Below are 70,304 nucleotides of genomic sequence, written 5' to 3'. Positions count from 1 at the left end.
TTTTTCATTTACTTTTTAGTTTTTGTCATTTACTTTTATTTTTTTTGCTTATATATTTTCATTTGCTTTTCTTCTTTTTCTTTATTTTATTTGCTTTTATTTTCAATTATATTTTTTAATTTACAATTTCATTTTTTAATTTTTCTTTTTCCTCAGAAGAATTAAACACAAAACCCTAACTGAGGAGGAGGAGGAGGAGCAGGAGGAGGAGCAGGGGGAGGAGCAGGAGGAGGAGCAGGACAGAGAGAGGCGGGGGCAGAGAGGAAGGGAGGAGGGGGCGAAAGTTCAGGCTTGCCGACCTTTCTGTCTGACTTATTTTATGATCACTTTCGTGGTGGCACACAGAGGTCTCAGTAGGCTCACTAACGGTGTCCTGGTGCTATCTTCTTTGCAAAAATCGGGTAACACGAATCTTGATTTCATTACTTTTTTTAGACGGAATTAAACATATACAAATAAAATTAAGTAAAGATTTCCAATGTGGTCCACAGCAAAATGTTTCAGTCATAGCTGAATGAAAAATGAAAAGAAAAAAAAACAAACTATACATGCTGTAATGTCTCACACAAATGAAATGACAAGTCCTGTGCCTTTTTATTTATTTATGTTTACAAAATAAAAAGAAAATACCCAATTAAAATAAATATATAAATATATATATATATATAAATATATATATATATTTATGTATACTTTCACCCACCTCCCCTATAGTGACACATAAGCACCAACCCTGACATTCATTTCCATATACCCCTTACATAATATTATCAATTTTTATAATCTACATTCAATTAAAAATATGACGTCATCTATATGAAAATTGCTTATCTTATCTATGCTATAGATCTTTATCTATTACTGATAAGATCTTGACATGCATTTGACAGAAGGTGGTACCTTATACCTCCTATTGGAACTGTGAATGGTTGTCCTGTCTCATTGTGTAAGCAGTGATGAACAGCCCAACATAGGCTCCAGTGTGCACCCCTCTGACCCTCAGATGGATAAGTGGTTAAAAAGTGTGTGTGTGTGTGTGTGTGTGTGTGTGTGTGAGAGAGAGAGAGAGAGAGAAATTACTGCTTACCATTTGGCTGCTGTATTTCTTGAACACTGTCATTTGTAACAGCTTCTGTCTGTACTCTATATGTTGAAGAGAAAATCATTACTGTTTAAAGAATGTCACTCTGAATGGAGCCATTGTTATGTTATTGGCTGTTTCCTTCTCTGGGTCACCTAAGGTCAGTTATTCCAAATTCCCCCTCCCTTTGATGCGTTTAATTATCGGGGGGGGTGTCTCGTAATTGAGAACAGTGACGTCCTCCATGAGATTCTCACCACGCCATCTCCATTTTCAACATCCATCCTTTTTTCTCAGTGACCTCACAGTGTAGAAAGTGGCTCTCCTGCGGTGCTCTTGTCATATCAGTTATCTATCTGATGGTGGAAAGCTGAGTTGGGTTAAACTCTGTGTTGGAGATAAACTGATCTTCAATCTGTGCCACCAGCCAACTCTTACTCCCACTTAGCTCTGACCTTGCAGCCTGTCCCTCTGTGGCATCGCCTTACTGTGTATCAGCAATACGTTATCCCAGCAACACACATACACACACACATTGCCTCTGTGACACACATTCTGTGCATATTTTCACTGACACACACAACACATAGGAAGGCTATCACTGAGGCCTGCCTCCCCCTACACACTCATACCAATTGCAGAGAGTGCTTTGTGCATTCACTGACTGGCTGAAGAGAGAGAGAGACTGGTGGGAGGGGGAAGATGGAGACAGCAAGACACAGAAATATTAGAGAAAGAGAAGCAGACGGATAGAGAAGAAGAAGTAAGAACTGGGGGACATTAGAGACACATCCTAACTGGTGGAAAGATAGTGAGCAGGGCAGGAAGGAGAATACAGAAATAGAAAGGGAGCCGGGGGTTGTCCAGTAGAGAGGAAGCGAGCGAGTTGTTGTTAAAGAGGCTGAGGGGAACTGATGGGATGGCATTGATCTCTGGGAGCTGCCGACTCCTGGGCCAGATGGCGTCTTGTTGCTGCAGACCTCTCCTCAACTCCTCCTGTTGCGGACCGCTCATCAAACTCTGCCTCTCCTCATTCACAGGTCGGTCCCAGTCCGTTCTCTGTGCTCTGCTGTCATGAGCGACTGCTACATTCATATAGGCAGGAGCAATAATCAGTATACAACATGGGTAACACACTTAGCCAAGAAGGTAAAAAAAAAATAAATAAAGGGGCATGGTGTGTTTCTGCACTGTGGCAGCATGACTTTGCTTGTTTGACTCAAGCAGTCCCATTGGTGCTAACTGTCCTCTGTGTTGTAGAATGGAAAGAATAGGCTTTTGTCCTCTTAGGCGTAATGTCATGTTGCATATTGCGTTACTAAATTGCGTGCTCCCATTGTCTTGTGAATGTTCTGCATCAAGATAATAATGTTCTGTTGTGGTTTTGCACTCACAAAGCATGTTTTTAAAAATAAAAGTGGAATTCTAATCCATATTATTACTGTTTGGGTTTTTTAGTATATGTTCCCCTTTTTTAAAATTTATTTAAATTATGTGTGATGCTGCGACCACAGTGACATGAAAGTGTGCTCTGAGGAGTCAGGGGCAGGGCAGCTGTGTGTGTGTGTGTGTGTGTGTGTGTGTGTGTGTGTGTGTGTGTGTGTGTGTGTGTGTGTGTGTGTGTGTGTGTGTGTGTGTGTGTAAGTCTGGAGGTTTTAATGATGTCAGCGCAGCTGTGTGCCCGTGCTCGGCCTGTGTGTGTTTAACATCAGTGTATCCCCTTAACAACTCCTCAAACTAACCAAAAGCTGAAATATGCATCAGTCTTCCTAAGTGATGTCAGCGCTCTCCCTACCCAGAAACACGTTGGCTTTAAAAAAGAAACAAAGACAGAAGAAGCTCTTCCTCTCATGTCTATAAGGTAAAGCTACACCCAGGAGGATCTTGACTTAAAGACTAGAAGTATATTAAAGAGCAAAAAGCAAATATTAAATTAATCTCATATCTTTTTAAAATTTGCAAACCCTCATTAATAAACCCGGATATGAATTAAATAACTTCCTGGATACTTTGCTGGTTACTTTTTTAACACTTCCTGCCAGGTAATAGTCTACTCTTCAAAAGGGTGATTTAATGAGGATGACACTGAGCTCTGGGGTACTGATTTGTCTTATTATATATTTTTTTAAAGACAGGCTATTTGATTTTCAGTCTTTATGCTTAGTGGCTGCTGGCTGTAGCTTTGTATTTACCAGTAGATGCAGGAGCGGCGGACTCAAGAAAGTATATATGCATGTCTCCCCAGATTTCTGGACTATTCCTGGTATGATTTTTGAAAGTATACAGAACCATTGAAGTATCTGATGCTTGGGATCATACAGACGAATGAATTTGTTTTTTCATGTTCCTTGCTTTTCTTTTTCCAGACATCTCTCCTGCCGAGCTGGATGCTCTATGGAGGGAACCGCCATATACTCTTGGTGGAGCTAATGAACACTTCTCAGGAAATGACATCATGACTCAAGGTGTGGTAGCTACAGCCAGATGTTTCTGATCTCTCAATCAGTTTGAAATCATAATATTATAAAGTATCCTATTAGTCTGGAGTACAAATAACTCATTAGGGGGCATGTGAGAAGGAGCAGTGCTCCCACAGAGGAAGTGTTTGGGATATCCTCCCTGCACAATAGAACATACCAGGAAAAGCCCATATTAACTTTACTGAAAAAAGAAAAAATATCTTCAGCTATTATAGTACATACGTCCATCTGGCTACAGGCTTTGAAACTATTAAGATCCTGTTTATTGAAATGGCTGGAAATGTGCTAGAGTAATTGCTGATAGGTTCACAGCTGTACTCTGCTATAGTATGAAGGTAAACCAGTTTAAACTGAGCATTAAATGAAATACTCATACTTCCATGTTCTTTCTAGTGTAAAGAGCATCCAGTTTTGGTGGATTATTGTGGAGTTTTGGTTGATATATCAGAAAGAACATCTGGAAACTACTCTTCTAATTCATATGTTCAGCCTGTCTAAATACAGACTACCGTGATTACTGTCTTGTGTCATCTGCTAACATTTTCAGTTTAATCTCCATGCCAGTCTGGGACATGCATTATGATAGCAATCTACTCTAAAAGTCCTTGTTTTGATAAAATAGTTTCCCCATACAACATCCATGTCTCGATTACGCTGTGATCTGATATGCTGTTTTGGAAACACTGGCTTAACTGACAGTATATTGAGTTTCCTATCTTATTTTCTGCTTTTTGACCTAAGCACACAATCTAAACTTGATCCAGGAACAGTTTTCCTGACTTTGTTCCTTCTTTCAGGTGCAGGTGAAGAGGAGGATGGTGCAGTAGTGGAATCAGGTGAAGGTGGGGTGGAGCCTGACAGCTACTGGAAGAAGAAGGAGGCCTTCCTTAGAGGAAGCACTGTGTCACTGGGAGACAAATTCTCCTCAGGTACATTTCATGGCTTGTTTTGTCTTACTGCTGGAAATGTATAAGCTTGTCTAAACTAATTTCATACACAGGAGCATTTCCCATGCATATTATATTTATGCATATTGATGAATAACATTCCCCGTCTACTAATGTTTTACTCAGTCAGCATTTTAACTTCATCTATCATGTTCCCTCAGGTTCTTCCTCTCAAATGGATTTAAATGGCCACACTGAGTGTCCAGTAAGAGGCCTAATAGCTTTGCTATTCCTCCAAGGAATCACATTGTGCTCACAAAGCATCTCCCTGAAATATAAGCTCTTCATAGAAAATATTTTGTGAATATTTAGTTAGTAAAGTCTCAGTTTTATGTTTTACGTTTGCTCATTAATTGCAAACAGAAATATTCAAAATGGTGCAAGAAGTGAAACAAAATGATTTAAAGTACCCTTTTTATTCTCTTACTGCTTACAGAATTGATTTAGCCAGGCTAATTCTTTGTATTCCATCGTATTTCACTACAGTAAGTGATCTAAATTCAGTGTTGATAATCAAAGCGTGTGTTTTGTCTCATCCCTAGAAATTGTGCTGCTGTTCACTGGGCGAAGGCGCTCCAGCGCAGATCCTGACCGGGCCCTACAGGAGGCGCTACGCACACGACTCCGAGTGGTAGAGAGCAACAGCCAGGATGTCATACAGCTCTTTAAAGTGAGACCCAGCATATACTTTCCTACACTTCTAAACATGCTGATGTAATAATGGAAAAAAATAATGTGCGTTACAATATGAGTCTAAATTATGCAATGTGATCTACTGTACATGCATTGTGCACTTTATAAAGATGGCTTAATGTTCTTTTACTGTAACATGAGACGTTGTTTCTGCAGGACTTGTCTGCACGTCTGGTCTCTGTCCACGCTGAGAAGGACAGCTTTGTTCTCACATTCAAAACTGTGGAGGAAATCTGGAAGTTTTCAACTTACCTAGCATTAGGTAGGACTAATAAGGATCCTTTTAGATGATATTTGAGCATCTGTATAGCAGTAGTATTTCATGTGCTCTTTCTCAGGCTATGTGGCTCGTTGCCTGGAGAACTTCCTATGTGATCCGTCATTCTGGCTGGACCCAGAGCTGCTCAGTGACTTGCAGATCAGTGTGACAGTGGATGAGGAGCATCTAGCCACCCTGTACCTGGGACTCTTACTCCAGGAAGGTCAGTTGTGTTGTAACCATAATTATAAGGGATGCTTATCCATACTGTCAACACAGCAGTGATAACAGGTGGAGAGAATTTATAAATAGAAATGAGATCCTGTCTGTGAATCAGCGATCCAAAGTCTGTACTTTAGACTCTAAAACTTCTGCTTATATTTCAAAATGTTAAATGTTAAACTATTGACTTATAATGAGATTTTTTTTTTAAAGAAAAACCTTAAAGATATTTTAAGGAGTCATTGTCAGAGGACTCTTGAATCCAGGCATTTAATTAGAGTGTGATAACGGAGTACACTGTCATTTGATCCCATTATTTTTAATCCATTTCTTGGTGACCCCAATTAAGTCTTAATGAACAGACAGCCACACATAACTTAAGCAAAACTTTAGACTAGAATCACCTCACATGTAGTGGAGGAACTTTTGTGCTTTGTGAAAACTAATTTATAAACTATGATAGACTTTTAATCAAGTCAATATTATAATCCCAATTTTATTTATATAAAAGTTATAGAGTTACTGCTAAACCAGACTCCAAAATTTGATTTGAGATTTGAATGTATTAGACCTGAAGCGCAACTACTGCACGACTTTCCTCCACGAATGTGTATTGATTCCCTCCTGCACGGGCTGCACAGACATCCCTGCGTTCTTGTGAACATATCCTTCAGGCAAAAAGCTTCACAGGAATGTATAATAGGACTGCAGTGCTGGCAAATAGTGGTGAAAATTACATTAAGTTAATGGGCGAGGTTATAAAGCATCCATCATTTTCCGGTGACTGAATGAGGGCGCAGCAACTCCAGCAGTTTTGCTGATTTTTAACTTAAGTGGAGCAACTTTTACCAACGTTGTAAGCAATGCTGTGTCTGGATTTAAATGTGGCTTTTTATACTGTGTGTGGGGAGGTGGGGGGGTGGCAGAAGCTGATTTTCTCTACTAAAAATCTGTCTCTTTCCAGGATCCTTCTTTGCTAAGGCACTATTTGCAAGACTCAAGAACGATGAGGATGAGGAGCAGCTGTCATTCCAAAAGAATGACCTGCTGGTGGTGAGGGACACGGGGCAGGATGACATGTGGGAGGGCACCTTGCTTGCTACAGGAAACCACGGCATGGTGCCAGTCAATGCCATGCAGCCCTTGCCATACCCGTTCTATCAGTGAGTTAATGCCTGTTCCTCAAATTAACCACTTCACCTCGGAGTACAGTGTTGTTAAATTATACTTCCTGTTTGTGTCAGGTGGTTCCTGAAGAAGTACCCAGTCCATGCTGGATGCTCAAAAACAGAAAAGGAACCATTTGAACATCCTATCGGTAAAGCTTTGCTTTCATATACAACACACTGTACCCACATGCTCCCCCACTGATTTGACAAAAATAAGCTGGGATTCAGTGCCTATTAAATCGCTTTAGCTGGTAGTGACTGCTTTTGAAGAAATCTGCATAACTGAAACATTATACCCTCATATTCTTAATCAGTGTGCTTACATACTGACTCTAAAACTCTCATCTGTTTTGCCCTTCTCATTAAATGCCTCAGTGACTGGCTCCTGTGTGGCAGTAGCTGACTACAGTCCAGTGGGACCAGATGAGCTCCAGCTCAGCCAAGGTGACACTGTGGAGATCCAAGGTCTGCTGCTCCGAGGCCTGGATGTTTTCATAGGAAGACACCCTTCGACGGGACGCAGTGGCTTCGTTCACAGAGCTCACGTGAAGCCTCTCAACACTACACCCCTGTAAGAAAATCTTATTTTTTTTTTTTTTTTTTTAATCCGTTCAGCGGCTTAAACTAACTAGTCTCATTGTAATGTGTGACATTTCTACTTAAAATCATTTTGTCATGATCCCATCTACATTCCTTACATCGTGTTTACAGTCGTCTGCTAATCTTTTACGAAATCCTATTTAGAGGATTGCTGTCTGGACGGGGCAGATCAGGTGATGAGGCCTGGATAATCATAATGCTGCCTTTGTTTCCCTTACACAGAGATGGACAATTGGTCTTTCTGACCGAGGAGGAGAAGGCCAGCCTGACTCAGGTTAACCCTTGCAGCTCTGAGCCAAGTGACAGCAGCCTACTGGAAAGGCTTTTCTCAACTGACATCAGCTCTGTGTACAGGCTAGGTAAAGGAATGACTGGGCTCACTTTTAGTCAGTTAGGGGGGAAAGGGAGGGTTTGCGCCATCGAGCCATAACTGAAATATAGGTCATGTTTGTTTCCTAAATGGTGGCGCTATTTGTAATTCATTCTGGGAAAAATGGTTTCCATCTGTCCTCCCATCTGGAAAATCAATGCTAAATTGATTTACCTTCTGTGTTTCCAGATAGACTGGATGAGACCGACTTTATGTACATAAGGAATCGGCCAAAACATGGTAATGACTTGACTTTTTTTTGGAGAAAATCAGCCATTTATGAGGCTGATGCCTTTGAGCAGCTTGAAAAAAGGTTTATTGTTATATCTGTCTTCCTTTCAGATCTCAAGGACCTCGCAAGCGCTCGTCAAAGCATCATGTCAGAGAGAAGTGGAGTCACATCCACACACCAGTCGTCCCCTCGCCAATCTCTCTCTCGCTCTCCACATCTGTCCCTCTCTCACTCTCACAATCTGCTGCCACGGGAGGGAGAGCGCCTATCCTTCACTCTGGATGACACATTCAGAGAAATGGACGAGTTTCAGGAAGATCCACCTCTCTTCTTGGAAGAGAACAGCTGGGATGGGGAGGAGTCTGAGAGCAGTGACCCTACACTGACTCTACTCAACAAAGAACACTTCCAGGTCAACAGATCTGTTTTCATTCACGTATTTATTACAGGGCGAAGCACCACACTGTGCTAAAGTCTTTCTTTCTTTTCTGTCCATGTTGAGCTTCCCATGTCTGACTTTCATTAGGACATTTACCCTCACATTAACTCTGTTAATGCCTTGCATAACTCTCTATTTTTTTTTTGTTTGTTTTTTCTCCCAGGATGCCTTCTTGCACCTGTATGACCTGCAGTATTCCTTCCTGTGGGTGACCTTTAGTGGTAAGACTGAGGATGAGCTGTCAGGACACCTCGAGAGTGTCAGAGAGTGTGCCAAGAGAATGGGCATGCACTGGGCACATCGGCGCGCATGCTTTCTCCTGGGGAGACTATGTGCCAGGAAGCTAAAGCTATCACAGGCATGTTTATTTATGTATTTGTTTAATTTACCCTTAGTGTCCTTTGTAGGCTCTTTGATTATATATTTAAGTTCTTTCTAAAGAGAGACTTAAAGGCAAGTCAGCCTGTAACAAGACACCACACTGTACATCACATTACCATTCATATAATGTTGTAGTAATAAAAAGAAATTCAGTTGACTGTGTTATTGCTCCGATGATTTCTCCTCAGGCGCGTGTGTACTACGAGGAGGCTCTGAGCGTTTGTGTGGACAGTTTCTCTGACGTTCCGCTCCTCATTGCTCTCTTCACAAACCTCACTGCCATTTATCTGAAGCAACGCATGACTGATAAACTGCCCCAGACGCTGGAGAAGGCCAGCGCCCTGCTCCTCTGTCTTCCCTGTCATTCCTTCACATCCACGGATGAAGTTGAACTGCTCAAGCTGCTCCTGAGGAGGTCGGTGGTAATGGTGGACAAGCACCTGGAAGCTCGTGTCTGCTACCTCATCTCAAGCCTCTTCCTGCTTCTCAGGAAGACTGATGACGCTCTTCCTTTTGTCGAGCGACTCCAGTTTCTTTCGCTGACTCTCTCTGCCGCCGACGGGCCACCGATAGCTCCTTTGGACCTCAGCTGGCTCTTGAGCTGGCTCTATCACTGTAAATACATGCCTTACTTAGCACTTGCCTCGCTGAGCCTTGATTCAAGACAAGACCATTCCCTCCACGATGCTTTCCAGAGGATTGAGTTGTTTATCAGGAACTCTGTTCGTTTGAACCCCTGCTGGAAGGAAGGAACCTCACTGCTCCCTGCTCAGATCGTAGTTTACCTGCAGCAGACTCTGGCCATAGCTGAGCAGGGGGGTGATGTGAAAACCCAGAGAGACCTGTGTTTGGGCTTGGCCTCAGTTTACCAGCAGTATGGTGCTCTTGATAAAGCGGTGCACTGTGCTCAACAAGCCGTGGAGACAGGAGGCCATATCAATGAGGAGGAAGGATTTGAGGCATCTGTGTTGCTTGGGTGGCTGCTGGTGTTGACAGGCCAGGCTGAGAAGGCCCACAGTCTTCTACAACCACTGCTTACATCACTACAGGTACAGTAACCAGTGATGAACTGTGGGGAATGACATGCATGCAGTGGATAACTTCTGTATAAGCATTCTTATTCTTTTTTTCAAATTGAATGTCATGGGTAATTTGTGACTCTGCATCTTTCTGCAGGGAACAGACAGTCCCACTCAGCGTGGTGTGATCCATAACCTATTGGCTTTGTGTCTGAGGCGTCAGGGTCGCATCCCAGAGGCAGGCTGGCATTTCCACTCTGCCTTAGAAATCTCCAGAGAAAATGGAAATCAAAGGAATCAGGCCCTGGCTCTGGCCAACCTGGGCTGTCTGGCACTGGATGTGGGGGCATCTTTGATTGCAGAAGGCTTCCTAGTCAGGTCAGATCTTTTGACATTTTCTGAAAAATTTGCCACAGTTAAGTTCTGACAGAAAACCTAGAGTCTACAAGGGTATTTATTTTATTACCTTATTCTCTGATTATATTAGATCCCTGTGCCTTTTTTGGGAGCTCCGGGAAAGCCCGACAGATGAGGAGCATGTACAAACCTACCTATGGCTGGGGCGGAGCTACAAAGACAGGGGGCGGAGTCAAGACATCAGGGCATGTTATGAAATTGGGTTATTAATTGGACTACATGCCAAAAACTTGCACAGTAAGTACAAATTTAACCAATAAATACATTCACATGTAACTTGATGCAATAAGAGCTGCATTGAAATTGGCTAGTTAGGCAATACCTTCAAGCATGCATTTAGGCCCACATATTTGTGGGCACTAACTAATAAGCTCATGTAAATAGAGGACTCTATTAAAATTAAAGCAGGTAGTCTTCCCTTTAAGCCCCCCTTATCATGTAGCTGTAAGTAGAACATGTCATGGTACAGGGCTAAAAAAAGAGTCTAAATATTGGCCAGTATGTTCAATATGCTGTCCAGTATGATCAACTGGTTATGTTGAGCTGTATTTTTCATAGGTCAGATGGTGGTGGCCAAGGTGCTGAGCCGGCTCTATGCTGACATGCTGCTTTATGGTCAGAGTATCGTCTACTATGAGCACTGTGTGTCAGTATCCAGAGCGCTGAAGGACAAGAGACTGGAGGGAGAATATCTGGAAAAGCTCAGTAGCCTCTACCTCTCCCTCAACGATGAGAGGTGCATATTTGCATCTCGTCACTCACTCAGATTCTCTGTCTCTATTGTAACACCTGTGTCTATATATATAATATATAATATATGTATGTTTTTTTTTTTTTATGATGCACTCTGTGGTGTAGGTCGTCTCGCAAATCTCTTGACTACACCAAGCAGAGCCTGAGAATTTCTATTGATTTGGGAAAGAGAGAGGAAGAGTCGGAGACCTGGCTACAGGTTGGACGCATCTATTACCTCGTCTATGAGGATGAGCTGGCTGATATGTATTTACAGGTGAGGAGAAATGTGAGTGTAGAGTGGGTATAGGACTGGGGGGAACTTTTCTTCCCAGTCAGTGCCCTTTGTTGTTTCATAAAACTGGCATTCAGGGAATGTCGGTACTCCACATCCCTGAGCAGCAGGCAGTTCCCTTAAAGACTGTGAAACTTTTCTCTCAGCAAGTATAAAATAAAATGATCATTTTTAGTTAACACTGATTAATACTGGTGTTTTTTTTGTGTGTGTGTGTTTGTTTGTTTTATAGGCAGCAGTAAAGACAGCCCTAAAGATGAATGATCCTCACTTTGCTATGAGCATCTATGAGGAGGCAGGAGATGTTTACTTTAAAGGTCACAGGAACCGGATGGCTTCACTGCCTTTCTACAGGGTAAGAGAATAAACTGATACTTGATGTATTCAGCTGGTCCATCATAACCATTAGACTGTATTTTCCATGACAAATTGTAGAAAGTTTGGATTCCAGTGAATGCTTATTTATTTATTAATGGGGGCCACTGATCTCAGTAAAATGATTCATATCTGGGTTCAGGATGGTAGTCTGCCATTTGCACGGAGCATCAATGATGTCCACTCGGAATTCCGATTGTTAAGTAAACTCACAGACCTGCTGATGAATGAAAGAGAGCAGGAGGAGGCTCTGCAGTATGCAACACTGGCTGTCCAGATTGCCAGCAAAACAGGTACAAAGTTAAGCGGTGCCTGAGCCTCATGTCTATAATATCCCTACAGCGTGTACTCTGGAAGATACAATTTACGTATTTTTTTATTATTTTGCTCTAGGAGTACAAGTGAATGAGAGGAGCGCCTACCATCGGCTAGCTACAGTTTATTACAGCCTGGAGCAGTACGAGATGGCAGAAAACTACTATCTCAAGTCGTTGTCACTGTGTCCGCCTGTCCTACAGCACCCTGGGGAGACTCGCTACTACACCAAGGTCTACTGCAGACTGGGAGACCTCACTCTACACAAACTCAAGGTACAAGGGACACCGTTACAGTGTTGCATTGGCAAAGACAGAGCACATTCCTAAAAGTATCCTCTGGTGAAAGCCACCGCACCTCCCCTTATTTTCTCTGTCATCTTTCTGAAGTCAAAGTTCTAAGAAAGAAATGGAAAAAATGCCCCAAAAAAGAAAACAATAAAAGTGCTTGTCTTTCTATTGGTCAAAATGACCCATTCATGTTTTAGTTATCAGTAGAGCAACAGTAATATTGCCTTTATGTTCATCTGGATGCTATCTGACCTTCACATGTGAAGATTGTGTGTTTGATTCTGATGAGACCCGCTCTGACCTCTGCGCTCTCTACAGGATGCTTTTGATGCAGTGGGCTACTTCCAGCTGGCTCTGGCAGCAGCACTTGAGGACCAAGCTAACCCCGAGGCTCTCTATGTGGTGTACATGAAGCTGGCCGAGATCCATGGCAACCACATGCCCGATGCTCAGCTGTGCCAAGTTTACAGAGACAGCGCTCAGAGTCTGAAGAGAGTTTTGGCTGGAGTAGAAGGCACTGCTGTTGGACAGGAAAACAAAGATGATGCAGATAGAGAAGCTGCCCAAAAACAGGAAAGGAACTTGGATGCTGATATGGGATATGCGAAGTGTTTGGTTAAGACAAACTCAGTTTTTGATTCTATACCTGAAGGTGTCGTGAATGAAGATGACTCGACTCCAAGAACTCGTAGGATGCTTGTGAAATCAGATGACAGATGCACAGACACTAATCTTAAATTAGATGCTAATGGGAAAACTCACCATTACTATCTTCCTGACTCAGTGGATGTGTCTGGCTCTGAGACAGATACCATCGCCAGTCAGTCATATAGTGACAGTGTTTTGACTGAGTCCTTTGATACAGCTAAGGAGGACATATCAGACTCCAGCAGCTCTACTGACACTTTACAAGCTTACCTAAAGCCCCTTGAACACAACATTCCCAGTCAAATACCTGTTAATCACACAAGTGACATCACAGGACACACGCAGACCAAAGACGATGATTCTTATACTCAGGATGACGATAACACCCTCACTAATGAGACTCGCGGATCTCCGGTTCAAACGGAGGCTGGTACTGACCAGAAAGAGCGTGTTGTTATAAACACTGATGAATCTGTAAGCCAGGACAAAGATTTCAACCACGCAAAGAGAAATGGATCTGAGACTGGTGACGCACACGGTGAAAGCACAGACAGCGACACATAGTTTTTCTCCCCGTGGCACTTTATGGATCTCACTGACTTTTCCTTCGTCTGGTCGTGTGTCTCTTGGCAAGAAAACTGATTGCGACATTCCAGCCGCAGGGCACAAAACCAAATGTTGATATTGTAAATGTGAGACATTTTGCTTATTTGGAGCATGTACATTTTTGTGCAATGTAAAATGGGGTTATTACAGTGCACTGTGCTTATAAAATGTATGTTTTGTACATTTTTTTTTTATATCTCTGGTAGATATGACACAAACATAAAAGGTGTTATTTTGTTTGACTGTTGATTTTATGTGGTTGTCCATTCAAATAAGGGAGGAATATGTGACCCTGACATGCAGAGTAATGCGTGGTTCAATAAGAAACCGCAACATATATAAAACACAAATACATTTACAAGAAAACAGCACATTTTTATATTTTTTTAATAGCTACTGCTCTAATGTTTGCCAGTATTGATGATTCTTTGTGGTTGCCGTAGGTGTGGATTTCTGGGGGACCACAGAGGACTCCAAAAAAAATCATTCAAAAACACAGATACGTGTGGCATGTTGCACATGTGCAGAAAGTTTTGACTATAAGCAGAACTATGTCTGAGCTTTTAAAATCTAGGGTTATATAGATTCATCTACGAGCAGGTGACATGTGCACATTTCAGCAACTTACTTCCCCAAATGGAAGCCAACAGCCAGCCAATAGCAGAAATCTGTTACAGGTTCTCACATCTGAAACCAGGCAAACAGAAGAGGAAATGATATGAGCACATGTATTTGAAAGGGGTCCAGAATGCTCAGGAGCTTCCCTTCAGTGTGTATGTAGAGGTGTGTGTGTGTGTCTATACACAAACACACACAGATCAAGCGTAACATTATGACCAACTGCCTGACCTGACCTGTCAAGGCATGGACTCCACTAGACCCCTGAAGGTGTGCTGTGGTATCTGGCACCAAGATGTTAATAACAGATTCTATAAGTCATGTAAGTTGCGAAGTGGGGCCTCCATGGATCGGACTTGTCCATCCCACAGATGCTCAGCTGGATTGAAATCTAGAGGCCTTGTCAGCACCTCAAACTGAGCCATTTTTGCTTTGTGGCAGGGTGCGTTTCCATGAAAGGGTGTACACGATCCGCAGCAATGCTCATGTGCCCATTGTTGGCGCTTTCAGCGGGTGACAGGTCAGCATGAGTGCCCTGACTGCATTAACTCTTTTGGCAATTTGAGCTACAGCAGCTCATCTGTTGGATTGGACCACACGGGCCAGCCTTCGCTCCCCACCTGCATCAGTGAGCCTTGGCTGCCTGTGACCCTGTCTCTGGTTCAACACTGTTCCTTCCTTCAAATCCTTACGCTTGCCTATTTTTCCTGCTTCTAACACATCAACTTTAAGGACAAAGTGTTTACTTGCTCCCTAATACATCCCACTCACTAACGGGTGCCACAGTGAAGAGATTATCAGTGTCATTCACTTCACCAGTCAGTGCTCATAATGTTATGCTTGATCGGCGTGTCTGGTTTTTTTTTTTGGTTTTTTTTATTGTTTCTTTGTTTATTAATTTTGTGTTCTTAATTAAACGTATGTCTATTCTGTATATTTGTATAATGGAAAATCCAAAAGTCGCAATGAAAGAGAAAACAGGAGAAAATGGTCCATTTGTTTACAATGATATTCTTCATTGGATTCATAAATTTTTGGTGCTCAAGTAAGTTTTTTTTGACAACCAGGGAGTGCTTTGGGGTGGCAAAGAGGCCCTTCACAGCAGCACAGTTAAGCAGTTAACACCCAGAGTCTGTGGGATGAATAAAAGTCCTGAGCAGGCCACTTTCATTTTGATTTGGAATGATGGCAGGAGGAATAGATCTAGGTGCTTATATTCAAAGGTGCTTCAGGAGGACTTTAGTCAGAAAGACTACTCAACAGGCCAGTGTTTCATTCAAAGCTGTGGTTTAAAGAAAGTTTCCATTTAAATCTGTGGGATCAGTAAACAGGAGCACAAACTCCATATTGCATTAGTGACGTAAAAGGAAAACCAGAAGAGCAAATCTTCATCAGATGACTGAGAATGTCAGTCAAGAGCAAGAATAATCATTGAACATAAGGAGAAAAAGCAGATGGGTACTGTAGTCAGGTTGCGGTGCATAAAGCCATCATAACAAAGATGAATTCACATTTGGTCAACAGCCTGCTTCATCATTCTCTAAAGTTCAGGTCATGGAAGACATACAATGAAGGGAAAATCCCGCCAGGAGAAAGACCCCAAACCCGCTGAACTGCTATCCCTCACTGAGACTCAATCCAGGGAGGATCTCAGTTGAAGATGTCTCAAAATCTGCCAGAGAACTGAGGAGTTCTAAACGTTCTTTTAATTTTCATTAATTTAATTGTAACAGAAAAAATTCAGACAAACTCAAATATATTCAGTTATACAGACAGAATGCTAAAGTTCTGCATTAAAAATAAATACTCCAGACAGTGTACAGAGACATGTTGAGCAAAGGATCTGAGTTGGCACTGTGGTGGAATAGTTAGTGCTGTCACCTCACCGCTACTGCTGTCCCTGCGTGCCTTTTAACCAGAGAAAACCCATGCTTTCTTCACATTCTCAGTCCCCAGCATTAGATTAACTCGTGATTCTGAACTGGCCATGAATGTGAGGTTGATAAAGTGCTTGGAGTGCATAGAATATCTTGGTACCTACCAGAGTGCGTTAATGTAAACACTGATGAAGCTCTAAGTGAAGAATATTGGTGCCACACATAGTGAACATGTGCACTACACACAGTCTCTTAGTGCCACTTTTTCACTGATATTTCTTTCCTCAGATGTCTCTTTGCAAGCAAACTGACTGTAATGTTACAACACGGCACTTACTGCACAACCCTGATGTCATTACTGTAAATCTGTCAGATTAAGTTAATTCAAAGCATGTGCATTTTTAAATGCTGCTTTCATTATTAAATGTCAAAACAGAGAACATTTTATCTTATTTAATTTTGTTATTATTTTTAAATGTGCTTATTCTAAGTTTGATGGACAGCGGCATGTTTCCCATTGTGTTGCATTGTTCCACTGTTCACCACTTTTTTCAGGTCTGAAAACCAAGTGTTTCCATTCTTGCTTGGTTTCCAGTGGACGGCAGGGCAGTTTAGTACAGAAAGAATTTTAGTGTTATCAAATCTTTTATTGTTATTGTTATTATTACTAGCAGAGTGGTTTGATGTCGCTCTAAAATACACAAAGCGTGCTCTGAAAAAGGGGCCACGAATGGCAGCATATGTTTCTCAGAAACCTGCATACATCAATCAGTAATATGGCATGAACAGAGGAAGTGCACAGGAAGAGCTGCATTCATTCATCTGCCTGCGTTCCTGCGTGTTTGGGCTGCTGGTCTGTGCATTACATCACTTCTGTTTTCCAGCGCTGTCAAACTCAGTTCTGTTGTTATCATTTTCATTTTCTTGCCTGCCTTCTGCAAGCCGGTCAGCCTCTGGTCCATGTGCTTTAAGTCTCAGTGCTCTTCTGTCATTCTGCCTATCAGACTCATCTATGCTTTCCACCTCTTCCCCACCTCATCCTGGCCAGATGGACACTCTTGTCTGAGTCTACATCTGCTTCATCTACTCAGGGGGAACTGTCCTACTTCCTACCATCTATTCTGTTCTGTAGCTTCACTGAAGTCTAAATGCCAAGTAGTTCATTACTCAAAATCTACAATTCCATGAATCATGTTCAGTTCCTCCAAATGATCTCTCCTAGTTTGAAAAAGTCAGATAGCAAGAGTTTTCCACTTGGAGCTTAAAAGAGCTTGGTCCAAGAAACTGGGTTCCATGACACTGGGAACTGGATTCAGCCATTCACAATAGATTACCTGCTACAGTATTAACCAGTGGTGCACAAAGATTTCTTCAGATCCTCTGAATCCTTTGATATGGTGTACCTGAGATGATGAAATTCAGAAATTCTTTGCAATAAAACAATCTTCATTTTTTGACCATACAGTCTGTCACAGAAGAGCGACAGTTACTAAGAAGTTAATAAGTTAACTCATTAGTCGAGAGATGTTCCAAGAGGTGCTTCTTTTCTTTTCTTTTTAAATTTAATTTAATGTAATTTTTTTTAACATTACACAATTATTTGCTTTGATTTTGCAGAAATAATTATTATATTATATTATATTATATTATATTATATTATATTATATTATATTATATTATATTATATTATATTATATTATATTATATTATATTATTTGCTATTCTTTCTCTCTCTCTCTTCAAGCTAATTTATAGGGAAAGAAAAATAATGCTTCTTATATTGTAAGTACAGTATATCTTATTAGTTGGGGCACAGTGTTATAGCATATAGTAAATTTCATTCAACTTTCTGTCATTTGGCACTTGTTTAAAAGCACCACAAGAGGGCAGCCTCATATTGATTTTGTCCTCAGCTGCAGCGGAAAGCCCATCACCATGGCGTTCAGTTTTAGCCAGAGGTGGGCAGTGAAAGACAATGCTTTGCTGCAGGATAGCTTTTATCAGCTGCCTTAGAACAGGTAGAAAAGCAGAGAATGCCTGCCTCTGCCTGGTAACGGCAGCAATCCTGCCTGAGCATAAACGTAAAGTGTCCTCTTAGTTGCATTTTTAAGCTTCAGTTCATATTAATGTCCTGAAATGATATCAAATTGTCCGAGATGCCACTGTATGAAATGAACAGGGAGTAAGGAGATTCTCACTGAGACAGACAGGAGTTTAGCATACAGACACAGACAGTGCATGCAGCGCTGTGGGACTATAGCCACACTTTTGTAGAGAATAGCGTGCAGAACACTTGATTGTTGTAGGACAGCGAGTCAAAGGAAGAAATGTTGACATACATGATCTGCATGGTAAATAATATTGCAAGGTTTCCTTCCTCTTGCAGCCATGAGTTTAGCACAAGTCAAAAACATGTCCAGCTGTGCCCAAACGAGCTCTGAAGTGTTCTTTCTTTTTATGTATTCCCAGGGCTACATTCAAGTGATCCTTGGGGACTTATAATTATCAAGTTTACACTCTAAATTCCACCTAATCTTCATGTGGAATTATGGGAGTTTATTACCATCAAAAAAAGAAAAACACAAGGTTGAATAACCTCATGTGACCCAAAACAATCCAATAATAAACAAGACGTGAAACTTCAAGTACAAAAAATATACAATTCTTATTGTATGATTTCTTTGGGAAAGAGCGCATGAAGGTTAAAAATATTGTGTATATACATATATATATATATATATATATATATATATATATATATATATATATATATATATATATATATATATATATATATATATATATACTCCCTTGAGCTATCTACTGTTGGTGTCCTATAGCTGCTCACAATAACATAAGCAAGGAGATCAACAGTTATTTCCCCATATGCTCACCTGTGACACACAACTCCCTTGTGTTTTGTAAATCAGTCTGTAAGGCATGAAAAGCTTTAACAACTGTACAAACAATGTGAAAGGAAAAAATAAATGACAAATAGCTTCTAAAGCATATAAACAATTTAACCATCATTTGTTTTATACATTTGCACCTAACTTGTGAACATTTACCTGAAAAACATGAGTGCTTGTGGACCTCAACTGAGACTGCAGAAGCTGAACCAGCTCACTAAAAGCTAGTTTGTGAGGTAAATATTGTGCATACAGGCACACAACAAACTGCACAGAATATATATTTTCAAACCATGGTTCCCAGGAGAGCATACAGTACCTGTGGACCTATATTTACCCTCCTATTCATTAAATAGGAGGATAGCATTATTGTTTTATTATTATTCATGTCACCATTATTATTATTATTATTAGAGAGAAAGCAGCCAGTCAAACTCTCAAGATGAGCAAAAAGTAGGTGAAAGAACCAAAAAAGAAGACAAAGTCTGACTAAATAAAAATAAGAAAAGTAAAAGACAGCTAGTTTCTACATGACTTTTATTTATTTTATTTTTTTGAGAAAAGTGCTGCATAGATCAATTCTGTTTGGTATAGGCAGCTTTATTTATATTATTATTATTATTATTATATATGTTATTTTAAATTGTGTGCTAAGAATCGGTACTAATGGCCTTTGCAGTTTCTCTGTAGATGTAATTATCTGAGAATTTTGTGTTGTTTTGTGTTTTGAAAACTTTAATTTTAGTAGTTTCTGGATCCTGTTTTTCTGGGTATTCCCGTTATTAGTTTGACATTTTATGTTATTATTAAGTTTTGGTTTCTGTATTAATTTTGCTGGTATTCTTTGAACCCTGAGTTTTAGTTTTATTTATTGTACTACGTTCTGATTCCTGTATTGATTTTATTGTTAGTCTAGTCTCCTCCGTGTCCCCCTTTGTCTCATCTAGCTCTCCCTTCTGCTTTCTCCTGTCTCTGTCATCATATTTAGTTTGAGTATTCATGTCTCTGGGTTTAGTAATTGTGTTTCGGTTGTTCCCTTTTCTCATACGTCTTGTTTCAGGTTTTTTTTGTGTGTCTCACTCCTGTCCCCAATCAGTCCCAGTGTAGCACTGGGTGCCTGCACACCCATCTCAAGCTCTTTCTGTTACTTGCCTTTCTTTTCTTTTTTTCTTTCTAACATCTGCTTTCTGTTTAGTTTTTCAAATTCGATATTCTGCTGCAGCCAAATTAAAGGTTCATTTTTTGTTCATTTTGGACAGCATGTGCCCTGTATTTGGGTCCTGTCATCAAACTCAATGAAATCAGCATCATGTGATAATCATTTAAATATATATCATTAGTTTCAGTTATTATTGTTTATTGTAAGGTCATTAAAAGGCTAAAAGGACAAAAATTAAGTATGGCTAGAAGTCCAGTTTAATGAACATTTTAAATTTAGCAGTGCTTATATGTCCATCAGTCATAAATACAATTAAAGCCGCAAGCGGCGATAATAGGCCCTCGCCGGCCGCCGCCCAAGCGCCGGTGCCGATTTGAACCGTGCTTTTCCGGCCGTGCCAGTTTTAGCCGTTTTTTTGCACGCTACATGTGAAATTTTGAAATGGATGAATTGGCTAACTCAAGGTAAAAGATGCCATATTCTGGACTTCGCCATGGCAACGTCTTACACATTACAGTATTTTCACCTGTAGGTTTTATGTTAAGGGAGATGTGGAGAATGCGTGTACCAAATTTCAGGCATGTGTATGCATTTTTGAGAAAGCAAGGGTCATTTTTCAATCGCAGAAATTTCACATTTTTTCCCATAGGGATAAAATGGGGCAGTTTTGGGATCGTCATGGCAACAACGTCCAAAATATGACATAGGTGTGATTGACTTTTTTGATCAGGCTGACATCGTGAATGGGTGAGCCAAATTTCATGTATTTTGGGCAAAGTAAGCTGAAATTTTAGTATTGGAGAAATATCACTTTTTCCCATAGGGATAAAATGGGGCATTTCTGGCTTCGCCATGGCAACGTGGTAGAAAATAGAGTATGGGTGTGATTGGCTTTTTTGATCAGGATGATGTCATGAGTGTTGACACAAATTTTCATGCGTTTCAGACAAACGAAAATTCTGGACCTCCATACAAATTTTCGTTGTCTTCTGTAGGGGGCGCTATTGCACCTATAAACTTGATTCCCTAAATGTTGGTTCAAGCCGGTTCAGTAAACAAGTTATTAAATTTTGAGGCTGATCGGCCAAAGATTGTGCGAACGAATGGCGAAACAATATTGCGGCGAGAGACAAAAACGAAGACCAAATTCACGCGGTTGCCATGGCAACACCGTTGAATATTCTATAAAACCTCGCACATCTTTTGATGCCCAACTTGTGAAGATGTTCCTGAGCGATTTTGGTGCCAGTCGGTTTAATGCCCTAGGACAAGTTAATTCAAGTACGAGGTGTGCAAAAATGCTGAATCGGCAAAGGTCAAATTTCAGTCCAAGATGGCCGACTTCCTGTTTGTCAGGCGGCAACTCCATAATGTAATTTTTTGTCGGTCTTCATATGGTCTTTTTGTGACGCAAATTTGGTGGTTCGTGCTCGACTTTGACCCTTTTTCGTTTTTCGCGCGAGCGAATACAATAGGCTCCTCGCCGATCCCTTCGGGAGGCTCGGGCCTAAAAAATGAATGAAGTGTAACCAGGAGGCTTCAGACTAACCCAAGAATGTGAAACAGATGTACATTCAGCAGTATTATGGGATAAGACGGGATAAGATTAGACCCTGCAAAATCAGGAGTTGCAACAAACTTCTATTGAACTCCCTCTGGGGTTGCTTCAGCATGAGGTCCAACATGCCAACTTGTGAGTTAATCACAGACCCTACACTTTCCACACAGATCATGTTTATTTTGCAGTAAGTCAGTTTTGTTTCATCTCTGACGATGTCGCTATGGTACAGTGTCATTACGCTGATGGCAGAGCAGCACGTGTGCATCTCTGAGACCATTACACGCGATAAAGAGGTTTCATGTGAAGAACGATACTAATGTGAAAAGAGTGCAAGTGGCGTACAATAAAACATGTTCAGTGGTTACACCACATTACCGTATGGATATTAAACTAGATTTGTGCTTTGATAGTGGCTTACAGCATCCGTGTTCTATGGTTGTTAGTGGACCAAGCAATTGGGGAAAGACTTTTTGTCAAGTGTTATTGAAAACGCAGCCAAAGTTATCACACAAAATTGACAATATTCCTTACATCTACAGTATGATCCTACACTTCCTGATGACAATGAAGAGGATGAGCATGACAGCATGGATGAGGAGGATTTTGATGAGGCTGATTTAATGGAAATTGATAGGTGTGATGGTGAACAATCACATGAGCAGATGGGAGATGATCCAGAGCCAGCAGATGAATCGTCTAATCGTGGTTTTGCACTCGAGTCCTGTTTGCAGCCCCCTGGTGTGTCTGAGAAGATGTGTTTCAATTCAATTCAATTCAATTTTATTTATATAGCGCCAAATCACAACAAACAGTCGCCTCAAGGCGCTTTGTATTGTGGGTAAAGACCCTACAATAATACAGAGAAAACCCAACAGTCAAAACGACCCCCTATGAGCAAGCACTTGGCAATGGTGGGGAAAGAAAAACTCCCTTTTAACAGGAAGAAACCTCCAGCAGAACCAGGTTCAGGGAGGGGCAGTCATCTGCCGCGACCGGTTGGGCTGAGGGGAGAGAAAAGACATGCTGTGGAAGAGAGCCAGAGATAAATAACAATTAATGATTAAATGCAGAGTGGAGTATAAACAAAGTAAATAAGGTGAATGAGAAGAAACAGTGCATTATGGGAACCCCCCCAGCAGACTAGGCCTATAGCAGCATAACTAAGGGGTGGTTCAGGGTCACCTGATCCAGCCCTAACTATAAGCTTGATCAAAAAGGAAAGTTTTAAGCCTAATCTTAAAAATAGAGAGGGTGTCTGTCTCCCGAATCCAAGCTGGAAGCTGGTTCCACAGAAGAGGGGCCTGAAAGCTGAAGGCTCTGCCTCCCATTCTACTCTTAAGTATCCTAGCAACCACAAGTAAGCCAGCAGTCTGAGAGCGAAGTGCTCTATTGGAGTGATATAGGACTATAAGGTCTTTGAGATAAGATGGGCCTGATTATTCAAGACCTTGTAGGTGAGGAGAAGGATTTTAAATTCTATTCTAGATTTAACAGGGAGCCAATGAAGAGAAGCCAATACAGGAGAAATATGCTCTCTCTTTCTAGTCCCTGTCAGTACTCTAGCTGCAGCATTTTGGATCAGCTGAAGACTTTTCAGGGAGCTTTTAGGACAGCCTGATAATAATGAATTAAAATAGTTCACCCTAGAAGTAATAAATGCATGAATGAGCTTTTCAGCATCACTCTGAGAAAGAATGTTTCTAATTTTAGAAATATTGCGCAAATACAAAAAAGCGGTCCTACATATTTGTTTAATATGTGCATTGAAGGACATATCCTGGTCAAAAATGACTCCAAGATTTCTCACAGTGTTACTGGAGGCCAAAGTTATGCCATCCAGAGTAAGTATCTGGTTTGACACCATGTTTCTAAGATTTGTGGGGCCAAGTACAAGAATTTCAGTTTTATCTGCATTTAGAAGCAGGAAATTAGAGGTCATCCAGGCCTTAATGTCTTTAAGACATTCTTGCAGTTTAATTAATTGATGTGCGTCATCTGGCTTCATTGATAGGTAAAGCTGAGTATCATCTGCATAACAATGAAAATTGATGCAATGCTTTCTAATAATACTGCCTAAGGGAAGCATGTATAATGTAAATAAAATTGGTCCTAGCACAGAACCCTGTGGAACTCCATAATTAACCTTAGTGTGTGAAGAAGACTCCCCATTTACACGAACAAATTGGAATCTATTAGATACATATGATTCAAACCACTGCAGTGCAGTACCTTTAATACCTATAGTATGCTCTAATCTCTGTAATAAAATGTTATGGTCAACAGTATCAAAAGCTGCACTGAGGTCCAACAGGACAAGCACAGAGATGCTGTATATAAAAATTTTACCTTTTAAACACATTTCATAAGCACATTAGACAAACTGTAACAAACTGTACACTCAACTAATTATTGTAGAACATGAACACTTGCACATCACATAACCTAATGAACTGTTCAGTGTAAAAACCCATGAAACAAAAAGCTTATCAGTACTTACAAACTGAAAACTTTACAAAAATGTATGAATAGTTTATGCATATCCCCAAAATGAATACTAAAAAACCATTACCAAGTGTTAGATCCCACAGGTTCAGTTGTGACAGTTTCTCCATTTAACAGGGTCCTGGCTACACTTTCAGTGGAGTATTACCCCAAATGATTCAATGTAGCACTACTTAAAGCTGTGGCGGGGTAACTCGCCTGGCTTCTTACCACCGTTAATCCTGACATCTGCCCTGCTCCCTCTGATTCTTCGGAATGACCAGTCAAGGAGGCGTCCTGCAGCTGGACCCGAAGTTCAGTCCCGTCAGATGTGGTGGCTTACCCCTATGGATCCGTGCACTTGTTATGTGCCGGGTTAAAATTTAAAGGCTAGGCAGAAAGCCCTAAGGACATATATTAGTTTTAAGTGGATTTGTAGACTAGTGTGATCAAATAGTCTCATGATAGTAAAACTCTAGGTAAGTTAGCTTTAACATCTAGCTCTGAGTGTACCAGTAAGGAGAGAAATAACTATCAAAAGAGCTCTTCTGACTTTTTAGAGTCAAATTTTATTATGCAGGTTCAGCTCAAGCAATTAGCAATAAATCAAAATCAATTCTTAATCCTTAAAATCCAGTAATTAACTCAAAATTCATAATTCAAAATCAATTTAAACCAATCATGGTTAATCTTAAAACAATTAAATTTCAATCAGAAAAGAATTACTTATGAGCTGTGTTGCTGAAGAAAGGGGGATGGAAATGTCCAATTTTGTTTAATAATCCTTTTAGGAAAGGAAAGGCTTCGAGTGAGCCGCTCGGCCGAAGCGACCACACCCAAATCCAGTCTGTTGAAAGCTGCCTCCGTGAAGTGGGGAAAAAGGAGAAGTCCAAAAGGAAGACGTTTCTGTCCTTCTGTCAACTGTCCTTTTTATAATCCTCACGCTGCAATCCAGAAATCTTCTCTGACTCAGTATAAAGTCCAAAAGATAGAAATCCAACAGCAAGGTCACATCCAACTTCAACTGAGAAGCAGGGAGAATACCGGCAGATCTGTCCTAAGTCAAATTAGAATCCACAGAGGGTTTGGCTCGGTCCTCTCTAAAGCGCAGTTCTTGTCCGGGGAAGAAACTCCTGCAATTCTCATTTGATGCTTCTGCACATCACCTTTTATAGTCTACATCTAAGACACATCCTAGCTTCCATACATCACCATGACAGACCATCACCCCATCGCCTTTATCCAACTGGAGTGTCACACTTAATCATCACTCCATTTCTATTTAACATATGGGTCTTTCAGGCTCTTTACCATTTTAGGACATGTCTCTACATGTTTTTAACTTTGCTCTTGTTCGTCTCTCAGCAACAGTTTCGAGTTCCTCATTTTACCCTTAGCTCTGATTTCACAATTTCCTCAATACATTTCTTTAACTGTCATTTCTGTGTTACACATACACTCATTATTTGATCCTAAATCATACAATTCATTTCTAACAATTCTATAAATCTGAATTATGATTGTCCACGCAATACCAGGCTGAGGCTATTGGGCAATCAAGATCTCAACTCACTTGACAGAAGATTAGATTACCATTTCCAAACTCAGAGTGCTCTCAAGCAATTACTGAAGGTGAACTGAAGTACCTGCTAAGCTTACAAACATCTGTAGAAACAAACATGACACAGAATAACTATTTATGCCTTTACAATGTGGTTTCATGTGTAAACGTCTAATCCATTTCTTGGTTAATTAACCCCTTAACTGGCAAGGGCCCGGTGACGGGCCGTTTGTAGTCCCTTTTATATGGCAGGCTAGACCCTCCCATTTTTATTGACACGTCATTCGGCCAATCATGTAACTGGCTGCACCAAATCACCTGACAAAGCTACGTGACGCCCTCTGAGTATTATTGGCTCTGTGAAACCCATTTCTTAACATGATTGGCCGAATGAGGTGTCAGTCAGAATGGGCGGGTCTAGCCTGCCATATAAATGCACTTCATTCGGCCGGCGGACCAGACGCAGCCAGTTAATAGGCTATGAAATGGGTTGTTCAGAGCCAATAATAACCAGAGGGTGTTATGTAGTTTTTGTCAGGTGATTTTTTTGCTGCTAGTTAAGGGGTTAAACAAAAATGCAAAAGATGCACAATTCAAATGAGGCAACTACTGTTGTTAAATAGTACCCAATAAGAAAATGACATGAACCCATAAAATAACTTTTCCATAAACCTAAACACCCAAAGTAGAAAGAGCCTCACAAAAAGTTGACAAATTCACTTTACTGTCCATATGTAGTAATATCACAGTATTACTCCCCTTCCAGCTCCGTTTCAGTCTCCACTGTACAATAGCTGAACCATCTCTCACTATCTGAAGAAGTGTGCTCTAGGTGGTGTATGTGTCTCTCTTTCCTGATGTGGAATACTTCAGCATGGGTCTCCCGCAAGAGACCACCACAAGGCAATGGCCAAGGAAACAAAGGTGATGGTGAAGATAGTGCAAGTGAAGTGTTTCTCAGCACAGTGATAAGCCATTGTCGTCCTCAACGATGTTCTGAGTTGTTCCCTTCTCATTTGGGGGCTGTCCAAAGAAGGGTTTGCAGTGGCTGGCATGAACCCACATTGCTCTTTCAGCGACCTTCACTGCAGTGTATATAGTCAATGAGACCAAGAACAGGCCTTGCCACCTCAGAGCTCTCCAGCACTTCCTTCTGTGTTCTCCTGGTTCTGAAAAACAGCTTTTGACAAAGTTTGACAGTATGTTAACATATCATGCTCATACAACTCTGTAGTAAGATTTTGATTGTGGATGGGCTTCCCCCCATCCACGGCAGTCTCCCAAAAGGAGACTCGTAAGGAGAAAGATTTGTTCTTGCTCTTCTTCGGATGTACATGAGTACTAGTGACAAAGCTTTGACCCAGGAAAGTCCCATCTCTTCACGACATTTGGCCAGTTTGTTTTTCAAGGTACCATTCATAGCATTCCCCCTTTGGAGACATGACCTGACCCATGGCTCCATTTTACAAACCAAGGAAAGTTCTTCTGGTTCTTCTGGTTCTAGTGCTGGTTCTTCTGGTTCTAGTGCTGGTTCTTCTTCTGGTTCTTCTGGTTCTGTTCTTCTGGTTCTGGTGCTGGTTCTTGTTCTGGTGCCTGTTCTTCTGGTTCTGGTGCTGGTTCTTGTTCTGGTGCCGGTTCTTCTGGTGCCAGTCCTTCTGGTTCTGGTGCTGGTTCTTGTTCTGGTGCCAGTCCTTCTGGTTCTGGTGCTGGTTCTTGTTCTGGTGCCGGTTCTTCTAGTGCCAGTCCTTCTGGTTCTGGTGCTGGTTCTTCTTCTGGTTCCAGTCCTTCTGGTTCTGGTGCCGGTTCTTCTTCTGGTTCCAGTCCTTCTGGTTCTGGTGCCGGTTCCCCTTCTGGTTCCTCTGGTGCCGGTTCCCCCTCTGGTTCCTCTGGTGCCAGTTCCCCCTCTGGTGCCGGTTCCCCCTCTGGTGCCGGTTCCCCCTTTGGTGCCAGTTCCCCCTTTGGTTCCTCTGGTGCCGGTTCCTCTTCTGGTGCCGGTTCTTCTTCTGGTGCCGGTTCTTCTTCTGGTTCCAGTCCTTCTGGTTCTGGTGCCGGTTCCCCTTCTGGTTCCTCTTGTGCCGGTTCCCCCTCTGGTTCCTCTGGTGCCGGTTCCCCCTCTGGTGCCGGTTCCCCCTCTGGTTCCCCGTCTGGTGCCGGTTCCCCCTCTGGTGCCGGTTCTCCCTCTGGTTCCCCCTCTGGTTCCCCGTCTGGTGCCGGTTCCCCCTCTGGTTCCCCCTCTGGTGCCGGTTCCCCCTCTGGTTCCCCTTCTGGTTCCTCTTCTTCTGGTGCCGGTTCCCCCTCTGGTTCCTCTGGTGCCGGTTCCCCGTCTGGTTCCCCCTCTGGTGCCGGTTCCCCCTCTGGTTCCTCTTGTGCCGGTTCCCCCTCTGGTGCCGGTTCCCCCTCTGGTGCCGGTTCCCCCTCTGGTTCCCCGTCTGGTGCCGGTTCCCCCTCTGGTGCCGGTTCTTCTTCTGGTGCCGGTTCTTCTTCTGGTTCCAGGCCTTCTGGTTCTGGTGCCGGTTCCCCTTCTGGTTCCTCTGGTGCCGGTTCCCCCTCTGGTTCCTCTGGTGCCGGTTCCCCCTCTGGTTCCCCCTCTGGTTCTGGTTCCCCCTCTGGTTCCCCCTCTGGTTCCCCTTCTGGTTCCTCTTCTTCTGGTGCCGGTTCCCCCTCTGGTGCTGGTTCCCCCTCTGGTTCCCCCTCTGGTTCCCCCTCTGGTTCCTCTGGTGCTGGTTCCCCCTCTGGTTCCCCGTCTGGTGCCGATTCCCCCTCTGGTTCCCCGTCTGGTGCCGGTTCCCCCTCTGGTTCCTCTGGTGCCGGTTCCCCCTCTGGTGCCGGTTCCCCCTCTGGTTCCTCTTGTGCCGGTTCCCCCTCTGGTTCCTCTGGTGCCGGTTCCCCCTTCTGTTGCCGGTTCTTCTTCTGGTGCCGGTTCCCCTTCTGGTTCCTCTTCTTCTGGTGCCGGTTCCCCTTCTGGTTCCTCTTCTTCTGGTGCCGGTTCCCCCTCTGGTTCCTCTTCTTCTGGTGCCGGTTCCCCCTCTGGTTCCCCCTCTGGTGCCGGTTCCCCCTCTGGTTCCTCTTGTGCCGGTTCCCCCTGTGCCGGTTCCCCTTCTGGTTCCTCTGGTGCCGGTTCCCCCTCTGGTGCCGGTTCCCCCTTTGGTTCCCCGTCTGGTGCCGGTTCCCCCTCTGGTGCCGGTTCCCCTTCTGGTTCCTCTGGTGCCGGTTCCCCCTCTGGTTCCCCTTCTGGTTCCTCGTCTTCTGGTGCCGGTTCCCCCTCTGGTTCCTCTCCTTCTGGTGCCGGTTCCCCCTCTGGTTCCCCCTCTGGTGCCGGTTCCCCCTCTGGTTCCTCTTGTGCCGGTTCCCCCTGTGCCGGTTCCCCTTCTGGTTCCTCTGGTGCCGGTTCCCCCTCTGGTTCCTCTGGTGCCGGTTCCCCGTCTGGTTCCCCCTCTGGTGCCGGTTCCCCCTCTGGTTCCTCTTGTGCCGGTTCCCCCTCTGGTTCCTCTGGTGCCGGTTCCCCCTCTGGTGCCGGTTCCCCCTCTGGTTCCCCGTCTGGTGCCGGTTCCCCCTCTGGTGCCGGTTCTTCTTCTGGTGCCGGTTCTTCTTCTGGTTCCAGGCCTTCTGGTTCTGGTGCCGGTTCCCCTTCTGGTTCCTCTTGTGCCGGTTCCCCCTCTGGTTCCTCTGGTGCCGGTTCCCCCTCTGGTTCCCCCTCTCGTTCTGGTTCCCCCTCTGGTTCCCCCTCTGGTTCCCCTTCTGGTTCCTCTTCTTCTGGTGCCGGTTCCCCCTCTGGTGCTGGTTCCCCCTCTGGTTCCTCTGGTGCTGGTTCCCCCTCTGGTTCCCCCTCTGGTGCCGATTCCCCCTCTGGTTCCCCGTCTGGTGCCGGTTCCCCCTCTGGTTCCTCTGGTGCCGGTTCCCCCTCTGGTGCCGGTTCCCCCTCTGGTTCCTCTTGTGCCGGTTCCCCCTCTGGTTCCTCTGGTGCCGGTTCCCCCTTCTGTTGCCGGTTCTTCTTCTGGTGCCGGTTCCCCTTCTGGTTCCTCTTCTTCTGGTGCCGGTTCCCCTTCTGGTTCCTCTGGTGCCGGTTCCCCCTCTGGTGCCGGTTTCCCCTTTGGTGCCTGTTCCCCCTTTGGTTCCTCTGGTGCCGGTTCCTCTTCTGGTGCCGGTTCTTCTTCTGGTGCCGGTTCTTCTTCTGGTTCCAGTCCTTCTGGTTCCTCTGGTGCCGGTTCCCCCTCTGGTTCCCCCTCTCGTTCTGGTTCCCCCTCTGGTGCCGGTTCCCCCTCTGGTTCCCCTTCTGGTTCCTCTTCTTCTGGTGCCGGTTCCCCCTCTGGTTCCTCTTCTTCTGGTGCCGGTTCCCCCTCTGGTTCCCCCTCTGGTGCCGGTTCCCCCTCTGGTTCCTCTTGTGCCGGTTCCCCCTGTGCCGGTTCCCCTTCTGGTTCCTCTGGTGCCGGTTCCCCCTCTGGTGCCGGTTCCCCCTTTGGTTCCCCGTCTGGTGCCGGTTCCCCCTCTGGTGCCTGTTCCCCTTCTGGTTCCTCTGGTGCCGGTTCCCCCTCTGGTTCCCCTTCTGGTTCCTCTTCTTCTGGTGCCGGTTCCCCCTCTGGTTCCTCTTCTTCTGGTGCCGGTTCCCCCTCTGGTTTCCCCTCTGGTGCCGGTTCCCCCTCTGGTTCCTCTTGTGCCGGTTCCCCCTGTGCCGGTTCCCCTTCTGGTTCCTCTGGTGCCGGTTCCCCCTCTGGTGCCGGTTCCCCCTTTGGTTCCCCGTCTGGTGCCGGTTCCCCCTCTGGTGCCGGTTCCCCTTCTGGTTCCTCTTCTTCTGGTGCCGGTTCCCCTTCTGGTTCCTCTGGTGCAGGTTCCCCCTCTGGTTCCTCTGGTGCCGGTTCCCCGTCTGGTTCCCCCTCTGGTGCCGGTTCCCCCTCTGGTTCCTCTTGTGCCGGTTCCCCCTCTGGTTCCTCTGGTGCCGGTTCCCCCTCTGGTGCCGGTTCCCCCTCTGGTTCCCCGTCTGGTGCCGGTTCCCCCTCTGGTGCCGGTTCTTCTTCTGGTGCCGGTTCTTCTTCTGGTTCCAGGCCTTCTGGTTCTGGTGCCGGTTCCCCGTCTGGTTCCTCTTGTGCCGGTTCCCCCTCTGGTTCCTCTGGTGCCGGTTCCCCCTCTGGTTCCCCCTCTCGTTCTGGTTCCCCCTCTGGTTCCCCCTCTGGTTCCCCCTCTGGTTCCCCTGGTGCTGGTTCCCCCTCTGGTTCCCCCTCTGGTGCCGATTCCCCCTCTGGTTCCCCGTCTGGTGCCGGTTCCCCCTCTGGTTCCTCTGGTGCCGGTTCCCCCTCTGGTGCCGGTTCCCCCTCTGGTTCCTCTTGTGCCGGTTCCCCCTCTGGTTCCTCTGGTGCCGGTTCCCCTTCTGTTGCCGGTTCTTCTTCTGGTGCCGGTTCCCCTTCTGGTTCCTCTTCTTCTGGTGCCAGTTCCCCTTCTGGTTCCTCTGGTGCCGGTTCCCCCTCTGGTGCCGGTTCCCCCTTTGGTGCCGGTTCCCCCTTTGGTTCCTCTGGTGCTGGTTCCTCTTCTGGTGCCGGTTCTTCTTCTGGTGCCGGTTCTTCTTCTGGTTCCAGTCCTTCTGGTTCCTCTGGTGCCGGTTCCCCCTCTGGTTCCCCCTCTCGTTCTGGTTCCCCCTCTGGTGCCGGTTCCCCCTCTGGTTCCCCTTCTGGTTCCTCTTCTTCTGGTGCCGGTTCCCCTTCTGGTTCCTCTGGTGCCGGTTCCCCCTCTGGTGCCGGTTCCCCCTTTGGTGCCGGTTCCCCCTTTGGTTCCTCTGGTGCCGGTTCCTCTTCTGGTGCCGGTTCTTCTTCTGGTGCCGGTTCTTCTTCTGGTTCCAGTCCTTCTGGTTCCTCTGGTGCCGGTTCCCCCTCTGGTTCCCCCTCTCGTTCTGGTTCCCCCTCTGGTGCCGGTTCCCCCTCTGGTTCCCCTGGTGCCGGTTCCCCCTCTGGTTCCCCTTCTGGTTCCTCTTCTTCTGGTGCCGGTTCCCCCTCTGGTTCCTCTGGTGCCAGTTCCCCCTCTGGTTCCTCTGGTGCCGGTTCCCCCTCTGGTGCCGGTTCCCCCTTTTGTGCCGGTTCCCCCTTTGGTTCCTCTGGTGCCGGTTCCTCTTCTGGTGCCGGTTCTTCTTCTGGTGCCGGTTCCCCTTCTGGTTCCTCTTCTTCTGGTGCCGGTTCCCCCTCTGGTTCCTCTTCTTCTGGTGCCGGTTCCCCCTCTGGTTCCCCCTCTGGTGCCGGTTCCCCCTCTGGTTCCTCTTGTGCCGGTTCCCCCTGTGCCGGTTCCCCTTCTGGTTCCTCTGGTGCCGGTTCCCCCTCTGGTGCCGGTTCCCCCTTTGGTTCCCCGTCTGGTCCCGGTTCCCCCTCTGGTGCCGGTTCCCCTTCTGGTTCCTCTTCTTCTGGTGCCGGTTCCCCTTCTGGTTCCTCTGGTGCCGGTTCCCCCTCTGGTTCCTCTGGTGCCGGTTCCCCGTCTGGTTCCCCCTCTGGTGCCGGTTCCCCCTCTGGTTCCTCTTGTGCCGGTTCCCCCTCTGGTTCCTCTGGTGCCGGTTCCCCCTCTGGTGCCGGTTCCCCCTCTGGTTCCCCGTCTGGTGCCGGTTCCCCCTCTGGTGCCGGTTCTTCTTCTGGTGCCGGTTCTTCTTCTGGTTCCAGGCCTTCTGGTTCTGGTGCCGGTTCCCCTTCTGGTTCCGCTTGTGCCGGTTCCCCCTGTGGTTCCTCTGGTGCCGGTTCCCCCTCTGGTTCCCCCTCTCGTTCTGGTTCCCCCTCTGGTTCCCCCTCTGGTTCCCCTTCTGGTTCCTCTTCTTCTGGTGCCGGTTCCCCCTCTGGTGCTGGTTCCCCCTCTGGTTCCCCCTCTGGTTCCTCTGGTGCTGGTTCCCCCTCTGGTTCCCCCACTGGTGCCGATTCCCCCTCTGGTTCCCCGTCTGGTGCCGGTTCCCCCTGTGGTTCCTCTGGTGCCGGTTCCCCCTCTGGTGCCGGTTCCCCCTCTGGTTCCTCTGGTGCCGGTTCCCCCTCTGGTGCCGGTTCCCCCTTTGGTGCCAGTTCCCCCTTTGGTTCCTCTGGTGCCGGTTCCTCTTCTGGTGCCGGTTCTTCTTCTGGTGCCGGTTCTTCTTCTGGTTCCAGTCCTTCTGGTTCTGGTGCCGGTTACCCTTCTGGTTCCTCTTGTGCCGGTTCCCCCTCTGGTTCCCCGTCTGGTGCCGGTTCCCCCTCTGGTTCCTCTGGTGCCGGTTCCCCCTCTGGTGCCGGTTCCCCCTCTGGTTCCTCTTGTGCCGGTTCCCCCCTCTGGTTCCTCTGGTGCCGGTTCCCCCTTCTGTTGCCGCTTCTTCTTCTGGTGCCGGTTCCCCTTCTGGTTCCTCTTCTTCTGGTGCCAGTTCCCCTTCTGGTTCCTCTGGTGCCGGTTCCCCCTCTGGTGCCGGTTCCCCCTTTGGTGCCGGTTCCCCCTTTGGTTCCTCTGGTGCCGGTTCCTCTTCTGGTGCCGGTTCTTCTTCTGGTGCCGGTTCTTCTTCTGGTTCCAGTCCTTCTGGTTCCTCTGGTGCCGGTTCCCCCTCTGGTTCCCCCTCTCGTTCTGGTTCCCCCTCTTGTGCCGGTTCCCCCTCTGGTTCCCCTTCTGGTTCCTCTTCTTCTGGTGCCGGTTCCCCTTCTGGTTCCTCTGGTGCCGGTTCCCCCTCTGGTGCCGGTTCCCCCTTTGGTGCCGGTTCCCCCTTTGGTTCCTCTGGTGCCGGTTCCTCTTCTGGTGCCGGTTCTTCTTCTGGTGCCGGTTCTTCTTCTGGTTCCAGTCCTTCTGGTTCCTCTGGTGCCGGTTCCCCCTCTGGTTCCCCCTCTCGTTCTGGTTCCCCCTCTGGTGCCGGTTCCCCCTCTGGTTCCTCTGGTGCCGGTTCCCCCTCTGGTTCCCCTTCTGGTTCCTCTTCTTCTGGTGCCGGTTCCCCCTCTGGTTCCTCTGGTGCCAGTTCCCCCTCTGGTTCCTCTGGTGCCGGTTCCCCCTCTGGTGCCGGTTCCCCCTTTTGTGCCGGTTCCCCCTTTGGTTCCTCTGGTGCCGGTTCCTCTTCTGGTGCCGGTTCTTCTTCTGGTGCCGGTTCTTCTTCTGGTTCCAGTCCTTCTGGTTCTGGTGCCGGTTCCCCTTCTGGTTCCTCTTGTGCCGGTTCCCCCTCTGGTTCCTCTGGTGCCGGTTCCCCCTCTGGTGCCGGTTCCCCCTCTGGTTCCCCGTCTGGTGCCGGTTCCCCCTCTGGTGCCGGTTCTCCCTCTGGTTCCCCCTCTGGTTCCCCGTCTGGTGCCGGTTCTCCCTCTGGTTCCCCCTCTGGTTCCCCCTCTTGTGCCGGTTCCCCCTCTGGTTCCCCTTCTGGTTCCTCTTCTTCTAGTGCCGGTTCCCCCTCTGGTTCCTCTGGTGCCGGTTCCCCCTCTGGTTCCCCCTCTGGTGCCGGTTCCCCCTCTGGTTCCTCTTGTGCCGGTTGCCCCTCTGGTTCCTCTGGTGCCAGTTCCCCCTCTGGTTCCTCTGGTGCCGGTTCCCCCTTCTGTTGCCGGTTCTTCTTCTGGTGCCAGTTCCCCTTCTGGTTCCTCTTGTGCCGGTTCCCCCTCTGGTTCCTCTGGTGCCGGTTCCCCCTCTGGTTCCCCCTCTGGTGCCGGTTCCCCCTCTGGTTCCTCTTGTGCCGGTTCCCCCTCTGGTTCCTCTGGTGCCGGTTCCCCCTCTGGTGCCGGTTCCCCCTCTGGTTCCCCGTCTGGTGCCGGTTCCCCTTCTGGTTCCCCGTCTGGTGCCAGTTCCCCCTTCTGTTGCCGGTTCTTCTTCTGGTGCCGGTTCCCCCTTCTGTTGCCGGTTCCCCCTCTGGTTCCTCTTGTGCCGGTTCCCCCTCTGGTTCCTCTGGTGCCGGTTCCCCCTCTGGTGCCGGTTCCCCCTCTGGTTCCCCGTCTGGTTCCCCCTCTGGTTCCCCTTCTGGTTCCTCTTCTTCTGGTGCCGGTTCTTCTTCTGGTGCTGGTTCCCCCTCTGGTTCCCCCTCTGGTTCCTCTGGTGCTGGTTCCCCCTCTGGTTCCCCCTCTGGTGCCGGTTCCCCCTCTGGTTCCCCGTCAGGTGCCGGTTCCCCCTCTGGTTCCCCCTTCTGTTGCCGGTTCCCCCTCTGGTTCCTCTTCTTCTGGTGCCGGTTCCCCCTCTGGTTCCTCTGGTGCCGGTTCCCCCTCTGGTTCCTCTGGTGCCAGTTCCCCCTCTGGTTCCTCTGGTGCCGGTTCCCCCTTCTGTTGCCGGTTCTTCTTCTGGTGCCGGTTCTTCTTCTGGTTCCTCTTCCTCTGGTGCCGGTTCCCCCTCTGGTGCCGGTTCCCCCTTTGGTGCCGGTTCCCCCTTTGGTTCCTCTGGTGCCGGTTCCTCTTCTGGTGCCGGTTCTTCTTCTGGTGCCGGTTCTTCTTCTGGTTCCAGTCCTTCTGGTTCCTCTGGTGCCGGTTCCCCCTCTGGTTCCCCCTCTGGTGCCGGTTCCCCCTCTGGTTCCCCGTCTGGTGCCGGTTCCCCCTTTTGTGCCTGTTCCCCCTTTGGTTCCTCTGGTGCCGGTTCCCCCTGTGCCGGTTCCCCTTCTGGTTCCTCTGGTGCCGGTTCCCCCTCTGGTGCCGGTTCCCCCTCTGGTTCCCCGTCTGGTGCCGGTTCCCCCTTTTGTGCCGGTTCCCCCTTTGGTTCCTCTGGTGCCGGTTCCCCCTCTGGTTCTCCCTCTGGTTCCCCCTCTGGTTCCCCTTCTGTTGCCGGTTCTTCTTCTGGTGCCGGTTCCCCTTCTGGTTCCTCTTTTTCTGGTGCCGGTTCCCCCTCTGGTTCCTCTGGTGCCGGTTCCCCCTCTGGTTCCCCCTCTGGTGCCGGTTCCCCCTCTGGTTCCTCTTGTGCCGGTTCCCCCTCTGGTTCCCCGTCTGGTGCCGGTTCCCCCTCTGGTTCCCCCTCTCGTTCTGGTTCCCCCTCTGGTTCCCCCTCTGGTTCCCCTTCTGGTTCCTCTTCTTCTGGTGCCGGTTCCCCCTCTGGTGCCGGTTCCCCCTCTGGTTCCCCCTCTGGTTCCTCTGGTGCTGGTTCCCCCTCTGGTTCCCCCTCTGGTGCCGGTTCCCCCTCTGGTTCCCCGTCTGGTGCCGGTTCCCCCTCTGGTTCCTCTGGTGCCGGTTCCCCCTCTGGTGCCGGTTCCCCCTCTGGTTCCCCGTCTTGTGCCGGTTCCCCCTCTGGTGCCGGTTCCCCCTCTGGTTCCTCTTGTGCCGGTTCCCCCTCTGGTTCCTCTGGTGCCGGTTCCCCCTCTGGTGCCGGTTCCCCCTCTGGTTCCCCGTCTGGTGCCGGTTCCCCCTCTGGTGCCGGTTCCCCTTCTGGTTCCTCTTCTTCTGGTGCCGGTTCCCCTTGTGGTTCCTCTGGTGCCGGTTCCCCCTCTGGTTCCTCTGGTGCCAGTTCCCCCTCTGGTTCCTCTGGTGCCGGTTCCCCCTTCTGTTGCCGGTTCCCCTTCTGGTGCCGGTTCCCCCTCTGGTTCCTCTGGTGCCGGTTCTTCTTCTGGTGCCGGTTCCCCTTCTGGTTCCTCTGGTGCCGGTTCTTCTTCTGGTGCCGGTTCCCCTTCTGGTTCCTCTTCTTCTGGTGCCGGTTCCCCTTCTGGTTCCTCTGGTGCCGGTTCTTCGTCTGGTGCCGGTTCCCCTTCTGGTTCCTCTTCTTCTGGTGCCGGTTCCCCCTCTGGTTCCTCTGGTGCCGGTTCTTCTTCTGGTGCCGGTTCCCCCTCTGGTTCCTCTTCTTCTGGTGCCGGTTCCCCCTCTGGTTCCTCTGGTGCCGGTTCCCCCTCTGGTTCCCCCTCTCGTTCTGGTTCCCCCTCTGGTTCTCCCTCTGGTTCCCCTTCTGGTTCCTCTTCTTCTGGTGCCGGTTCCCCCTCTGGTGCTGGTTCCCCCTCTGGTTCCCCCTCTGGTTCCTCTGGTGCTGGTTCCCCCTCTGGTTCCCCCTCTGGTGCCGGTTCCCCCTCTGGTTCCCCGTCTGGTGCCGGTTCCCCCTCTGGTGCCGGTTCCCCCTCTGGTTCCTCTGGTGCCGGTTCCCCCTTCTGTTGCCGGTTCTTCTTCTGGTGCCGGTTCCCCTTCTGGTTCCTCTTCTTCTGGTGCCGGTTTCCCCTCTGGTTCCTCTGGTGCCGGTTCCCCCTCTGGTTCCCCCTCTGGTGCCGGTTCCCCCTCTGGTTCCTCTTGTGCCGGTTCCCCCTCTGGTTCCTCTGGTGCCAGTTCCCCCTCTGGTTCCTCTGGTGCCAGTTCCCCCTTCTGTTGCCGGTTCTTCTTCTGGTGCCGGTTCCCCCTTCTGTTGCCGGTTCCCCCTCTGGTTCCTCTTCTTCTGGTGCCGGTTCCCCCTTTGGTTCCTCTGGTGCCGGTTCCCCCTCTGGTTCCCCCTCTCGTTCTGGTTCCCCCTCTGGTTCCCCCTCTGGTTCCCCTTCTGGTTCCTCTTCTTCTGGTGCCGGTTCCCCCTCTGGTGCTGGTTCCCCCTCTGGTTCCCCCTCTGGTTCCTCTGGTGCTGGTTCCCCCTCTGGTTCCCCCTCTGGTGCCGGTTCCCCCTCTGGTTCCCCGTCTGGTGCCGGTTCCCCCTCTGGTTCCCCCTTCTGTTGCCGGTTCCCCCTCTGGTTCCTCTTCTTCTGGTGCCGGTTCCCCCTCTGGTTCCTCTGGTGCCGGTTCCCCCTCTGGTTCCTCTGGTGCCAGTTCCCCCTCTGGTTCCTCTGGTGCCGGTTCCCCCTTCTGTTGCCGGTTCTTCTTCTGGTGCCGGTTCTTCTTCTGGTTCCTCTTCCTCTGGTGCCGGTTCCCCCTCTGGTGCCGGTTCCCCCTCTGGTGCCGGTTCCCCCTTTGGTTCCTCTGGTGCCGGTTCCTCTTCTGGTGCCGGTTCTTCTTCTGGTGCCGGTTCTTCTTCTGGTTCCAGTCCTTCTGGTTCCTCTGGTGCCGGTTCCCCCTCTGGTTCCCCCTCTGGTGCCGGTTCCCCCTCTGGTTCCCCGTCTGGTGCCGGTTCCCCCTTTTGTGCCGGTTCCCCCTTTGGTTCCTCTGGTGCCGGTTCCCCCTGTGCCGGTTCCCCTTCTGGTTCCTCTGGTGCCGGTTCCCCCTCTGGTGCCGGTTCCCCCTCTGGTTCCCCGTCTGGTGCCGGTTCCCCCTTTTGTGCCGGTTCCCCCTTTGGTTCCTCTGGTGCCGGTTCCCCCTCTGGTTCTCCCTCTGGTTCCCCCTCTGGTTCCCCTTCTGTTGCCGGTTCTTCTTCTGGTGCCGGTTCCCCTTCTGGTTCCTCTTTTTCTGGTGCCGGTTCCCCCTCTGGTTCCTCTGGTGCCGGTTCCCCCTCTGGTTCCCCCTCTGGTGCCGGTTCCCCCTCTGGTTCCTCTTGTGCCGGTTCCCCCTCTGGTTCCCCGTCTGGTGCCGGTTCCCCCTCTGGTTCCCCCTCTGGTTCCCCTTCTGGTTCCTCTTCTTCTGGTGCCGGTTCCCCCTCTGGTGCTGGTTCCCCCTCTGGTTCCCCCTCTGGTTCCTCTGGTGCTGGTTCCCCCTCTGGTTCCCCCTCTGGTGCCGGTTCCCCCTCTGGTTCCCCGTCTGGTGCCGGTTCCCCCTCTGGTTCCTCTGGTGCCGGTTCCCCCTCTGGTTCCTCTTGTGCCGGTTCCCCCTCTGGTTCCTCTGGTGCCGGTTCCCCCTCTGGTGCCGGTTCCCCCTCTGGTTCCCCGTCTGGTGCCGGTTCCCCCTCTGGTGCCGGTTCCCCTTCTGGTTCCTCTTCTTCTGGTGCCGGTTCCCCTTGTGGTTCCTCTGGTGCCGGTTCCCCCTCTGGTTCCTCTGGTGCCAGTTCCCCCTCTGGTTCCTCTGGTGCCGGTTCCCCTTCTGGTTCCTCTGGTGCCGGTTCTTCTTCTGGTGCCGGTTCCCCTTCTGGTTCCTCTTCTTCTGGTGCCGGTTCCCCTTCTGGTTCCTCTGGTGCCGGTTCTTCTTCTGGTGCCGGTTCCCCTTCTGGTTCCTCTTCTTCTGGTGCCGGTTCCCCCTCTGGTTCCTCTGGTGCCGGTTCTTCTTCTGGTGCCGGTTCCCCCTCTGGTTCCTCTTCTTCTGGTGCCGGTTCCCCCTCTGGTTCCTCTGGTGCCTGTTCCCCCTCTGGTTCCCCCTCTCGTTCTGGTTCCCCCTCTGGTTCTCCCTCTGGTTCCCCTTCTGGTTCCTCTTCTTCTGCTGGTTCCCCCTCTGGTTCCCCCTCTGGTTCCTCTGGTGCTGGTTCCCCCTCTGGTTCCCCCTCTGGTGCCGGTTCCCCCTCTGGTTCCCCGTCTGGTGCCGGTTCCCCCTCTGGTGCCGGTTCACCCTCTGGTTCCTCTTGTGCCGGTTCCCCCTCTGGTTCCTCTGGTGCCGGTTCCCCCTCTGGTTCCTCTGGTGCCAGTTCCCCCTCTGGTTCCTCTGGTGCCGGTTCTTCTTCTGGTGCCGGTTCCCTCTCTGGTTCCTCTTCTTCTGGTGCCGGTTCCCCCTCTGGTTCCTCTGGTGCCGGTTCCCCCTCTGGTTCCCCCTCTCGTTCTGGTTCCCCCTCTGGTTCCCCCTCTGGTTCCCCTTCTGGTTCCTCTTCTTCTGGTGCCGGTTCCCCCTCTGGTGCTGGTTCCCCCTCTGGTTCCCCCTCTGGTTCCCCCTCTGGTTCCTCTGGTGCTGGTTCCCCCTCTGGTTCCCCCTCTGGTGCCGGTTCCCCCTCTGGTGCCGGTTCCCCCTCTGGTTCCCCGTCTGGTGCCGGTTCCCCCTCTGGTGCCGGTTCCCCCTCTGGTTCCCCCTCTGGTTCCCCGTCTGGTGCTGGTTCCCCCTCTGGTTCCCCCTCTGGTGCCGGTTCCCCCTCTGGTTCCCCTTCTGGTTCCTCTTCTTCTGGTGCCGGTTCCCCCTTTGGTTCCTCTGGTGCCGGTTCCCCCTCTGGTTCTGGTTCCCCCTCTGGTTCCCCGTCTGGTGCCGGTTCCCCCTCTGGTTCCCCCTCTGGTTCCTCTTCTTCTGGTGCCGGTTCCCCCTCTGGTTCCTCTTCTTCTGGTGCCGGTTCCCCCTCTGGTTCCTCTGGTGCCGGTTCCCCCTTTGGTTCCTCTGGTGCCGGTTCCCCCTCTGGTTCCTCTGGTGCCGGTTCCCCCTCTGGTTCCGGTTTCCCCTCTGGTTCCCCCTCTGGTTCCCCGTCTGGTGCCGGTTCCCCCTCTGGTTCCCCCTCTGGTGCCGGTTCCCCCTCTGGTGCCGGTTCCCCCTCTGGTTCCCCCTCTGGTGCCGGTTCCCCCTCTGGTTCCTCTGGTGCCAGTTCCTCCTCCTCCTCCTGCTCAGTTCAGTGTGATGGCTGTCACACTTCAGGCCTCTGCTTGCAGCGGCCTATCTGGTCTGTCCTCCTACAGGGGAGAGCAATGTTGAAGTCTCTTCTGAGGTGGAGCTGTCTCAGCCGCTGCTGCAGCACAACCCGCAGACAAGCAATGAAGAGGTGGAGGTGGTGGGTGCAAAAAGGCATAGAGAGATGGAGGTATCACAAATAACATATGGAGGTGGGCCCAAAACCGCCACTCCATTAATTAGGGCATCAGCTGTTCTGCCACTTAAAACTCCGCTGAGAACTCGCTCTCCGCCGAGTTCTTTAACTATTTATTTTTTACTCCTACATTCCCATCTCCATTTTTCCAAACACTCAAACATTTAATTTATCTTTCATATTCAACCATTTTACACATTTTCACTTTTTTCCTGTGCATACTCTTTAACCCACATTACACATTCCAATTATAAAGAAGAAATATGGATCCGAATATCATTTGCATATGGCACTGTAGGAAGGAGGATTGACATTCTTACCTCCCTGGGATCCCATTTTTTCCTAGTGAGATGTCTCTCACAGGTTTTCTTCTTGCTACGTGTAAGGAAACAGAAATTGGGGTAAAAGATAAATTTGACAAAAAAGGTAAATTAAAATTGTATCTGTCACTGTCGGGGTTGAATAGACATTGGGGGACTGCCTAAAAGGGTAACACCTGTCGGCGAGCAGGTGGCACGCAGGCTGGCTGCGTGTAAAAGAGGTTAAAAACAAATTGTGTTATTTAACCTAAAGTGATTAGGCCTCCTCGAATGTGTTCTTTTTCTCCATTTTAATTATGTGGAATCTTTCTCACGCGATGTGTTACGGCCGTGCCTCTAAGGCAGGGTCGTTGAATCGAGGCAGCTGTCCAACGAAGGAGTGGAGAGTCGAGTTCGTCTATAATTTGCAAATGCAGGAGGACTGAAGCGTTTTTTTCCCCCCTTCAGCTTGATCAAAGACTCGTCACTCAGTTCCTTCGTGAAAAAGCTCACTGGATCCTGCCGACAATCGCCAAAATTGTTGTTATGGAAAATTTATTTATCAAATGAGAGACAAGATTCCTTTACCTGGTTTATTACTTGTACGAGGAGAAGTCACCCACACACTGAGAAGTATGTAAGTGAGTTCTGAATCTTACACAGAAACACAATGTACTTATACCCTTTTACGCGCCCCTGTTCTCCCCCTCCTTAACCCAACCATAAAGAAGAGGAGATCCTCACCCAGTTACATGTTCCTGCATAAAGAGAGACTAACCAAAAGGACAATAAAACTAAAGAATGTGACTCCATTAACACAGAGGGTCCTGAGAGAGGAAAGGTGTGTGTAGGTTACAGATAAGGCATCTGGTTTTTACAACCTACCGGTCACTCTATGGTCACACACTCCATAGCTGAACAACATATAAGTTATAGTAAAATTTTCCATCACACTGTAAATTACTTGTTGACCTGTAATCAGTGAAACATCATTCATGCAAGATATGTTTGACATATATCAGGTCATTGTGAGTGAGAAACAGCATTTCTATCACAAGGTAGAAGCTGCAATCAGTTTTTGGCAAAGTGACTTCTATATCCAAGTTTTTTAAATCAAGGTAAACACTGTCATTGACATTAAAAATGTCTTTAAAACAGAAATCTGGCTTAGAAGGCTGCAGAAATTGCAACAAACCTCACAGTTCTACACAGACATTTTAAGTGGCCAAAAGGACTGGATAGATTATAATGTAACACAGACTCCTAAAGATTCTAGCAAAACAAGGTATGTCTTCAATTTATATATAAGCCCTTCATAAATCATGTTGACTGCACTTCATTTACCAATATAAGCAAAGACATACATAAAAGCCCATAGCAACATTGGAATCACTTTATGGGAGACGATCACTTTTTGGCACAACACCAGCAACTGTTGAAAGTAACTAATAAAGTTACTTGTAATCTAACTTAGTTTACTTATTTCTAAAATTAAGGAATCAGTAAACTAAGCTACCTTTTTAAAGGAGTAATCAGATTACTTTTTCAAGGTACCATCGCCATAGTATTACGGTCATTATCCTCAAACATGATTTATGACTTTCACACCGAGGTGTGAAAACAGTAGCGCGTGCATGTGGGTCCTCGTGTGTGGGTCCGTGCGTGATCTATGATTTATGATTATGGCATGTAGGTGTGAAAAAAGCAATGCGTGTGCATGTACGTCCACGTACGCCTACATGTGTGAACGTGCACGTTCTAACAATCGGCCCCCACTCTCTCCCCCTTCCTCTCCTTACAATGGGTTTTATCCACAGTATTCCTGACTTCGCGCCACTACCCATAATTCATAGCGGAATCCGGTTGTTTACTTCCGTTTGCGCTGTTGTTCACGGTTGCAGGCTTACACACTTGCCGTTCAGTTTAACATTTTAACACTGCAGTTTTTTTACCTGGCCTAAATGGTACCACATCGGAGGTGGAGACATTGTAAGGATGTTTTAAAAAGCAGCGAGGTAACAGTGCCTCACCCATCACTTGTGTAAATGACATGAAATTATGGCCTGAAGTCAGCTACATCCACATCAGTTACCTTGTTTTTTCCGAAGGTGTTGATGGCGGGGAAAATCGCGTAATTATAAGAGCACCAGATTACCTTCAAAGCAATAAAATCAATAAAGTAATGCTTAACAAACAAGGCAACATTGTTTTCCTTAACCCCTTAACTGGCAGCAAATAAAATCACCTGAAACAACTACATAACACCCTCTGGTTATTATTGGCTCTGAACAACCCATTTCATAGCCTATTAATCGGCTGCGTCTGGTCCGCGGGCCGAATGAAGTGCATTTATATGGCAGGCTAGACCCGCCCATTTTGACTGACACCTCATTCGGCCAATCATGTTAAGAAATGGGTTTCCCAGAGCCAATAATACTCAGAGGGCGTCACGTAGCTTTGTCAGGTGATTTGGTGCAGCCAGTTACATGATTGGCCGAATGACGTGTCAATAAAAATGGGAGGGTCTAGCCTGCCATATAAAAGGGACTACAAACGGCCCGTCACCGGGCCCTTGCCAGTTAAGGGGCTACAGCAGCTGTAGAGCCGAGCCAGCGCATCGGCCAAGCTAAGCGCTTAGCATGGGTCATGCAAAGGGAAAGAGGAGTGGTGGAGACAGTCAGCTGTTCCTGTATCGCGATTAGGGAAATCATGCAGTGATGCTGCAGCTATTCTGTGGAAGGTATATCACTGAAACAAACACTGCCCTGGCTGAAGGCTGTGATCGGGGAGACACGCAGCTGTCATCTTGCTAACTGCTACGTGTTTACATGAAGGCAGGCATTGTTTAAGCTTTATGTAGGCTGTATACTGTAGTGTCACACTATAAATAAAATAACGTAAAAAAATAAGAGGCTGTACATTAAAGGAAAACTTAAAACATAAGGAAAAAATACAGTAATAGGATGTGCAACTGGGTAGTATAATTTGGGGGAAAAAAACAAAAACAAAAAAAACAAAACAAAAACAAATTTACAGAATAAAATAATTTGAAAAAATGTACAGACTGATGTAGTGACAACTAACAGCACAAGTTGAATCCGAGCTCATGTTCCAACTAATAAAGCCGCCTGTTACAGCACAAAGTAACCGAATTTTGTCTGGCTCTAACTTTGGGTAACCAGAAGTATAAAATCGAACAGTGGAAGTAGCAGTCTGTCATGGCAGCCTACGTACGCTCTTCCAGAAACCCGTGGATAGGAGAATATAAATATTTAAGACGAATAATACAGCATTAAAAGCGGTGTTCCAGTGACACCTTCACCAAAACAGTGATCCGCCGAACACTCATTTACCGGTCTATTTTTAATTTGATCTCATTTGCATGCCCCTGATTTTATCAGGGAAATCACCGCTTTTTGACCGTAGAGTATCTGAGCCCACAATCACTGTATTTTGCCAAACTGACATTAACACACAGGCATATTAAAGTTTTTCCCAGACTTCATCAAAGCAGCTCAATCTCCCCAACACGTTTGAATAAATACAATGTTAAATTAAAGCCGCAAGCGGCGATAATAGGCCCTCGCCGGCCGCCGCCCAAGCGCTGGTGCCGATTGGAACCGTGCTTTTCCAGCCGTGCCAGTTTTAGCGGTTTTTTTGGCTGCTACATGTGAAATTTTGAAATGGATGAATTGGCTAACTCAAGGAAAAAGATGCCATTTTCCGGACTTTGCCATGGCAACGTCTTACATATTACATCTATTTCACCGTAGGTTTTTTGTCCAGGGAGATGTGAAGAATGCGTGTACCAAATTTCAGGCATTTGTATGCATTTTTGAGAAAGCAAGGGTCATTTTTCCATCGCAGAAATTTCACATTTTTTCCCATAGGGATAAAATGGGACAGTTTTGTCATCGTCATGGCAACAGCGTCCAAAATATGACATAGGTGTGACTGACTTTTTTGATCAGGCTGACATCGTGAATCGGTGAGCCAAATTTCATGTATTTTGGGCAAAGTAAGCTTAAATTTTAGTATTGGAGAAATTTCACTTTTTCCCATAGGGATAAAATGGGGCATTTCTGGCTTCGCCATGGCAACGTGGTAGAAAATAGAGTATGGGTGTGATTGGCTTTTTTGATCAGGATGATATCATGAATGTTGACACAAATTTTCATGCGTTTCAGACAAAGTAAAATTCTGGACCTCCATACAAATTTTCGTTTTCTTCTGTAGGGGGCGCTATTGCACCTATAAACTTGATTCCCTAATTGTTGGTTCAGGCCGGTTCAGTAAACAAGTTATTAAATTTTGAGGCTGATCGGCCAAAGATTGTGCGAACGAATGGCGAAACAATATTGCGGCGAGAGACAAAAACGAAGACCAAATTCACGCGGTTGCCATGGCAACACCGTTGAATATTCTATAAAACCTCGCACATCTTTTGATGCCCAACTTGTGAAGATGTTCCTGAGCGATTTTGGTGCCAGTCAGTTTAATGCCCTAGGACAAGTTAATTCAAGTACGAGGTGTGCAAAAATGCTGAATCGGCAAAGGTCAAAGTTCAGTCCAAGATGGCCGACTTCCTGTTTGTCAGGCGGCAACTCCATAATGTAATTTTTTGTCGGTCTTCATATGGTCTTTTTGTGACACGAATTTCGTCGTTCTGCGCACAACTTTTTTTTTGCCCCTCCCATAGGAATGCAAAATTTGAAAATTTTAGGGGGCGCTGTTTCGCCACTTTTTTGAGGTTTTTAATGGCGCCAATAAAAAACAAAATGTTTCACCAGACCTGGCTTGCATGGAAAAATTGGTGACTTTTCGTATATGTTCAGGGGGTCAAATTAGCGATCGTTTACTCAGAAAGAATAATAAGAATAATAAGAATAAGAATTAAAGCCGCAAGCGGCGATAATAGGCCCTCGCTGGCCGCCGCCCAAGCGCTGGTGCCGATTTGAACCGTGCTTTTCCGGCCGTGCCAGTTTTAGCCGTTTTTTTGGCTGCTACATGTGAAATTTTGAAATGGATGAATTGGCTAACTCAACGAAAAAGATGCCATTTTCCGGACTTTGCCATGGCAACGTCTTACATATTACATCTTTTTCACCTGTAGGTTTTATGTTCAGGGCGATGTGGAGAATGCGTGTACCAAATTTCAGGCATTTGTATGCATTTTTGAGAAAGCAAGGGTCATTTTTCCATCGCAGAAATTTCACATTTTTTCCCATAGGGATAAAATGGGACAGTTTTGGCATCGTCATGGGAACAGCGTCCAAAATATGACATAGGTGTGATTGACTTTTTTGATCAGGCTGACATCAGCAATCTGTGTACCAAATTTCATGTATTTCGGACAAACTAAGCAGAAACCTTAGTATGGGGGATTTTTCGCTTTTTCCCATTAGAATAAAATGGGGCATTTCGGGCGCCGCCATGACAACACGGTAGAAAGTAGAGTATGGGTGTGATTGGCTTTTTTGATGAGGATGACGTCAAGAATGTTGACACAAATTTTCATGCATTTCAGTGAAACTAAAATTGTGGACCTCCATACAAACATTTGTTTGCTTCTGTAGGGGGCGCTATTGCAACTAGAAACTTGATTCCCTAATTGTGGGTTCAGGCCGGGTCAGTAAACAAGTTATTAAATTTTGAGGCTGATCGGCCAAAGATTGTGCGAACGAATGCACAAACAAAATTGCGGCGAGAGACAAAAACGAAGACCAAATTCATGCGGTTGCCATGCCAACACCGTTGAATATTCTATAAAACCTCGCACATCTTTTGATGCCCAACTTGTGAAGATGTTCCTGAGCGATTTTGGTGCCAGTCGGTTTAATGCCCTAGGACAAGTTAATTCAAGTACGAGGTGTGCAAAAATGCTGACTCTGCGCTTCACAAACTTCAATTCAAGATGGCCGACTTCCTGTTTGTTGTCCGGAGTTGGTGTAATATATTTTTTTGTTGGGTTTCACAAGATCTCCGTTTGATCCAAATTTCATGACTCTTGGGCTAACTTTACATGGCAAGGCCTCCCATAGGCGCAATGTATTTTGATTTTGACAGGGGGCGCAGTTGCACTGGTTTTTTGAGTTTTTTAATGGCGATATTAAAAAACAAAATTTTTCACCGGTCCTGAATTTTGTGCAAAATTGCAATAGTTTCCTGAAGGCACTTTATATTACAGCCTGACCACTACGGTATTTTTAAGACTGATACTTGGTGATTTACATAAAAGTAGGATATTCTGATATTCTTATTTTCTTTCAGAAACACAAAACACAAATTTCCATAACATTTGTTTTGCATAGTTTATTTGCATATTTACAGTCTACCCGACTCTGCTTGGATCAGAGGTCTGTACTACAAAGCAGGATTTTACTCTAGCCTGGTAACTTCAGGGTTAACTCGGGATTTTCTGCACTACGAAGATGGTTCACTTTCTACCAGGGTATATCGCCATGGTAACTTATGTTGTGAAACTAACCTGCTCCAGATTTAGAGATCAACAGGTATGAAATCACCTCCTGCTGACCAATCAATTCTTCAGAAAGTAGCGTCACCATTCTTGGAGGATCCCTGGGACCTCTGCAGGAGGAGGAGAAGGAGGAGGAGGGTGTAAAGTTTTTCAATTGCATCTGAAGTCTTTGTGTTTCCCTGATGAGTATCAGGATGTAGAGTCTTAGATGCAACTTCATTCCTTTTTTCTGTTGACAGCAAACAATTTTATAATAATTTTATTGTTCTCTAAGAATTAGCCTATTATATGATCCTAAAACAGGACACCTACGCTATACTTGCAGACCTCATATGAAGTTTGTAGATAGACTAAACCTTTGTTTGAATTCTGTTTTTATATTTCATTTTTTACTCTCAAACCCTTAAACAGCATGGAGTCTGCAGCTGAGGTTACGTTCTGAATTTTGGTTTAAAATAGTCTGGAAATGCCACATTTTCACTAAGTCTTTTATTTACAACATATTTTAAGTGCATTACATGTACGTGCTGGAGGAGTATGTTTTATGTGTGCACATTGTAAAGCCATACCTTACTAAAACCACTGATTGAACCACAAACTGAGTTGCCTTGTCATAGGAATCTGTGTGTGTATTAATTTTGTGATTTAGAAAATGTTTTTAATGCTTGGTTCTAATCTGCTGCTTTTACACTGCTGGAATATCTGCTACTAGAACACAGGTGTATATACAGAATACCTGTTCAATCAATCATACTCATTTCAATTTGATCTGCTGAAAAACTAAAGCAATTTCCATGCCTCCTTTATTAATGGTAACTTGGGGACAATAAGCTTTAATGTTTAAATGTATCCAGTTCAAAGTTTCAGAGCTCCAATGTGCAGCCGTCGCCTTGGAAATAAATGGCAGCACTCAGAGCGCACTCAGCCATAAAATAATGAACTTGAATTAAAATGTAGTTAACTTAGTGAGTTTATAATCAGCTTTCTGTAACTGCTTATCCTGATCACCTGTATTAGGGTGACTCCAGGTAACAAAAAGATACCCTGGGTGTGCTGATGTCGCTTCATAGTACAGGGCCCCGCTGGTCAACAGTGTTGAAGAGTGTGTCCTCCTTCTCTTCTTTTAAATTTTCAATTATCAGCTGTTATAAACGCCAGTACTGACAGACTGGCAAATAATATCGGCCAGTAACAATGGCCTGCCAATAAATCGTTGGACTCTATTTTATAGTTAAGGTAAAAACCCCTACAATATCGGAGAGAGAAACCCAGCCCTTTAACAGGAGTCTTTGTGATGGAAAAGGGAAGAAAGAAAAAAACGATTACAATCGGTAACATTTGCAGCAGGTGACTTTGCTGTGCAGTTTAGGACATGCGCACACTCTTGCTAACTTTTCCACCCTGCCATGTCATTCTCCACACCACCTCTCACCTCTCCTTGAGGATGATAACTCTTCTTGCCTGGCTACCTTCCCCTTCACTGTTGTAACAGATGAGTGCATTTATTTCACCCACCTCTGGCATCACGCACATAGACACACACACACGCACGCATAGGGCTATCATTTTTCAGTTTGTCCCATTATATACAGTGTGTGCTCTCTATAATATTAAGCAAAGTTATTGTCTCAGGTTGACTGCTCATCCTCATATGAGCTTGCACCAGAATGAATTGCCCCTGCTATCTGTACCCTCAATAAGGTCGAGGTGAATAACTAGAGGCTTGTGATGAAAGTTTGGCCGGCAGGATTTACTCTGGTTTCACTCCCTGCCCCTACAGACTTTTATTAATAGAAGTTCATGTTGACAGGAACTGTCTCTTCTTACTGGACACTATCCAGATATGAAGTGGAAAATGCCTGGGTAAGCAGGTTTTTCAAGATCGTTGCATTTGAACCGCTGTGAACATTACTTTCTTCAGATCTCAAGTATATGACGTACGACACTCAATTTTAGACCGCTTTCTTTAATACATTAACATGGCATTTATTGTACGTTACATTTTATTCTGCATTCAATCTAAATCTGCATCCGCTATGTTAAAAAATATTCAAAAATATAAGACTTTTTTAAGAGTCAGAGTTGGTCAGTTAGTCACAGCATAACGATGCATAAATGATGCATCGTTATGCTGTGACTAACTTCAGGGAAAAGTACGTAGCACAGGATGGCGTGTGCGTCCATTTACTTGATAAAGTAACAGCTGCTGACATGTGCCTCACAGAATGTACTGCCCATGCTGCACTATTTACTACTGGCCCAAGATATGTTTTAAAAACAATTCATAGCTTCCATTTCACATCCTGCATTCTCTCACTTGTGGCGTACTACTAAATACTTCTTCGCCACTGGACACTAACCATGAGCCCATAGGGCCAAATACATAAACACAAAGACATGTAGAAACATTTATTAGCCAGCTCTGCTCACCAGCATCACACCATATCCATAGCTGCAGCACCATATTAGGCTTAAAACTGACAAGCATCTTTGCCTCACATGTTAGGGAATGCTTAAAGGAATACTGTGGTGTCAGACAGATAAAGAGCAATCGCACAGTCTAGTAGTGAGGGGGGGCTGGCAAGACTGTGATTGGTCAAGACTGAGACTTTCCACTCTCTTCAGAACAAAATGTAATGTGGCATTTCCTTTTCCTACTTATGTTTTTGCTTCTTTTGTATGATTTAAAAGCTGTGAATTTTCCAAAGATGTTCTTTGTGACACACAAAACGAGCACGTTTACATGAATTTGACAGTGACAGCCTGATTTTGTTCAGACAGTTACACAACAGAGTTGCAAAGACACGCTGTAAATGTAAGCTTTCACTTTTACCAGTTGTGCTGATGACTGTCAGTTCACAGTACACCACTACATCCCCACCACTTACCTCAAGGACTATTCTGCAGCACAGCCAGCAAAGCCAATAAAAGGGACACTTTAAAGTCAGCAACAAACAGTTGCTTACAGAATATGACACACTGGAGCTTGCTCAGAGTCAAATTGATTGCTTGGAAACAAGGAACAGATAATTGAGCCATGAGGGAAGAGAGAAAGAAACAGAGAAAGAAAAAGATGGAACCCAGGCACATTTTAAGTCCTAATATTTCACTGCATCCCTTTTGGCCTGTAAGTAAAGTGAAATTTTATTTATATGGTGCCTCTCAAGACAAACATCACAAAGTGCTTCACAGCATAACAGTAGAACATAAAATTATTATTATTAGTTTTAAACAAGGTGAGTTTTTAGCTGTTTTTTCAAAGACAACACCGAATCCACGGCTCTCGAGCTCAGAGGGAGAGAACTCCAGATTCATTGAGCCACTGTTGCAAGACCTCTGTCTCCTTTAGGCCTTGAACACATCACTTCAGGGACCTGATGGGGAAATAGAAGTTCACAGATGTAAGCTGATGCTTGTCCATAAAGAGCTCTAAAAGTCAGAACCAGAATCTTATACTGTACTCTGAATTTAATGAGGAGCCAGTGTAGGGGGATCAGCAACGGTGTGACATGAGAGTACTTGGCAGACTTAGCCAGAAGTCATTCCAACATTCCAAGAAGTTTATTGCTTAGACAAGTGAACAATGAGTTACAGTAATCCAAGCACGATCTTGACTTTGGTGGCGCTGTCACTTGGTGTTGGCTCTCACTGCGGTATCGTATCACTTCCTGTTCCGGAGTACACCAGTGTTTTGCTGCGTCTGTTAGCTGTTTAATCTGTGTAGCTTAATTAATCTAGATAACGACATATTTCAGTGTAATCTTCACGTGCTTTATCCAAAGCACACTCTCTGCTGAATCACCTGTAAATTATATCCACATTATTCACTTGGTGTGTTTTTAGGAATTGATAGCTTAGCATAGCTTTTAGCATAACTCTTAGCCGACTCACTGCGCATTCCTGCTCTGTGTGTCAAATGTTTAGGTACTCCTCGGCCTCCTTTAGCTGTAACAAATACTTGTAACTTGTAGCTTTGGAGGCCAGGCTGAGTGAATTGGAGACCCAGCTCGGCACCCTGGAAAATCCTGTAGCTAGCCAGGCCCCTGTAATCCTGTGGACCAAGGTAGCTTAGCCGCCGTTAGCTCTCTCCAAGCAGCTGGGAAAGCAGGCCGGCTGGGTGACTGAGGAGGAAGCGTAGTCCTGAACTGAACCTGCTGGCTAAAGCTAAACGTAGATTTGGTAAGATAATTCACGTCGGCAGTAATGACAGCCGGTTATGCCAATCAGAGGTCACTAAAGTTAATACTGAATTGGTGTATAACTTTGCAAAAACAATGTCGGACTTTGTAGTTTTCTTTGGGCTTCTCCCCAATTGGACTAGGAGGGACATATTTTTTGCTGTATGATCTACCTGAATTGCTGTCTGTCTGAGTGGTGTCCAAAAACCGATATGGGCTTTATAGATAATTGGGAAAGTTTCTGGGGAAAATCTGGTCTTGTTAGGAGAGACAGCATCCATCCCATTTTTGATGGAAGAGCTCTCCTTTCTAGAAATCTGGCTGAATTTATTAACCCCCCCCCCAAAAAAACGTGACTACCCAGGGTTGACCTCAGGAAGCAGAGCTGCAGTCTAACACGCCTCTCTGCAGCTTCTGTCCTCCTGCCACCCCCCAAAACCCCATAGAGACGGTGCCTGCTCCCAGACCACCAAAAAACAACTTACGCATAAAAATTCAAAAAGAAAGAACAATATAGCATCCCCAACTGCACCAAAGAGCAAAATAAGTAAATGTTGATTATTAAACATTAGGTCTCTCTCTTCCCTATTAGTAAATGATTTAATAATTGATCAACATATTGTTGCCTTACAGAAACCTGGTTACAATTACTTTAATGGATTGCGCAGCAGAAGTCTTTCTGAAAGTACTGTAACTAAGTTTAAGGATATAATTCCTCCATTATTATGCTCTTCAGTGCCATGTGCCAACACAGTGCAGAGTAGCTACCTAACCTCTGCTCCCAGAGAGGTAGATTAGCTTTTACATCTTTACTGCGTACAACTCTGGATACTGTGGCTCCTCTGAAAAGGAAAGCCTCAAATCAGAAAGAAAATTATTACAATTTTCATTTGAAAAAACTGGGACAGCAGGGGGAGCAAGAGAAACAATATCACTAATGGTGTCAAATAACACCTTTGGATTAACTCTGCTCTTTGTAACCAGGTTTGAAAAATCGGCAGCCCTGTGTTAATGTGCCAGCCACTGTCAGCAACATGAAAAACATTAATCAAACTTGAAACAAGAGCATGACACTTGAAATTAAGTAGTACAACAATCTGTTTACTTTAAAAATTTAAGTATTTTTTTATGTGGCCACCCATTCCCAGTGTTAAAAAAACAATCTTGACCCTCTGTAAACCATAGACAGAATGCATTTTTCATCAGAGAAAAGCACAAGCAGATGTATGCAGTTTGTAGCCAAGTCTGTTCAAAGGAGCTGCTCATACATATTATTCACAAGTGCAGTGTTGATGTAGTCCTCCGTTGGTCTCTGAGAGACGGATCTCAGGAGCCTCTTTATTGTCATTAGCAACTTATATAAAATAAAACTGAACAAGTAAAAGAAAAATTAGAAATAAAGTAGCCAGCACAAAAAGTGGAGTTTTTTTTTGTGTGATTGCTTATTGATTGAATACAACTAAACAAAAACCTACAGTGACAAAATGAGGAAAGTAAAGTGGACGAAGGAGGAATCTTTTAATATCTGCTCACAACAAGGCACTCATTGGAGCTCTCTAAAAGTTATAACATACACTGAGGAAATGTATTAGTATGCATCATTGTTCATTCATACTCTGTGGTGCGACTGTTCACATTTATGGTAGATGTGTCTATAAGAGCAGTTGAGGAATTATTTGTTACCAGATTAACCCTCATCCTCAACATGCTCTTTTTTTTGGCATTTAAATCAATAATACAACCTCTGTCCCACTGACACCTTAAAAAAAAAAGATTTATGGTAAAAGTTGTATGAATGGGGCTTAAGATTCCCTTTAACACAAGACAGCTGAGATAGGCTCCACACCCCCCACAGAGACCCTGAATTAGATAAGCAGAAGAAAATGGATGGATTTGTGATTTATTGGTATATATCAGCCCAAATTAGCTGCGTTGCTCACACAATTTCTAAACAATGAAAATTGTTAGTAACTACACAAACACATGATATACTGCAAATACTGTGCATAATTAATCGTCCATTTGTATCAATAATTTTTTTTATTGGCAAGTTTTTAGATGGAAATTTTTTGCCAACAAAGATAACAATATTTAAATATCAGTGATTATAGATGTCATGATAGAACACTAGAAGCACAATACTGGTTGTACGCTGTGTATGCGGATGATTTAGTGATTTTGTCTCTTTACACAGCTGGCTTGCAGCAGCTGCTCAGGGTTTGCTCAAATTATGGTTTGCAGTATGCAAATGTGTAATCATCAGGAGTGATCTCTCAAATGATGATGTTGTTGATGTGTAGTGCCGCGCCAGTGTTGTAGACACACAACTAAATATGCTAGGCTGTAAATTCTATATGCATGCAGATTATGTTAAAATAGCCCTTTTTAGAGCCCATTTTACTCCACTATATACAGCACATTTGTGGTGCTCTTGCACTAAAGCAAACATTAAAAGGCTTCAGGCAACATATAATGTTCCATACAGGATCTTTCTCAAGCTTCCAAGATGGACGAGCTAAACGACTGTGACTAGTAATGTTCCTAGCTTCCACGCCGAGAAATTTTATGCATTAGTTTATGTGTCAATTAAGTGATTCTGAAAATGTGGTCATAATGACCTTAACTGTACCTACGTTCAGTAACAAAACTTTGGAATGATTCCTTATCTGATCAGTGATTAATGCATTTTAGCGGTGTGGTCCTCGTGTTGTTTTTATTCATTTTCTTTTCTTTCTTTTTTAATATTGAGATGACTATAATGTCAGAAATAAAGTTTCTTAGGGTCAACATCCATATCCACAATATTGATACAATACCCTGCATACATTAAACTCAACAAGACAATATTTTTTTACTTTATTAAAAACACAACACCTACAGATCTGACTTTTTAAAAGAAAAATAAATGCTTGAGAGCTGCATGGAGTTCAGAATCTGTCTATGGGGCTGATTACTGCTAATAACATCCACTGAATGGATTGATAACATCCGAAGCAGGTGACCTGTGTGGCAACTCAGCTGTAGAAATATAGCTTGGGATTTGTGACCTCCATGTGTTGGTAATAAGTGATTGGATAATTGCTGATGTCACAGCTGTTGTGCCACATGCATAAATCTTTGAAACACTGTTCCTTTGGAGGCGCCCCTCAGGATCTATGAAGCTGCAGGTATTTAATAAACTCAAACAGCTAGAAGGAACAAACAGCATTTTGTCAAAACATGGATTAGGCTATATTCACCGATGAGTCTGACTAAAACACTCTTACTGTGTGCATCTGGCAAATCGAGATCTCATGAGCTGCATTTTGAATTCTCCACTGATTATGGAAAAGTATCGGTGCTGAAAAGCGGAAAAGGCCTGATGTTAAAAAAAAATAAATAAATAAAAAATCTGTTTTAACATCTTTGTTTCTGGCTGTGATCCTTCCTTTATTTGGGGTGAGATTTGTTCGGGCAGAGTGAGAGCGTGAGAATGAAGTTAAAAGTGCGTGTCACACACCAGAAGTTGGAGAGTTGGCAACCCTGCCGACAGAAGTTTACAAAAGTCCACAGGGATAACATTTCACTGAGCACTCATCTGCTGCCAAGTTTTTCCTGGACTGGCCTTTTTCCTTCTTTCCTTTTTTTCTATTATCACACCTTAAGCATGCAATCAGCTGTGACCTTATTGTCCAGTAGTTCCTCACGGGACTCTGACTACACTCTCATACCCAAGATGCAATATTGATGGTGATCTTGTTAATCTTGCAAGAACTGAACTGGCTTGCAATGTAAAATAGATGAAAAAAATACCTCATATATTTTGAAAATTAAATAATCCATAGAGGAACAGTCAAAATCAGTAGAAAGCCTATGAAAGAGACTGATGGTCAATTTTGCAAAATACTTACTGGGGTTAGGTTAATTGGCTAATCTAAATTGCCCATAGGTGTGAATGAGAGCATGAATGTGAGTGTGAAAGGTCGTCTGTCCCTCTGTGTTAGCCCTGCAACAGGCTGGCGACCTGTTCAGGGTGTACCCTGCCTCTCGCCCTATGACAGCTGGGATAGGCTCCAGCCCCCCCGCGACCCTTAACAGGATGTGCGGAAGCGAATGGATGGATGGATGGATGGATGGACCCAGAGGGAGTTATTTTTGCTAAAAGGGGGGCGTTACTAGCTTTGGGTTCCAAGGGTGTAAATACTTTTTCAGACAAGAAAATTAAACACATTGATAATTTGTTGAAGAAATCGTTTAAAGAGCGGATGACATGTTAAATAACGTGAGATCAAAACAAAAAATAATTTAGAACAGTTGTATTTAAAAAAAAATGTGCAGGATAAGCGTGCTTAATTTTTGGCAAAGGCAGAAGCACCAAACCAAATATTTTTGAAGAGATGTGTTTTATTGCATTTACTTTGGCCTTTAAACAGAGTGAAACACATCTTTCAAGGTCACATTTGCTTTTTTAACCTCAGGTCAGGTGACTCTAGTTTTTCAGAGGGGGGGTAAACTTTAATTTGAGATGTTCCTATGAGTCCACAAACATCCACATGCTCTCAGATACACACAGGCAAACACACACATACACATGCTAGCAAGTCTCACGGGAGTAAGGGAACTGCAGACATAGCGGTGCCTCGGTCACTGTAGTCAGCAGGGTGCCAGGGGACATATCGATCTATCAGAGACAATGTTTTCACATGCTCACACCCTGCATGCAGTGTATCCCCGACACGATTAACATATCTGTGAAAATAGCCTTCCTGTCCCAGAACAGACCCCTTTCCAGAGTTTTCCCTCTATGGTCCTTTTTTTTTTCTGTGACTCAGACAACATGATAGGTCTTTATGGGAAAATTGCGTTTTTATCTTGTTCTTAAGGATCAAAGCCCGTAAACCCTGATTGTAGATATTAACATGGAAGGACTCATTTGAGGGACTTGGCACATAAGTTGACAGCACTGGGACACAAAATTAAACCTCACAGACTTGTATCTGTATACGCCCCAGTGAATTAATTTCAGTAGACGTCTATAACTCTGGTCATCTGGCACGTGGTGCCGCAAGGAAAATGTTGAACTCCGAAAGATTTGCAGATACACGTGGAAAAGTGCAGCCGCTTCAGCAGGTACTGAAACTCTCATGTAAAATTCAACTGCACAAGGGAGTCGTGATTAAATGTGGTAGGTACGGTTTATACAGAGCTGGGGCATTTCAGTGTTTACAATATTTCATAGGTCATAGCATTCCCTCTTTCATCTGTTCCAACTCCTGTCCCCCATAGTCAATTGTTTATACTATTTCCAGTCATATGACCCAGTTTAAACAGTGTCGGATTTTGAAATCCATCAAAATTCATATTAGAAAAGATGGGCCCCTGAGACAAAAGCAGTACTCTAAGTAACAGCTAAAATTACAACTTTTGCTAGATCAGCTGCAGCTAGATAGCAAGCTAACCTAATTCAGCACAAAGTTGGGACTCTTATATTTATTTATTTTAAGAAAGTGTGATTCTGTAATATTACCCATACTGGAGCCGAACCACTGAAGTTAGCCCACATTCTGATGTGGCATTTGTCCAAGACCCTCCACATAGCTGAAAAAGTCACAGTGTAGGTGTTCTGTCTGGAAGGATAATGTAGCCTGTAGCCCTGAAAATTAATTTTCCTTAAAATTTGCAGCAGCTTTCATCAAATCCATTCATGAGTCCCACTGATCTAAATTTTTTTTCACTGCTCTTTCATAGAAACTATAGTGAGAGCATATGAAAGAAATATTTAAGGATATTACTGAAGGTGGTTTATTTTTCAGTTTCATATGTCAACCCCCCCCCCCCCCCCCCCCCCCCAAAAAAAAGCATGCGTACTTTATTTAAAGTACTAAATCCTTGTCTACTCATTATGAAAGGTGTGATCCTATTTCCAGAACAAAATGCTTTTCTATCAAATACCATTCCTTACCATGATGACTGATTTTAAGGCTTTTAATCTTCATTCTGCAAATGAACATATTTTATGCTTGAAAGAAACATGAAAAATGCTCTCCACTCCAGCTTAGTGCCAAAATATCAAGACATTTTTATGGCTCTATATATTTTTTTTCTATCCTCCTCCCTTGGATTTCTGGAATATAACTAGGTGCTCTGTATAATGTATGATTACTCGGAGCACTAGGGAGACGTGTAGTTTAAAAAGGACAGTGGAAAGATTTGAATTGTATCCCGATGTCCTTCCTGTCCATCATTCCAGATCACATGTTGATAGTTTTCCCACACTGAAATAGACTTAACTGCTGTTCATGCCTAATGCATTCAGAAGTCTCATACCTTATCCTTCACGTGTGCATTTAAATGTTTGAAGGTAATGTAAATAAGGACATTACATGCAACATGTAATAATTTATTTCAATACAAATGCTACATCACATATACATATTTTTGTAATAAATATCACAAGACACCACATATTGTAACAGCCTCTGATACCTTAACAAACAGTGACAAAAACTTGTGCGAAATTAGCTTGCAAACATTTAGTAAACATTTAGCTGAGTGACAACTTTTTCACTCCGGCCATGAAAAAAAAAAAAAAAAGTAGTTCACATACTTTTTATATGACGGCTTAAGCAATATTTAATGTTCATAGAAAATTCACATTAACACGTCAATTTCTCTGAGTAGTTCACACTGAACAGCATCTATGCTGAGATGCTGCAGTGATCCTTTCTCATAAGTCTTTATTTTGAGCTGTAGACAGGAAGAACTACTTCCACAAAAATATTATGGTACAACTGAATAGGCAAAATAGTTTATAGTTCATGAACTCCAATGTGTATTTGGTTATTCAAAATTTCTACAAATATTTCCTGAAAGTAAATGAAAGCCTGATACAGTTCTACTTTTAGACTGGTGAATAGTTTAATTGAAATCGTGACTAGGTTGGTCTCATGGGCAGAAGTGACTTTTATTCAGTAGAAACAACTGTGGACTGGTTAGAAAAGCATTGGTCATAACCCACCAAAACTTATATTATTTGTGGCAGTCCAAGACACTGATTGTATTCATTTGCCCTCAAAAAATATGTGTAAAATGTGCATGCCACTTTGTAATATACCCTCTAAGACGTCTCTGTAACCCTGAATCTGTTTTAAAAACATATATCTTTTTGTGTGTAACCACACTAAAACGGATAATCTGCTGCGAGACATTGGTGGGAGAACTCAATGTGGACTGCATGCATCCGTAGGCAAGGTATGGGATTGGAAAAAATCAGCTGTGCTTGGAATGTTATACTGTCAGCTACTTGTTCAAGAGTCATTGCACATAACGGTGCGGTGTCCTCCAGCAAGGCAGGAGGTGAAGCCATGCATTACATCCCTTATTATACAGGTTTATTGATGAAACAGTAACCATGAGTAACTCTGAGACAGCTGAGGTGCAAGGAGAGGCCACTGCCAGGAGAGAGCACTGTCGATATATAGTTCACAATCTACAGCACTTGGGCTAAAACTGATCACTTTTAAAGGAAATGGCACAGAAAACCACAAACACCTCACCACAATTGTGAAGCTGACATGCAAAAGATCACGTGCAGTGTTTCTAAAATTACTTGTGTTTAAGCTGCGGACCTTTAAAACCAGCAGAGACTCAAATTTTGGCGACTTAATAAATGCAACATATGAAATGGTCTAAAATCTTTGTGTTGTGCTTTGTGCAGGCTGTACAGCGGAAAGGTTGGCAAAATGCTGACAAACATTTCTTATGACACTCAACCCTTGCATTTACTTTGCTGTAAATCTGTTAAAAAGAAAAACAGAGAATGAGCTTAACGTACTAAAAAGCTTGTTTTTTCACATGGCAAACGGTGACGTACGAGGATACCATATTTACGTCTATCCTCAAGGTCTGCAACAGCAGCACTGATCAGACACAGCAATACAGTACATCGAGATTCCTCTGAGAGAACAGAGTTCACAGTTTTTATGGCATCAGCAGACCTGCAGGGGCAATGTTACATGCACTTTAACACAGGTCACCAACACCGATTTAGACTTGTAGAGGATCCCCGGTCCCCCTTCTGCCTTTGCTTGCCACATTTAGTATGCTGATCAGGACATACTAAAGACTGCCAAACCAACTGGGGAAAGGGGTTCCTTCTGTAGGCACATGTCCATTACTTCTCTTAAGACTAGTGATCTTACACACCATTTAGTGTAAGTCCTAAAAATCTGCTCCCAAGAGTCTGTGATCTCATCTTAAATTGTCCCTTTGGAGTTCATTAGAACTTGCGTTGTTTAGTAGAGAACCTTTCAAAGAAGACAGACCCAAACTGACCTGAACAGCCAAGGCACTGTTCTGTGGACTCCTGAGTGTCGTATCCAAAGGTTTTCTGATTTTCAACAACGACAGAGGCACCTGTGAGACTGTGAGAGCAGTGCACTACTCAGGGCTGTTTCTCTTTAGTTTTCTTTTCTCATCTCTCGTTATTGGCCTGAATAGTCACCGCCGTATTTTGGGTGTGGAACTTTATTGTTGGGCTATTTTGACACACTGTTTATTATTATGTGTGGTTTGTACCCTTGTGTCATGACTAAGGAAATGTCTTGTACATGCTGAAACAGAGCAACCACAGATTTTAATAAACAAACAGGCCTTGTGCAACAAAGGGGGCAACTGTAACTATTGCATAGAAGGGAAAGGAAAGATTAATTGTTTTTCTTACACTTATGTAATGGCCATAATGTACCGAGTCACATGTATCACATGAGTCAGCCACTTAACAGAATGGTTCTGACTGTGCAATGGCAAACTGTAAAAACGTTCACTTTTCAATTTATGCCAATAACAGCCGCAAGTTTTAAAGGTCAATTGTCAGGATTAACCACATTATCTGCAATACTATCCACTTTGCACTGAAAGATATCTTTAGGACTGACAATGAAATCTGGCTTAGACAATGTATACATGCTTGCAAGTTTTGACCAGCCTCGGGCATTTCTCAGGTTTCACTCGTAACACATTGATTACTGTGAACCTTTATATCTCTGGTGTTATCTGCCTGCAATAGAAAATCAAATGCAAGAGAGTGTAAAACACTATAGTAGGGAACAGGGCCTCATAACATAGCTGAGCAGTGAGACATAGTGAGGGAGACAGGTTTTGCCACACCTGCTTTTGATCCTTTTTCACATTTGGGCAATCATAAAAAAAAAGAGCAAAGTAAAGGATGCCAGATTACAATGTAGGTTGATTTGGAATGTGTTTCTAGAAACAACGCATCAAAGAGGTATTAAGTTTAACCCTTCCGTACGCCTTATTCATTTTCTGATTACTTGCTCTTTGTGCCAAATTGGCATGTTCGGATGAAATTTACAACCTTCAACATTTTAGGCTAATAAAAATTGTGGGATCTTTCTTCAGCTCAGAGATGAACTATATGGACACAAATTCAGTTGAAGCCAGATAATTAGCAATTACACAATATACAGGCCATTTAGTAGAGTAAACAAACAGCTGAGATGCTGCCATAGCTTAACTCCTGTGGACAATGTGAAAGATAGTCAGGTAAAATGCAAATATTGAAAAGATATGATGAGGTAGATGTAAGGTCAAAATAATGCAACAAAATGAAACGTGAGATACGTACAGTATTGTGTCACTGTGTTTGAAGAGGAAAAGTGACACTTTCCACAGCTGAACAAAATTATAATAGTTTCTTTAAAGTCTCCAGAGACTCTGCCAGTCATTTCGACTGGCCTTACCTTCATCGGTCATTTGAAAAAAGTTTACAATAGCAATGTAAACATATCTGGATTTCCTTGTCGACAGAAGTCTCAATGCTTCAAGTTTATAGGACAGTCGTTATAGTCGTTACAGTTGTTAGGCCTTTGCTGCAATTCCCGTTAGGGTCCGCTGCTCTGTCCCGTGCTCCTTTCCCCAGAAACCCTTCAGTGGGGTCACTGTCTTCTGAGTTGCCTTTACTCCTCCCCTGCTGCTCACTCTGCCAGCTGTGCCTGCTGTAGATGTATCCATTCACAGGTCCAGGGTTGCTGAGGCGGTTCCTCTTCATGCACAAGATTTCCTTGAAAGCATACCAGAATTCAGGGCTCCGGCAGTAAATGAGTGGGTTGAAAGCAGAGTTTGCGTAACCTATCCAGTTAAGTACCATAAAGGTGATCGGGCTATTCACCTTCCATAAGGCCTCCACCACGTTTAGCACGAAGAAGGGCAGCCAGCACAGAGTGAAGGTCCCCATGATGATACCCAGAGTCTTCAGAGCTTTGTGTTCCCGAAGGCAAAACTTTGCCTTTTTAAGGCCACGCCCGTTGTTGGCGTCCAAAGATTTAATGTTGCTAATGTCACTGTTGTGAAAACGTCCAACACTTTTGTCAATCTTTTTAAGTTGGCGCCTCGCCTCCTGGAAAACTCGACTGTAGACAAATATCATGATGACCAAAGGGATGTAGAAGGAGATGATAGAGGAAGTGATGGCGTAGGCCTTGTTGGTGTAGAATTCGCAGCAGTCAGTTTGGTTCGTACAGTTTGTAGCTTCAACAGTATCTGCAGTCGACAACTTCATGTGGATGGGCAGGTAAGATATCAGTGCAGCAATCACCCACACCAGCACCACCACAATGCGGGCTTTGCACTTGGTCAACATTGACTGGTAGCGGAAGGGAGAAGTAATGGCCAAATAACGGTCAATGGCTATAACACACAGCGTCTCAATGCTTGCAGTCACACAGAGCACGTCAGTGGCGGTCCAGAAGTCACACCAGAAATTACCAAAGTACCAAGTTTTAGAGATAATTTTACAGGCACCGAAAGGAATCACAATCAGACCCATGACCAGGTCAGCACAGGCAAGCGATGTGATGAAACAGTTGGTAACATTTTGAAGACGCTGAAAGCGTGCAATTGCTGTTATGACCAGGATGTTGCCAAAGACAATAGCCAAAACTAATAAGGACAAGAACATGCCCAGCAGGATCATTACTGGGGCACTGAAACCTTCATCAGTCCTCGCTGGATTTGCGGATGAATTCATTGCAGTCATGTTGGGGTACTCTGAGGAGGTTGTGCTTCCCATCTGAAGAGACCACATGTGGACAAAACACACACACACACACACACACGCGCGCGCGCACACACACACACATAGAAGCAAATTTTACAAATCAATTTTAAAACTCTGCCTCATTGGAACAGAAGAAGAAAAACTCTTCACAGAAATTATACATGCATTTAAATTTAGCACTAACCAAAAGAAAGGAGACCAAAGCTTACAGCTCCAACACCACAAAACAAACTCACTATATATCCTGTTAAGTCTCAAGCAAGCTTTAAAACATGCTAAACAAGCCAGGCAAAAACAAAAGTACAAACCTCCACAGGTAGCAGTTGTGTTTCCGGGCTCCCATACAAGGCAAAATGTCACTGTTTGGATAGTTCCCGTAAAGCAGTGAGTATCACATGTCCCAACTACTGACTGCTTTACTTGAGCTACGTGTGTGTCTCACTCACTCAGTCTCTCAGCTGAGCAGTGTTTCTTCTAATGTGTCTCCCAGGCTATTTGTCAGAGCCCTTATAACATGCAGTGATGACATCATGGTCAGTGCTGAGCCAATCAGACAGCCAGCCTGTGGAGGGTGCTCAGAGCTCTCGAGAGTTTGAACACACTGTCCCTGCAATTGCTTTTGCAGGGCTGCATGAGGCAAAGGCTCAAGGAAGCAACAACTCTTAAGATTTAGCTTTTTTTTAAGTGTGTGAAATTAATTTTAGAAGGTGTGCATTCTGCTTAAAATTAAGTTCTGCTTGAAGTTAAACAACACAAAACTATTTGGAGGTATGGAGGTAATGGGTAAGAGCTGCTTTACAGATCTTACCTATTACTCATATTTCATATTGAAAACAGGTTTTTTTTGTTTGCTTTTTTTTTTTTTACATCTTTACAATGTCATTGTAATGTTTTAATGCTGTGCTATGAAATCTATTTTGATATATTTTACTTGTTTAATGTAACAATGTATATTACACACACAAATATTTCTAGTCTAAGTAGGGTGAAAAGCCTGCACTGCCAGTGCAGTCTGTTAGACAGGGACAAGCTGTCGCGCTATACTTTATCAAGATCCAAAAATGCTTTTAGGATTCAGGACAAATTTGCATTCGTGTATTGACAGAACATCTGAGCAACTCATTAAAACATAGCTACTCACTGGAGGGTTTGTTTTTGCATGTGTATCTGAAATACTATTCAAATTTTGACTCAAAATGAACTTTGTTATCTGTGCTTCAACCAAGAAAATACAGGCGACAGTGTCAGAGCTATAGCCATGCCTGTGGCAGATGAGAAAGGTGCAGAGCTGATTAACCACAGTGGAATGTTTTTTCTGTACATGCCTCGGTCGTGCTGGCAGTGAGTCAGCAGGATGTTTGACCACTTTTGTTACCAGTATGTATTGATATTTCTGTCGTTTTTTTTTCAGTTTGAGCATGAGAATTATTTTTTATTTTTACTTTTTATGAGCATCAAGTTTAGTTCTTATTTATTTAAATTACATTCATGGGTACAGAGCGCCTGAGAAACCCTAGAAGAAACTCAATTTGTTCCCACATTTCAGTTATTAGAGGCCACAAGATACAATTTGTTCCCATGTTTTTGTACATTTGTGATAAGCAGCTGGAAAGATATTCAAAAGTTATAATATGTCTTGATATGTTTAGGCAGCTGTGAGACAAGTGCACAGGGACCGTCTAGAAAGTTCAACATCAGTACTACAACAATACTCAGTAACTTCACTCTAACACTGTTCACTCATTAAGGCTCACCTGCTGGTTACACTACAACAAAAAGGGGGAAAAGGGGACTTTTTAAAAATATATATACAATAACTTCACTTCTATAGAATGTATTGTATATGTGTGAAACAGGTTACAACAGGTTAGTTAGTAAAAATGACAATTTCACCTAGATTTGGTTCTGCTGTGGGACCTCCCCTCCATTCTACATGCATACTTGGAAAGCCAAACATATGAGGAAACACACCTTCCTGCCCTTTCATGTACATACACGGAAAGCCTGAGGGAGGGAAAGTGGCAGTAAAAAAAAAAAAACACCAAGAAAATATTACTATATATTTAGGCTATATTTCAAGTAATATAAGTAACATAGCAAACAAGGTTAGAGTGTGCTAGCAGCTACAGTATAGCATATGTACAAAGGAACTAAGACAACACAACAAAAAAGAAAGTGGTGGTTATTTGGCCATGCAATGGGCACTGTGCCTTCAGCCTACATCGATTAGTCTCAACACTGAAAATGCCGACAGTTGACATAAATAACACTGATTGTTAAAATGCAATATTCTGCTACAACCTGGCCTTTATGTTAATTTGACGCGTGCAACTCACCCAAGTATTGTTGCAGACCAAAGATTGCCGCTACATTACAACATCACTTGCCCATATCAGTGACCAGCATGCTGACAGCGTGTCACGCCACACTGCAAAAACTGCTTAGAAACACCTAGAACTCGAGGAACCTCTCAGAGCCCTGGGCATTGACCTAGCTCAATTTTGGGCTTGCTGTTTAAACTTTGTGGCAGATAAGTGAAAGAACTAACAAAGACTCATTAAAAACGATATAAAGGTAGCATTTGTTTTCATAGATAGTGAGAAACAGCAATCTCCAGTGTATACTGTGATAGTACACGATAGCACACTTCAGTGATTCAGGCAATGACTGAATTTTGGGCAACATCCACAGTGCCGGCTGCTTAGGTGGAAATGCTCTGGCAAATGGTTTCTTCTGCTTCTGCTTCAGTTTGCTGGTGCTGCGAATCATGATAATGATGATCGACACAGAACACATTAGAGTAAATGAAGCGTGCAAATTGACAGCCTGGTGGTACTCGTGAGACTGAGAGGAAGTAGCAATGGCAGAAAAGGTAAAAAGCATAAATACCACACCACATATGAAGTTTTGTCAGTGGCATGCTCAAATATAATCAAAGGGAGACCAGTGATGAGTGAAGTGATTTTGGTGATGCTACTATGTAGGAATGAAATTATGTGTACTTGCTCCTGGCAAGTGGCGCACACTGTTAACCAGGCTCAGAAGACGGCACAGTTTGATGAAAATTAGGCTGCTTGTTGTCTCCATTACAGCAGTGGAAATGAGGCATAGCTCGTGCTTTTGTCAGAGTGTCATTTTTTGAGTTACAGGTCTGACATTTCAAATCCCAGGTCGAGGTAAGTGTGTCTCAGTTCTCTGTGGGTGCTTTCAACTGTGTACAGGTCAACACTAAGCTTACAAAGGGAAGTGATGATAGTTTCCAGAGCTCTAATCTTCAAAGAATGCAGACACCAAAGGCACTGTACTTCCTCTGTGCACTTCCCAGGGAGCTCTGACAAATGCCCATATGACTGATGATCCAAGAAAAAAATCCAAGCAGTCAATCCATATGCACAAATCCAATTTTCAGCATTTACACAGACGTCTTAGTGCTTATTTATACAAATGTGATTTTCTGTGTCCCACTTTTTAAACAAAAAACAGTTCAGAGACATGCTGCTGCTTTTAACCATGGTCTCTCCTAACTAATTTGAACTTTGTTGCTCAGAGCGAATGCCCTTCCATCTAACTTTCAGGCCCTCTGTTTTCTTACATACAGAATGTTGTCCACATGCGACTTTGCATGGCAGATTTCCATTAAAGTCAATACACATCCTCCTAGAATTCCTTTAAATGTTTTAATGGCCCTTTAACCTATTTTTTTTTTTTAGTAGTACTTCCATGTGTGCCTTAAAAAGAGGAAAAATATAAACATACATTGCTATTAAATCAAAAGTGCACTCCTTTGGCTTTCCTATTGCATATCCAGGTGAAAATAAAAACAGTGTCATGAAATAGTCCCAGCTCAATTTACTCATTTGATTTTGGTAACTCCCATGGCCTTATCTCTCACACAACATGCATGACAAACCCATCACGTTTAACCTCACTGCAGATAAGTCAGTATATTATCAGCACCTTGCAACAGTACGATTGTAGGTTATAATATACACCACAGACTTTAAATTCTTGGTGTGTGTGTGTGTGTGTGTGTGTGTGTGTGTGTGTGTGTGTGTGTGTGTGTGTGTGTGTGTGTGTGTGTGTGTGTGTGTGTGTGAGTTGTTTTGAGGAGCATCTGAACAGACTTTCTATTCATCTTTTAATTTAGAAAACAGATTTTTAAATAATATAAAGAAATCTTTATGTTGATTGGCTGGCCAGCTGCAGCTGTCTGTGAGTGTTGGTTTTAGGCCTTGAACTCATTTGTAATTCTAGGCCTACATGGATTACCTCCTCAGTGTACTACTGTTCAACTTCACAATGATTTAGCTTAAAGATGCAGTACAGTGGCCTACACTAATTGTAAATGTAATTTCTGTCCTGTATTCTGTTTTGGAAAGTGTATTCCAGTTTTGGATTAATCACAACTGGTTTCCTCGGTGTGTGACATCTGTTTTCCTGTATCCTGTCACTCCCAGCCAGAACCGGTTCATATTTGGATAACCTTTCAACTGTCTTGGATCCTGTCTACACTTGGATATTATGCATTGCTCAATTCAGTCAAAACACTGTCACATTAAATCTATCTTTTCTGCTCCCCGTCTCCTTTACGATTCCTACTCTTCTTCATAGAAAGTTGGGATGTTGACCTGATGGCCCAACAACTTAATCCCCCAACCCACACCACTATATTTTTTTCCTGTAACCTGTGCAGAAGAATACATGGAGCTATTATTAGGGAAATGATTCAGGAACACAGTAGGAAATGAGAGGACCTATATTCTCTTTGTTTTCTTAAATGTCAAGTGGATTTGTACAGTTCAAACTTCAAATAACCTAAATGAACCACTAAAGCTTACACAGTTACTGAAAGTTAGAAGATAAGATGCCACTGTTATGTGATTGCATTTATTTTATTTTACAGTAAACAACAACAAAAAGAAAATTACTAAAAATGGGGCAAAATTAGTGTTGGATAAATAATACAACATCGTAACAAAGCAAACCTCCAAAACAAACAAAAGGTGTTATAAGAGAAATACCTATATCTGGTCCCAAAATGTGACTGGGATATTAATATGAGTAAAGCTGGGTTTTATTTTTGTAGATAGTTAAGACAGCTCTCATTAATTATCATTATTATTTACAATTTTATACATACAGTACAGTTTTATCTGCTGATGAGATGTAGTGGAGTATGGGTAGAAAACTGTAGTTAAGGATGGTACGTGAGTAAATGTACTCTTCACTCAGCAGTCGTGTCTAATCTATTCAGTCTTTCTCTCATTCAAGGAATCACTGGTCAGTCAATCGTATCCTTAATCACTGAAACAAAGACTTGCCACCTGGGATTAATTGCAAGCACGGAACACTAATTGTTTCTCTGCTAAGACCCCGAGGGATCTGTGAACGAGTTTCACCCAACAACAAATGTACGTATGAGCAAGACCAAAACCTCAATGCTGTGTGCACAATTATAGCACCAGTTCTTGTTGGAAATGGAAAGTTTCCAGGTTTCCACGTGCAAAATTGACACGCACTCCAGGCTGTTTTGCATGTAAACAGAAAGTCGAGCCGCAACAGTTTTTTTTTTTTTTTTTTTAATATTTAAAGTGGGTCAAACCATATGTGGACTAAGCAGCTCGTGACTGTATGTACAAATAACTGCTCAGTTAGTTTTGGAATAATAAAGATTCAAAGGTGCTCGGGATGTACAAAAAGACAAGAAATGTTCTAATGGGTTCCAATCAATGCAACACATATTACTGTGTCACATTTCAGTGTGTGCACATAATTTTAAAATGTGCGAGGGTTGAATTTGTTTCCCCTGCACCTGCATTGCACCAACACAATTTAACACTTTCCAGCATGCCAGCTGAATTCTAATTCTAATATCTAAGGAAAGGTAAACTGGAGAGAGGAAGTCTTCCTTCGCTTGGCAGAGAAATTGACAGCCTCATGGGAGTCACTTTTTTGTCTGTCTCATTGATTGGAAGCGTACAAAGAGAAGGGCGAATTAGACTCTTGTTTGAGCAGGTTAAAGGTTGAATGCTGTGATGACCTAATGACCTATTGGTTTACTGAAACATGCTGCTGGAAAACAGGGCATCTGTGAAAGGGCTTTCAGCAGTAGTAGTATATATTTGGTAGTCAAGGCTGAGCTAAAATGTTACCTTTATCTAAAACTATGGGAAGAAAAGCAATATGCTGTTGTCTTCATCAGAGTTTATTTAGTGTGTCTTTGGTACCAGGGTGGACCTCTAGCTGGCACAGAGTGGGACTTTTAATCTTTGTTTAGAAAGCACCAAGGATTCTACCTTTAACTAATAAATACTTAATATTAATAAATATTTAAAAAATCAATTTTCAGCTCGTTCAGTCATTTTTTTTATAATCTGAGCTGATGCTGCCATTTAAGTCATGAAAGTAAATAGAAACATAAATAATTGAAAAACAACATTTTTCCCCAATTATTTTGGCAGATTGGGATTAGAGGTGTCTGACGCCCAATTGTGTGGCTTTCCAATAATATTAGCTGTCTATGTGAATCTTTTAATCCCTGTTTGTATTCCCACCTAAATATTTTAGTCCTTAAATACTTAAAGCTCGCTTTCATGTATTCTCACTTTCATACAGTGTGTTCTTTGCTCTTACTTATCGCTGTACGAAGTAATGGACTTCTCATTTCTACTCCACTTGGAATGTTTGAGTACAATTTGCCTTCATTTGCTTTACTAATTTAAGAACTTTTATATTTCCAAGACTGCACAAATTTGCAAACTGAGACTAGTGGGAATAGGGCTGACCCATGGAATCACAGTCCTTTTGTTCTCCCAATGTCTACAGTGATTAATGTGTGAATAAACAGGCTGGAGGCAGATTTCTTTCTCTTTGCCACTTAAGGAAGCAACTTTTCTGTACCACCTTCAAACTTCTCTCACAGTGATTAATTGGAGAGAACAGTCAACTTTTAACTCTTTCAATACCAAGTGAGAACGAGATGTGAGCTACCGAAATACCTCTGGCTTTGTTTCTCACTGTAAATTTGGCAGATCTCCCACATGTATAAATAGCTGTAGCCTGGTATGCCGTGATTTGGGAGAATATTGACAAGTTGTGTCTACAGTGAAATGGTGAGGGAGAGGCAGAGCATACCAGCAGTGATATTTATCTTCATGTTCTCAGGATAAAACTAATAAAGAGAAAGGCTTTCCACTCCTTTGCAGTCTGCAAACTACAAACTGTTGAATGGAATCACAACACAAACTCAATAATGTATCACTCATTTATCACTCTGTTAGAATGTACCACCCATCTGTCCGACTCTGGCACACACACACACACACATACACACACACACACACACACACGCAAAGGACTGGGTTGGTATTTTTGGTAGAATATGAGACATGGTGTGAGTTAAGATGCTGCCATCAAGCAGCCCCTCCCCCTGTCGCTCTACTGTTTACAGCCTCAGATGATTAAAACTGGATGCCAGCTGGCCACAACAATGTCAGGCGTAGTGACAGCTGAAAAAGCCACATTTAAATTGAAGTTGCGAGATTTCATAACACCTCTGCACATGACCAGTCATCATCTTTTGATGCTACTAATGCATGCGTGTGTCCGTCTCTCTGTGCCATGCGGTAAGAAACATTAGGCTGCATTTTTGCTTGACACGTCTTACGTCTGATAATATGTGAGCCTGCACGAGATCTGCAGAGACATTTCATACACTTTAGGCTAACCTTTTGTCACAGTGATATGGGCTGCTTCTTCGTCAGTAAGATACACAGAATCAGAGGCCTGTGTATCAGCAGAGCCCGCTATCAGAATCAACCCTGCAGAGCTAATCTTGGAGCTGCATGTGGGACAATGTCACAAACAGACTGAACCCTGCTGACCTAAAACCCATCTGAAGAACACCTTAAAATGAAAGCAACTAAAGACTACGTGCCTCAGTTGTGAACGGAACATTTAGTTCATGGCGCTTTGTTTTGCCATGATGTTTGAGCACATTTTACAGTATACTGCAGGTTATTTCACTGTTATGCTTTTCTGGAAACAATTACAGTCCAGTAGAGGCTCGTGTCTGCTGTGATCCAAAAAGCAGATGGAGTCTGGATCAGACGACGCATGAAAAAACCTCATTGTTCATTTTCAGAATCCATCAAAATGTACCTGTAT

At 44.7% G+C, this 70,304-nt stretch overlaps 3 protein-coding genes across 4 annotated transcripts in view; 2 read left to right on the top strand and 1 right to left on the bottom strand.

Moving 5' to 3' along the window:
• Positions 1-15,171, top strand: part of sh3tc2 (SH3 domain and tetratricopeptide repeats 2) — a 30,053-nt gene extending 14,882 nt beyond the window's left edge. The window contains exons 1-22 of one of the 2 annotated variants that reach the window (XM_030738938.1): positions 1,640-2,121; positions 3,448-3,546; positions 4,359-4,490; positions 5,051-5,178; positions 5,358-5,463; positions 5,540-5,683; positions 6,647-6,845; positions 6,927-7,000; positions 7,227-7,422; positions 7,674-7,810; positions 8,011-8,061; positions 8,164-8,465; positions 8,656-8,850; positions 9,062-9,922; positions 10,050-10,270; positions 10,380-10,546; positions 10,868-11,045; positions 11,168-11,318; positions 11,569-11,691; positions 11,854-12,004; positions 12,105-12,301; positions 12,635-15,171. In XM_030738938.1, coding sequence (XP_030594798.1) covers positions 2,001-2,121; positions 3,448-3,546; positions 4,359-4,490; positions 5,051-5,178; positions 5,358-5,463; positions 5,540-5,683; positions 6,647-6,845; positions 6,927-7,000; positions 7,227-7,422; positions 7,674-7,810; positions 8,011-8,061; positions 8,164-8,465; positions 8,656-8,850; positions 9,062-9,922; positions 10,050-10,270; positions 10,380-10,546; positions 10,868-11,045; positions 11,168-11,318; positions 11,569-11,691; positions 11,854-12,004; positions 12,105-12,301; positions 12,635-13,528 — 4,827 coding nt within the window. In that variant the 5' untranslated portion in view covers positions 1,640-2,000 and the 3' untranslated portion in view covers positions 13,529-15,171. Of the gene's footprint in view, positions 1-1,639; positions 2,122-3,447; positions 3,547-4,358; positions 4,491-5,050; positions 5,179-5,357; positions 5,464-5,539; positions 5,684-6,646; positions 6,846-6,926; positions 7,001-7,226; positions 7,423-7,673; positions 7,811-8,010; positions 8,062-8,163; positions 8,466-8,655; positions 8,851-9,061; positions 9,923-10,049; positions 10,271-10,379; positions 10,547-10,867; positions 11,046-11,167; positions 11,319-11,568; positions 11,692-11,853; positions 12,005-12,104; positions 12,302-12,634 lie in introns of those variants that run through there. The other variant, XM_030738939.1, reaches the window with a different exon arrangement.
• Positions 15,172-39,147: 23,976 nt separating this feature from the next.
• On the top strand, positions 39,148-39,600 carry LOC115786516 (protein SPT2 homolog; the record flags this gene model as incomplete). The annotated part of the gene is made up of 1 exon (XM_030738692.1): positions 39,148-39,600. A coding segment is annotated over one exon (453 nt), but the record flags the coding sequence as incomplete, so codon positions are not given.
• A 17,939-nt stretch (positions 39,601-57,539) lies between these two features.
• On the bottom strand, positions 57,540-62,584 carry adrb2a (adrenoceptor beta 2, surface a). The gene is made up of 2 exons (XM_030739383.1): positions 62,447-62,584; positions 57,540-62,150 (listed from the first exon to the last, which is right to left on the bottom strand). Exon 2 carries the CDS (start codon positions 62,148-62,150, stop codon positions 60,909-60,911), a length of 1,242 nt encoding a protein of 413 aa, XP_030595243.1. The 5' UTR covers positions 62,447-62,584; the 3' UTR covers positions 57,540-60,908.
• Positions 62,585-70,304: the final 7,720 nt, after the last annotated feature.

Source organism: Archocentrus centrarchus, chromosome 10 (genome assembly GCF_007364275.1).
Source record: "Archocentrus centrarchus isolate MPI-CPG fArcCen1 chromosome 10, fArcCen1, whole genome shotgun sequence".
NCBI lineage: Eukaryota > Metazoa > Chordata > Actinopteri > Cichliformes > Cichlidae > Archocentrus > Archocentrus centrarchus.
The sequence above is the reverse complement of the archived record's forward strand: the minus strand, read 5'-3'. Positions and strand labels throughout refer to the sequence as shown.

What these genes read in the sequence shown, in the direction of transcription:
- adrb2a (XM_030739383.1), bottom strand. Translation starts at nt 62,150, where the DNA reads ATGGGAAGCACAACCTCCTCAGAGTACCCCAACATGACTGCAATGAAT.